This window comes from Gallinula chloropus, assembly GCF_964237585.1.
Source record: "Gallinula chloropus genome assembly, chromosome: 15".
NCBI classification, from domain to species: domain Eukaryota; kingdom Metazoa; phylum Chordata; class Aves; order Gruiformes; family Rallidae; genus Gallinula; species Gallinula chloropus.
In genome coordinates, this window is record NC_140100.1 from 18,605,997 (window position 1) to 18,677,556 (window position 71,560).

The 71,560-nt window shown below is 48.9% G+C and overlaps 2 protein-coding genes across 2 annotated transcripts; both read right to left on the reverse strand.

The window, feature by feature from the left end:
- Nucleotides 1-10,909: 10,909 nt before the first annotated feature.
- LOC311197493 (olfactory receptor 14A16-like) lies at nt 10,910-11,842 on the reverse strand (the record flags this gene model as incomplete). The annotated part of the gene is made up of 1 exon (XM_084271256.1): nt 10,910-11,842. One exon carries the CDS (start codon nt 11,840-11,842, stop codon nt 10,910-10,912), a length of 933 nt encoding a protein of 310 aa, XP_084127382.1.
- A 16,342-nt stretch (nt 11,843-28,184) lies between these two features.
- LOC311197494 (olfactory receptor 10K2-like) lies at nt 28,185-29,135 on the reverse strand (the record flags this gene model as incomplete). Its single annotated transcript, XM_084271257.1, has 1 exon — nt 28,185-29,135. The coding sequence occupies one exon, from the start codon at nt 29,133-29,135 to the stop codon at nt 28,185-28,187; it is 951 nt and encodes a 316-aa protein (XP_084127383.1).
- Nucleotides 29,136-71,560: the final 42,425 nt, after the last annotated feature.

The following is a 71,560-nucleotide window of genomic DNA, read 5'->3' on the forward strand; positions in this document are numbered from 1 at the left end:
CTTCAGCCCGGTGACAGGAGATGGGACAAGGGGAAATGGCACTTAGCTGTGCCAGGGCAGGTTTAGATTAGATATTGGAAAACAAAAATTTACTTAAAGAGTTGTCAGGGCCTGGAACAGGCTGCCCAGGGAGGGGGCTGAGTCACGTTCCCTGGATGTGTTCAAAGAAAGGGTTGATGAGATACTTAGGGATACGGTTTAGCTTAGGAAGGGAATGGTTGGACTTGATGATCTTCAAAGGTCTTTTCCAACCTTGTGATTCTGTGATTCTGTGAAAAGGAGGGCCAGGAAGAATCTCCCACCTTTATTGTAGGTCGCAAACAAAAGGTGTTTGTGTAAAAATCTTCCTAGCCAGAATCCTCCCCAGGTGTCCTCCTAGCAGCCCCAGTAACCTTGGGGCTCAGGGCTTTCCTAGCCAAGGGAACGGTTCTAAGAGTGCCTGATACCATTTTGTGGCTCTACTAGTGTCCTATTCTAAATGTACAGCAATAGTTCCCACAGAAATCTGTGAAGTATGACTGATGTTTCTGGCCTGAAACCTCCCCAGGTAGCCCACAAGCTGCCCTGGTAACATTGGCACAAAGAGCATTACTAGCCAAGGGTCCTATAATACGAGACATTATTTTATGGCTCTACCAATGTCCACATTCCAAAATGCTAAACGTCCAGCAATAGCTCCCAAATTAAATGTTTGAGAGCTGAAATATCTTGGGAGCCTGAAGCCTTCCAAGGTAGGGAGAGCAGCCCCAGTAACTTTGGGTCTCAGAGCTTTCATAGCTGAGGGAATGGCCCTAAGAGTGTCTGACGTCATTTTGTGGCTCTAGCAGTGTCCAACTTCAAAAATGCTGAATGTCCACCAATAGCACCAATAGTTCTCAGGGAACTGACAAGAAATACAAGAAACCTTGGAGCTCAGAGCATTCCTTGCCAAGGGAACACTCCTAACTTTCCCTGACGCCTCCTCAGGCTCCACCAGCATCCATCTTAGAAACTTCTAACTTTCCCTCAACTGTTCTCAAGCAAAAGTGTGAGAGCTTAAAGATGTTATTGCCCTGAAACCTCCTCAGAAAGTGGACAAGCAGTCCCAGTAACCTTCAGAATAAGGACATTGCTAGTCAAGGGAACGGTCCTAACAGTGCTCGATGTTGTTTTCATGCTCCACCAGCATCGACCTTTGACATCGCTAAATGTCCAGCAATAGCTCCTAAAGAAATGAGGCAAGAGAAGAAGGATGTTCCTTGCTTCAATTCTCCCTGGTTAGCCCTCTAGTAACCTCCATAATCCTGGGGCTGAGGTCTCACCTCACCAATGTAAATTTCTAACAGTGTGAGGGCCAAAGAAGATCCTGGCCTGAATTCTCCCTTGGTAACCCACTAGCAGCACGAGTAACCTGAAGGCTCAGAACATTCCTAGCCAAGGGAACGACCCTAATAGTGCCTGAAAAGAATCAGCTGGAAACAAGGATTTCTTCCCATTCGAGGGAGGGAACTTCAGAGATTAGATCATAGAGCGATCCCCATGAGGCCTGAGACACCAGGAGGGAGCCTAGAAGAACTGGTCTTCTGCTCAGATGTGCCAGGCTCCTGTGATGGATGGAGCTCATGGCAACCCAGCAGCGGTGCAGAGAGACAGCTCTGCCCAGGAGCAGCTCCTCTGCCAAGCACACAGGGCTGAGGACACTGCCCGTAGGCACCGAGGGGAGACCTATGAGTCTGAGAAGGTTGGCTGGAGGAGAAACCTCCAACAGCACTCTGCCTGGTATGTCTGTGGGTGCAGGGCAATGCAGGTTCTGTTCCTGGAGGGATCTCCTAAAGCTGGGACAGGGGCAGTATGTGGAGTCTGTCAGGAGACAGGTTCTCTGTAGGAGAAGAAAGTGGTTCCTGGAAGGGATGCCCTTCTGCCCCATCAGAGGGACAGGGCTGGACTTGTGTCTTCTCCTTGGCATGGCTGCAGAGGTGTGAAGCAGTGTGTGCACCGAGGGGTGCCCAGGGCTGTCCTTGTGAGCAGGGTCCTTGCGTGCCAGGGCCTGTGTGCTGGGTCAGGGACTCTGCTGCTGCCAGGGTCAGCACTCAGCCTGCCTGCTGGGCTTCCATCAGCACTGCAGAAAGAAGCTGTGGGTAGAAAGTCTGACCCTTGGAAGGACAGTGTAGGGTACTTCTGCTGTAAAAGTGTGCTGCATAGGCCAGGTTTGCTCCCAGCTCCAGTTAATCCCTGGGAACATTTGGGGGACTTTTCAAGAAAACCAAGGATGCAGTTTGCTGTCCAAGGCAAGAGACTTTGCTTTGAATTTTCAGCTCTTATGGGCTGGGTAGGAAGTGGGAGCTGAACTTTTCATGATAACTTTGAGAAGGCAGTGCAAACTCATTTGTCATTAGGACTTGTCAGAGCAACTCCTGAGCCCTGCACACACAGAGGTTCCCAGGGCCATGCCCTGGTGCCAGGAGGGGTCTGCAGAGCAGAGCTGAGTGCAGGGCAGGTTGGATGAGGTCTGTGAGCACAGAGCAGGAGGTGAGATGGGCAAAGAGAAGCAGCTGCAGGGACAGCTCCAGGCAGCAGATACATTTTCAGGGAGGGAGAAGAAGCTGCTCCAAGGAATGCCCTGGTACCTCCATGACATCCCCTGCAGTGCTGACACTTTCCCACAGTGATCCCCTGGTTTCTGCCATCCCAGCACAGACTCTGCACCAGAGTTTCAAGACTAATTTTCTCTTTAGCAGCCTATGTGTACCTGGCTGGGAGCAGGGAGCTGAGATCCTCCTTGGGTAGGATGAGACCACAGGAGGGCTTTGGAGCTCTGCCCTGGGAGACTGGATTCTTCAGCTCTCTGTGGGGTCCAGTTTCTTCTACAGGGAACACCAGGGTGTGATCAGAGAGAGTACAGCACAGGGCAGCTGAGACCAGGGCTGATGCAGAGAGACGCTCTCCCCACTCTGCACTCAGGGGAAGGTTTCACTGGCACTGCAGCAGCAATGTCAGGCAGTTCTGACAGAAGAAACACTCCTCAAGTACAGGTAGAAGTAAACTAAAGCTCCAAAGCTCTGCTCTGTCCTCAGGTGAAATTGGAGTGACAGTGCTGAAAAGCTCATTCCTCTCCACAGGGGATTTAGTCTGAGATCACACCATCCTTCTATTTACTGACTGCTGCCAGGCAGGACTGAGTTCTTGAGAGCCACAGCTGATCCTCCTCCCAGCAGTGGCACGCTCAAGGCAGCACAAAGCAGCCCTCCCAAAAGGGACCTGCCAAAAGTCTCCCTGAATACAGAGAGTAAATATGAGGATATTCCTTAAGAGTTGGAAGAGGTTTTCCTCAAAGAAGAGTTCCCTAAATTCTCACTGACTTTTTGTCCTTGGAAAGGTCTCCACACTTGACAGCAGCAGATGTCTAACAGCAGCTCCATCAGCCAGTTCCTCCTCCTGGCCTTTGCAGACACACGGGAGCTGCAGCTCCTGCGCTTCTGGCTCTTCTTGGGCATCTACCTGGCTGCCCTCCTGGGCAATGGCCTCATCATCATCACCATAGCCTGTGACCACCACCTCCACACCCCCATGTACTACTTCCTCCTCAACCTCTCTGTTCTTGACCTTGCCTGCATCTCCACCATTGTTCCTAAAGCCATGGCCAATTACTTTCAGGATGCCAGGGCCATTTCCTACATAGGATGTGTCGCTCAAGAATTTTTTTTTTTATTTTTGCTCTCATCAGAGTACTTTCTTCTGACTGTCATGGCCTACGACCGCTACGTTGCCATCTGCCACCCCCTGCACTATGGGACCCTCCTGGGCAGCAGAGCTTGTGTCCACATGGCAGCAGCTGCCTGGGCTAATGGTTTTCTCAGTTCAGTTCTACACACGGCCAATATATTTTCACTGCCCCTCTGCCATGGCAATGCTGTTGACCAGTTCTTCTGTGAAATCCCCCAGATCCTCAAGCTCTCCTGCTCAGATGCCTACCTCAGGGAAACTGGACTCATTGTGGTCAGTGTCTGTTTATGTTTTGGCTGTTTTGTGTTCATTGTGGTGTCCTATGTGCAGATCTTCAGGGCTGTGCTGAGGATCCCCTCGCAGCAGGGACGGCACAAAGCCTTTTCCACCTGCCTCCCTCACCTGGCCGTGGTCTCCCTCTTTGTCAGCACTGCCATATTTTCCAACCTGAAGCCCCCCTCCATCTCTTTCAGGTCTTTGGACATGGTAGTGACATTTCTTTATTCGGTGTTTCCACCAGCAGTGAACCCCCTCATCTACAGCATGAGGAACCAGGCACTTAAGGATGCCATGTGGAAACTGATGACAGGATGATTCTAATCAGCAATAAACTGCTTATCTTCTTCTGCATGTCACTGACACTGTAACTTCCATTAAGACCAATGCGTATTTAGTATGTTTTTGGTTTTTTTTTTTTGGGGGGGGGGGGGGGTATTTCCTTCTAGTTTGTCTAAGCTATAATAGCATGGTTGATGTTCATCGCATTTGTAATACACAATCTCCAGGTCTTTTGTGACCCAGAGTCTGTGAAATGATGTGCTCTCTTTGCATCATGTCTGCCTGGAAAGGGCCACAGTTTTTCCTTCTTTTTTGTTGTCCCCTTGCAATTATAAGAAATTGCAAGCAGATTTTCAGAAATTAATCATTTGACTCATTCTCTGAAATCACAGTGCTTTCCCACCATGAAAGAATGGGAATTTCTATGAAGTGTTCTCATGGCAGCAGAGGAAATACTCACCTTCTCCTATATCTGCATTACTGCCAGTCTCTTTTACCTCCCTCGTCATTCAGGTGTTTCGAGCTCTCCTAATGATATGGCCATGCCCTAAGGACACCTTTTGCACAGACTGGCTGGACGTATGCACTTCACTTGCTCACAGGTTTCCACTTCTGCTTGCTCTTTGGTACTCAGCTGCTGCTCAACTGTCTGGTTTCTTCTTTGAGCTTCAGAGAGTTTGAAAATGTCACGTTTTTTGAGAACTGAAATGAACTGTTCTGTCAGAAGTTCAGTGTGTTGATAAGTGACATTTCTACGTATCTGAATAAAACTCTTCTGGGAGAGAATCTCCTCTGACTGCTATGGCATCCCCTGGAATGCCCAAATTCTTCCACTTGCCCAAATTCTTCTCCTTGACAGGTTGTCTACCTGACATGTCTGAGCCTGCCTTGAAGTGCCGGGCTTTGTGCTGGAAACTTTTGTCATGGTAATGCCCCAGCCCAGAGCCAAGCACCCTGCAGCCACTCTCTCTCTCTAAGAGGATGTGTAAGTGGGGGCGGTGGAATGGGGGTGGGAGGAAGGGAGGGAAAAGGAAACAAAAATACCCCAAATCCAGTGGGTTGGGACTAAGGACAGTTTACAGGGACAGCAGAGAGAGAGAAACAACAGCAACAGGACTTTGGAGCAAAATATACAACACTGGTGATGCACAAACCAGTCTCTCACCAAACTGCCCAGCTCAGGCTGTTACAGCTCAGAACTGTCCCAAACCCATAAGATTCCTGGAGCTGAGTTCTCCTGCCTCCACCAGACCCCCTTTATGCTGATCATGGAGTAATTGGAATGGAATACACTGTTCGGCCACATTGGGTCACCTCTTGTGGCTGTGTGCCCTCACAGCTCCCTGGGCACCCCTCATGTTTTCGTTAGCAGGGGAGTATGAACAACTGAAAATTCCTTGTCTGCTTGGACACAACTAAACCACCTATGTGTTATCACCACTACTCTCATCCTAACTCCCAAACACGGCATTATACCTACTGCTAGAAATAAAATTCACTCTATCCTAGCAGAAACCAGGCCACCTTTGTAGACAACAAGTGCAACACAACATTGGGCTCACTCCTGCAGTCATATAATATGGATAATCCTGTTGGTCAGTTATGGCCAGCTGGGCCTGTTCTGTCCCCTTCCAGGCACTTGTGCACTCCCAGTTGACTCATTTCTGGACTAGAATTAGACAAAAGCACTTGATGCTGTGCAAGCCCTGTTCAGCAAGGAACAAATGGGTTTATTTAGACATTTTTGCTTATGAATCTAAATGACAGAACTATAGAGGACACCAACATGAGAATTAATTCCACCCCAGCAAAAATAATATCAGGAGAAGAATATCTCTTCTGGTTGGATATCTTCTTGATGTTTCTGTTCATCAAATACCATATTTTGTCAAGGTCTGTTTGAAGGAAAGCTCCATTTTGGTAAGAGTTCATGTGTGCAGATGGCTCTCCAACTTGTGGTGCCTCTAACAAAAGGACAGCTACAGGCATTAAAGGACGTGAGAAATAAGAAACAAAGCCAAGAGAACCTTTCTAAATGGCCTTGCAGTCAGCCACTGGAAGAAGCCTCATGTCCTCACAGCCTGCTTCTCTCATCTTAGGACAAAAAAACCTGTTGTAGTATCCTGAAGGTCAATATAGGAGGGTTCAACCCATCCAGAAGGCTTTTAGAGGATATTGATGATATTAATAATGAAAGGGAACTCAAGGATCATTTGGACGAACCTTTTCTGGCTAGTGCTCAATCTAAAGAAAAGCACCATATAGACCAGCTGGCCCCACACCCTATCCTGCTGAATCTTATAACCATCTGATATTGGGGAACCCATCACTTCCCACAGGAGATGATGCCAATGGCTGCTTGTTCGCAGCATCAAAGATTTTCCCTGTGTCCTGTAGGAGTCTCTCCAGGAGGAACTTGCACCCATTACTCCTCAGCTCTTTCATGTGACTCCTTGTAAAACCAGGAGTTTAAAAACCCTTCTTTGTAAACAGACTTCAAGAACTACAACCTGTTAATGAGGTCTATTTGTTCTGAAGCCTGTCCTCATATGGCAGGCTTCCCAGGCCTTGGGTCATCTTTGTGGCCCTTCTCTGGACCTTCTTCAGCCTGGCCATAACTGCACCCAGTATTCCAGACATGGCCTGACAAGTGCTGAGTAGAGTGGGACAGCGACTTCTTTATGTCTGCTGGTGATCCCCATGCTGAGGCACCTTGGAGCTGTTTGCTGCAGCAGCACTCTGTTTATTCCTAGTGAGCTGCTTGCTCACAAGAACCCCCAGGTCACTTTCCACAGAGCTGTGCTACAGAAAGCTGCACCCCAGTCAGTGCTGCATTCCTGGATTATACTTTCCCAGCTCCTAGACCCTACACTTGACCTTGCCCACTCTTCCAGCCTGCTCATGTCTTCCCATTCAGTGGCAATCCCTTCCCAAGTGTCTACTTTCCCCACTGAGTTTGGTGTAACACACAAACTTCATCAGGGTCAAACTTCATGAAGCTTCTTCCAGCTCCCCAGTGCATGACAGCAGGGCAGGATTGTGATTGCCTCACAACTCTCTTGTATATTTGGAGTTGTTCTTGGCTGTACTACTTGCAGGGAGAAGTTTAATGAGATTTAAGAAGGGCAAGTGTCTTGCATCTGGGGAAAAACATCTCCACATACCAGTATAGTTTGGGGACTGGCCTGTTGGAGAGTAACACAGGTGAGAGGGACCTGGGGGTCCGAGTGGACAGCAGGATGACCATGAGCCACCAATGTGTCCTCATGGCTAAGAGGGTTCAGGGCATCCTGGGGTGTATTAGAAGGGATGTGGTGTGTAGGTCAAGAGAGGTCCTTTTCCCGCTCTCCTCTGCCCTGATGAAACCACATCTGAAATATTTGGTCCAGTTCTGGGCCCCTCAGATTAAGAAGCACATCAAACTCCTTGAAAGAGTCCAGGGCAGGGTCACAAAGATGGTTAAGGGAGTGGAACACCTTCCTCATGCAGAGAGGCTGAGGGAGCTGGGCCATTTTATCTTGGCGGAGACTGAAGAGTGACCTTATACATGCTTATACATAAGAAAAGGGTGAGAGCTGGGAGGACTGAGCTGGGCTCTTATCAGTGATGGCCAGTGATAGGACAAGAGCAATGAGTGCCAGCTGGAGCAGAGGAATTTCCATGTGAATGTAAGAAGAAACATTTTCTTCTGTGAGGGTGATGGAACACTGGGATAGACTGCCCAGAGAATTTCCTTGCTTTATCAGGGGTTGGGGCTGGAGCAGGCTTATGGGGGTAATAGAGTATTTGGGTGTTAGAGAAGTTTTTTGGGGAGTTAAAAAGGAGCTGTGGAAGTAGGGGGTGCAGTTATGGTTTCTAGGAGGCATGTGGGGGGTTTAGGAGGTGCTTGTGGGGAGGTATGTTGGGATTTGGATGGGAAAAGGCAGGGACTGTAGGAGGTGGTGGGGGAAATTTGGGAGGGGGTTTACTGCTGTTAAACATACTGCAATATGTCCCAAGCAAAAGCTGCGAGGGATGGCAGATGTTCCTGGCCTGAAACCTCCCCAGGTAGCCCACTAGCAGCACCAGAAACCTTGAGGCTCAGGACATTGCCAGCCAAAAGAACGGTTCCAACAGTGCCCAATGTCATTTTCTGGCTCTACCAGCATCCACATTTGAAACTTCCAAAGGTACAGCAAGAGTATCAAAACAGAAGGTGTGAGGGCTGAAAGATGTTCCTGGCCTGGAACCTCCCCAGGTAATGCACTAAGAGCACCATCAAGCTTGGATCTCAGGGCATTCACAGCAACAAGAATGGTCCTAACAATGTCTGATGTCATGTTTGAGCTCTACCATAATCAACACCTCTTGCTGTCATATTGTTAAATGCACCACAACTTTGAAGAGCCATCTGCAAGGAGATGTGAACTGTTAAGAAAATGCAGCTTCACATCAAACAGACCTTGAGAAACTCTGGGATTTGATGAACAGGAACATGAAGAAGATTTCCAACCAGGAGAGATCTTCTGCTCCTGACCATATTTTGGCGTCTCCTGTATTTTGTGGTTAGGTTAGCCCAACCTGCCCCCACCACAAACACCCTCTTAGAGACAGAGTGGCTGTGTGGTTCTCAGCTCTTGGCTGGGCCAAAACAACGACAAAAAGTTCTACCACAGCACATGCACATCAAGGCATGCTCAGGTATGACTGTAGGAGAACCATCTGTGAGGAGAAGAATTTGGGCATTCCAGGGGATGCCATAGCAGTCAGAGATGCTGAACTGGAATCTGGCACATTGGGCAGTACTGGGAGGAGTGTGGCCATGCAGACAAGGGCCCTTCTCATCCATATGGACAAAGCACTGGTGAGGCCACTTCTGGAGCAGTCAGTCCCAGTGTGGGGTTCCTTGCTCTGGTGGTATGCACAGGAACTGTCCTTTGGGTAGAGAAGTTCTGCCAAGATATATTTAGGGGTCTTGTTTGAGGAGGCTGAGAGTCTTGAGGTTCTTTAGCCTTGGAAAGGGGAGGCTGAGGGAAGCCCTCTTTGTGCTATGTGGAAAGAACATAAGAAATCAAATCAACCAAAGGTGCCAGTTTGAAGGTCAGAGATAATGTAAAAATAAAACCCAATGTCACTCTGAGGGTAGTGCTGTGGTACAAAATGTCACTCAGAGGAAGTGTGGATGAGCTGGTACCTTTGTCATTCTGGGAACAACTGTCGAGGAGGGAGAGACAGCAGTACAGGCAGGGACATCATGGGGTGAGAACAAGGTAGGAAATGGCAATGTGTGCCTGAAGCCTGTAGGGAAACAGATCCAGGCGTGGGGCAGTGTGGGATGGGCTGTGGTGCAAATGGCCAAGGGTGCCAGCCAGGCTGAAAGGCCCTGATAGAATCAAGGTCTTTGCCTCCTTGGCTATGGCTGATGTCCCTGCCACAGAGGCCTCAGAGGAGACACATTGTCCTCAAACCAAGGAACATGGTTGCCACTTAGTACCAACTCCAAGAAATGTCCTTCCCTTGGCCTCACACTCCCCACATCCCAAGGAAGAGCCCTGAGACACAGGTGAGGGTCAGGATCTCCCTGCCCAGGGCTGGGGGTTAGCACTTGGCATTTCTGCTTCATCAGACCAAGCCAGGGTGTCCTCAGCATCAGAGCTGCCTGTGCTTTGCCTGTGTTTGTCCTCATGGCCTCCAGTTGTCTGCTCTAAGGAGCCCCTGGGGAGGCTTTGTCAGAAATGGCTCCCAGTGGGGCTTGTTAATGCTTCAAGGTACTTTGGGCATTACTCCTGACTTGGACTTCTTGAGAAGTTTCTTCACTCTCCTCTTTGAAACTGAAGTCTGAGAACCGAGACGAAAAGACACCATGGGGCTTGTTAAAATGCCCTTATAGGCATGTCTCTTCAATGAAATTTAATTAAAAGAACTCAGGACTTCAACAAGTACTTGCATTTTAGTTAGGTCCTTGGTGATGAAGATTTCAAAGGAATTTCCCATGGAGGACCTTTTTTCAGTCACAGGTATTTTCTGTCATGGCTCAGTTGATAGAAGCAGTGACAGCAGCATTCAGGGATGGATATCGGTCTCCTAAAGAGATATGGACAGGCAGGTAAAGCAGTCTCTTCAGATCCTACCCTGTCTGGAAAACCTTGCTCTTCCCCAAGCCCAGTAGTTCCCTCACTGGCCTCCTGGGACTCCCAACACTTTTCCTGGCATCATCTGTGCTCACAGGCACAGACAGATTTCTCTGACAACAAACAGCAGTTAAACATGACACAGTTTAATAACCATGAAATCTCTCTCCTCAGCTGCCTGCTACGGCCAAGCAGTGTGTGAAGGGGGTCAGCTTTCAGAGGAGATTCTCCCCCAGAACAGTTACAACCAGATACATAGAAAGGTCACTTATCAACACACTGAATATCTGACAGAACAGTTCATTAGACTTCTGAGAGATGGGATGTTTTCCAACTCTCTAAAGCTCAAAGCAGAAATTGGAGAGCTGAGTGGAATCTGAAGGACCAAAGAACAAGTGGAGATGGACTTCTGTAAGAAAGTACAAGTGCATACGTTGAGATAGTCTTCTGAATAGATGTCCTTAGGCATGGCCATATTAATACAGACTGGTCCTAGCAGGAGTTAAATGGACAGTGATATGCAGAAGAAGAGGAGAAGTTTACTGGTGCTTAGAACATCCCGTCCTCAGTTTCCACACAGCACTCTTGAGCTCCTGGTTCCTCATGCTGTAGATGAGGGGGTTCACTGCTGGAGGAACCACTGAGTAAAGAAATGCCACTACCAGGTCCAGAAATAAAGAGGAGATGGAGAGGGGCTTCAGGTAGGTGAACATGCACATGCTTACAAACAGGGAGACAACAAGCAGATGAGGGAGGCAGGTGGAAAAGGCTTTGTGCCGTCCCTGCTGCGAGGGGATCCTCAGCACAGCCCTGAAGATCTGCATATAGGACACCACAATGAACACAAAACAGCCAAAAGCAAAACAGATACCAAAAACAATTACTCCAGTTTCCCTGAGGTAGGCATCTGAGCAGGAGAGCTTGAGGATCTGGGGGATTTCACAGAAGAACTGGTCAACAGCATTGCCATGGCAGAGGGGGAGGGAAAATGTGTTTACCGTGTGCACCACAGCACAGAGAAACCCACTGGCCCAGGCAGCTGCTGCCATGTGGACACAAGCTCTGCTGCCCAGGAGGGTCCCATAGTGCAGGGGGTGGCAGATGGCAACGTAGCGGTCGTAGGCCATGACAGTGAGGAGAAAGTACTCTGTGGAGATCAAAAATACAAAGAAGAAGAATTGAGTGACACATCCTATGTAGGAAATGGCTCTGGTGTCCCACAAGGAATTGGCCATGGATTTGGGAACAGTGGTGGAGATGTAGCCAAGGTCGAGAACAGAGAGGTTGAGGAGGAAGAAGTACATGGGTGTGTGGAGGTGGTGGTCACAGGCTATGGTGATGATGATGAGGCCATTGCCCAGGAGGGCAGCCAGGTAGATGCCCAGGAAGAGGCAGAAGTGCAGGAGCTGCAGCTCCCGTGTGTCTGCAAAGGGCAGGAGGAGGAACTGGCTGATGGAGCTGCTGTTGGACATCTGCTGCCATCAAGTGTGTAGTCCTGTCAGAGAAGGAAAAGGCACAGTGTGAAGTTAGGGAACTCTTGTTTGAGGAAAACCGCTTCCAACTCTTACTGAATGCCCTTAGATTGTGTCTCTGTATTAAGGAGGAGTTTTGGCAAGTACCTTCTGGTAGGTCTTTTTTGTGCTGTATTGAGCAAGGCACCAGCAAGGAGCAGTGTTAGCTGTGGCCATTTCAGGACTCAGTCCTGTCTTGCATCAGGAGCCCTGAGTAATTACAAGGATGGTGTGACCTCTGTGGATAGGAATGAGCTTTTCAGCAGGGTCACTACAGTTTCACCCAAGGGCAGAGCAGAGCTCTGACGAGTGTTTCTTCTGTCAGAACTCCCTGACATTGCTGCTGCACTAACAGGTTTCCAGCTAACAGTGGGACAAATGCAGCCAGGAGAGGAGGGGAAACAGTGAGAAATGCTCCAGCCAAGGCTGGAAAAACAGGGACAGACAGACAGGCCCTCAGGGGTTTCTCTGAGGAGGATGTGCTGCCAAGGACAGCCTCAAACCATGGAACTCTGTGTGCAGAGTCTGTGCTGGGTGGCAGAAACCAGGAGGATGCTATGGGAAAGGGTCTGCACTGCAGGCATTTCAGGGATCTACCAAATCTCTACTGCCATGGCATTTCTTGGAGCAGCTCCTTTTCCCTCCCTGGCAATGTCTCTGCTGCCTGGAGCTGTCCCTGCAGCTGCTTCTCTTTGTCCATGTCACCTCCTGCTCTGTGCTCACAGACCTCATCCAATCTGCCCTGCGCTCAGCTCTACTCTGCAGACACCTCCTGGCATCAGGGCACTGCCCTGGGAACCTCTGTGTGTGCAGCGCTCAGGAGAAGCTTAATGAGAATCCAGTTTTCATTGCATCTTCTTGAAGGGAGAAATAAGTTCTCTACCACAGTCAGCACAACCCACAGGAGAGGAAAAGTCAAAGCAAAGACTCTGCCTGGCAGGAAAACGCTTCCTTGATGTTGTTTTTCAAAGTCCCTTTGGAATTTCTCAAGGATCAGCTGCAGGTAGATGCAAACCTGATCCATGCAGCACTTTTTACTGCAAATGGACCTTGTGCTGCCCTTTCCTGTGTCTCTCCTTCAACCCACAGGTGCTGTCTGTATCCCTGTTGAAAGCTCATGAGGCAGGCTGAGTGCTGACCCTGGCAGCAGCAGAGTCCCTGCCCCACTACACAGCCCCTGGGGTGCAGGGACCCTGCTCACAAGGACAGCCCTGGGCACCCCTGGGTGCACACGCTGCTTCACACCTCTGCAGCCATGCCCAGGAGAAGACAGCTGTCCTGCCCTGTCCCTCTGATGGGGCAGAAGGGCGTCCCTTCAAGGCAGCATTTTATTGTCCTAGAGAGAACCTGTCCTCCTGACAGACCCCACACACTGCCCCATGTCCCAGATTTAAGAGATCCCTCCAGGAACAGAACCTGCACTGCCCTGCACCCACAGACATACCAGGCAGAGTGCTGTGGAGATTTCTCCTCCAGTGAGCTCTCAGCATCCATCAGCTCTCTCAGCCCCACAGGTCTCCCTTTGGTGCTTACAGGCAGTGTCCCCAGCCCTGTGTTTGGCAGAGGAGCTGCTCCTGGCCAGAGCTGTCTGTCTGCAGCACTGTAATGTTTCATGATCTCCCACTGTCCCAGGAGTCCAGCCCAGCTCCCAGCAGATGAGCAGGTGAAGTAGTCACATACTCCATCTCTTCTGGGCTCCTTTGAGGTGTGCCTGGAGCTCCAGGGAACCTACTTGGAAAGACAGTGAAGTCCTCCCTGACTTTCCCTCCTTCGACTGGGGAGAAATCCTTCTGCCCAGCAGAATCCTTTCTCCTGATCAAACCAGAGCTGGGCAGGACAATCACCTTTTCTTGTCTCTGCATAAGACAGGACTCCCAGGCAGACACAGTGAGGGGACTCTTTCCCCCTGCAGAGGGTAAGGAATATGACAAGTGACTTGTTGCACCACATCCTTTCTTTGCAGCCCTGGGGCTGGAAGGGGACCCGGCTCTTGCCTTGTGGCTGCCACACACCACTGAAGCTGGAATTCCTGCTCCAATTCCAGTGGGCACAAAAGAGTCACCTGCTGTCTTGCACCTGCTGGTCCCAGCTCCTATTGGAATTAATGGGGGAGAGGCCAGGAGGGAGGTGTTCAGATGCCAAACCCTGGTGACCTCTGAGGGGCCAGAGGTGGCCCAAGAGACCTGCAGGGAGATCCAAGGTCACCAAATCACAGAATCACAGAATCACATAGTGTCAGGAGTTGGAAGGCACCTTGAAAGATCGTGTAGTCCAACTGCCTGCCAGAGCAGGATCACCTAGACTAAATCACACAGGAACACATTCAGGTGGCATCTGAATGTCTCCAGACGAGCCTCCAAGACCTCTCTGAGCAGTCTGTTCCAGTGCTCTGTCACCCTCACAGTGAAAAACTTTCTCCTTACATTCCTCTGCTCCAGCTTGCACCCGTTGTCCTTCGTCCTATCACTGGCCATCAGGGAGAAGAGCCTGGCTCCATCCTCTTGACTTTCATCCTTTACATATTTATAAATATGAATGGGGTCAGCCTTCAGTCTCTTTTTCCCCAAGCTAAAGAGTCCCAGCTCCCTCAGCCTTTCCTCATAAGGAAGGTGTTCCACTTTGTTAATCAGGTTGGTGTCCCTGGATTCTTTCAAGGAATTTTATGTCCTTCCTGTACTGTGACCTGTTTCTTCTGTTCCAGAACTGGACACAATATTCCAGGTTTGGTTTCACCAGGGAAGAGGAGAGGGGGAGAAGGACCAACTTTGACCTACGAACCACACCCCCTCTAATAAACCCCAGGATGCCATTGGCCTTCTTAGACAGCAGGGCACATATCTGGCTCATGGTCAGCCCTCTGTCCACCAGGACCCCCAGGTCCCTCTCCCCTACACTACTCTACAACTGGCCAGCCGCCAACCTGTACTGCTACCTAAGGTTTTTGTTTCCTAGATACAAGACCCTACACTTGCCCTTGTTAAATCTCATTAAACTTCTCCTTGCCCAACTCTCCAGCCTTTCTAAGTCTTGCTGAATGGCAGCACAGTCCTCTGGTGTGTCAGACACCCCTCCTCAGCAAAACTTGCTGACTGGACACTCTATTCCCTCATCCATACCATCAATAAATACAGTTAATAGTACAAGTCCCAGTAGCAATCCCTGATGGACCCCACTAGATATAGGCCTCCAGCTAGACTCTGTCCCATGGATCAAAACTCACTGGCTTTTTCCCTCCAACCAGCTCTCAATCCACCTCACCACTCAATCTTTCAGAGCCCGTTTCCTCAGTTTAGCCACGAGGATTCTGTGGGAGACGATGTCAAATGCTTTACTGAGGTCAAGGTAGACCACATCTACTGCCCTACCATCATCTATCCACCCGGTTATATCCTCATAAAAGGCTATTGGGTTAGTCAAGCATGACTTGCTCTTCGTAAAACCATGTTGCCTGCTCCTAACAACCCTCTTATCCTTGCTGTGCCTAGAGACAGCTGTCATGTCCCACCAGGTGGGCAAACCTGTCTGTCCAGTCCTAGCCAACGGGTATGTGCAGAGTTAACATTTGTGACCTGCCCAAGGGCTAGGTTATACCTCTCTTAGATAGTCTCTTTTAACAACTGGTGAGATCAGCTCCTGTAATGCTCTGCAAAGTACTTGGGAGTAACAACAATTACCCAGGAGGTCCAAGCAAAGCACAACTTTCCTTAACAGCAAGTAGAATTATAAAGCTGGCCAGCAAACCCACACTACACTGTATTTTTCAAGTATACTGGTGATACAAAGCTGGGAGGGGTGGCTGACATGCAGGAACACTGCACTGCCATCCAGAGAGACCTGGACAGGCTGGAGAGCTGGGCTGGGAGAAATCTAATGAAGTTCAACAAAAGCAAGTGTAGAGTCTTGCACCTGGGAAGGAACAACCGTTCATTTCAGTACAGGCTGGGGGATGACCTACTGGAGAAGAGCTCAGTGGAGAAGGACCTGGGGGTCCTGGTAGATGACAGGTTGGCCATGAGCCAGCAGTGTGCCTCGGTGGCTAAGAGAGCCAATGGGATCCTGGGGTGTATCAGGAGGAGTGTGGCCAGCAGGTCAAAGGAGGTGATCTTCCCCCTCTACTCTGCCCTGGTCAGGCCCCACCTGGAGTATTGTGTCCAGTTCTGGGCTCCCTGGTATAAAAAGGACAGGGATCTCCTGGAGAGAGTCCAGAAAAGGGCTACAAAGATGACTAAGGGCCTGGAGCATCTCCCCTATGAGGAAAGGCTGAATAAGCTGGGTCTGTTCAGTCATGAGAAGAGAAGACTAAGGGGGGGATCTGATTCATGTCTATAAGTATCTTAAGCATGAAATGCAGAGGGAATTAGCCCTTTTCAGTGTCTGTGGGGACAGGACAAGGGGCAATGGCTGCAAGTTGGAACATAGGAAGTTCCACACCAACATGGGGAAGAACTTTTACCCAGTGAGGGTGACAGAGCCCTGGGACAGGCTGCCCAGGGAGGTGGTGGAGTCTCCTTCTCTGGAGATATTCAAGACTCATCTGGATGCCTTTCTGTGCAATATGAGCTGGGGAGCTGCTTTGGCAGGGGGTTGGACCCGATGACCTCTCATGGTCCCTTCCAACCCCTGTGATTCTGTGATTCTGAGCAACGTATTACAATTAGTGGAACTCAGCAAAATTGCAAATGCTGTTACTGTCATGTGCTGGGAATAAGGTTAGAAACTGAGAGAGAGAGAGATTGAAAGAGAGAACAGAAAAGAAGAAATAAGATATCACCACCCAGGGATCTAGCATAGATCATACTAAAGTTGTGGTCCTTGTATGGAGGTTGTGCACCATATGTCTCAAATCTGCATCTTTGATGCTCCCTGACCCCACCCTTCTGGGGATGTGTAAGGTGCTAGAGATATGCCTTAACAATAGCCAACAGAACCACACCCCCTCTCCCTTTCTTCTCTCTAGCCCTACCCCCCTCTTTCCTTTCTCTCAATCACCATAAAACCTCATGCTGATGACCCCCATGCAATGAAGTGAATTCCACGCATCAGGAATGGATATATATCTTGTTTATCTCCAAGTGGCTAATCTCCAAACATGTATCCCACCTCCTCTGTGCATGTGCCCAGACCCTGGGTGAACTGAAGGACAAAGTGTGAGGCGGCTCGGACTCTCTAGAACTTTCAGGGACCCTCTGGAGATGGCAATGAGCATGTGTCCCACTGCCAGATGGAAGGTGTCACTATGCCTGGGACTTACTGACTATGCAATGAGATAACACTGTAAAAAGGAAAGACCAACAAAGACAAAAAGGAATATTCCCCCATGGGACATGAAGACGTCGGACTGACGGGAAGCCACAGATCCGTGTTGCTATCTATTTTGCTCGCTCTCTCTCCCCCTCCTCCCATCGTTCACTCTTTTCTCTTTCTTTCATTCTTCTCTTGCACACTTGTTGTGGGCCAAATAAAATGACTTGAACCTTGACTCCGTTTCGAGTCTTAATTCTGTTCCTGAGAATTGTGAAGACCTGGTCACGACAAAACACACAGCTGGACATCACTCAGGGGTTAAGCCCAGCCGCCCCCAACCACCCAGAGCAACTTGGGGTCAGTTGGAATGCAAGGGGGTGTAACCTTTGCTAAATTAGTCTGTCTGGTTGTGGATCATGACAGCTACCTGGGAGGTATCAGACCAGCAACATCTTTCAGCCCTCACACCATTTGTTTGGGAGCTATTGCTGGATGTTTATCATTTTTGAAGGTAGACACTGGTAGAGCCCAAAAATGACATCAGGTGCTATTAGGATCGTTCCCTTGGCCTGGAATGTGCTGAGCCTTAAGGTTACTGGTGCTGCTAGTGGGTTACCTAGGCAGGTTTCAGGCAAAGAACATCTTTAGGCCTTCACACCTTTTGTTTGGGAGCTATTGCTGGATGTTTTGCATTTTTGAACATGGACACTGGTAGAGCTCAAAAATGAAATCTAGCATTATTAGCTATGAATTCCCTTAGCCCCAAGGATACCAGGGTTGCTTGTGGGCTACATGGGGAGGTTTTAGACCAGGAACATCATTCAGCCGTTGTAGATTCATTTGGGAACTGTTGCTGTACATTTAGAATTTTCAAAGGAGGACACAAGTAGAGCCACAAAATGACAACAGGCACTCTTAGGACTGCTCCCTTGGCTAGGAAAGCCCTGACCCCCTGTCGCCATTCATGGCGTGGCGACCTGGTTCAGTAACGGCATGGCAGCCACCCTCTGGCCACTCGGGCCATCAGCACGCAGACACCAATGCGTGGACGGCAAATGGCGTTTAATGGTGACTACAACAGCCTTATATAGCTTACATTCATGACATCACTTCCGCCCGCTTACATCATAGGCTTAACGCTATTGGCTACCTGAAAGAGTCCTGAAAGGGTCCTACCTTTCCGTACAGCACGACATCTTCTGACCGCCAGACCCTAACTACCTACATCTCCCCCTCTCCCCTTATGCTTATTTAAACTACTGAAAGTGCAAAGTGGTTTACAACACTGATAGCTTATAACACTGATAGCTTATAATACTGATAGTATAAGGCACACTAGGTAAGTGATAGAGGTAATTTGGATAGTAGTTTGTACTAGGGACAACTACAAGATAGTAAAGATAGTAATTATAAGTTGCATTCTTAAAGCATCTGTTGGTTGTCTAGAAAGAAAATGTTAACCTTCTCTAGCCGACTCTTGACAAATGGTGTGAGCTTGTTGAGTATACAGGGTCCGAAAATTAATGCTATTATGACCACCGTGATAGGCCCTGTTAGAGTAGATATTAGGGTGGTCAGCCACGGTGAATAATTAAACCACGATTCCAACCATCCTTGTTGGGCCTCTCCCTTTTTCTCTTAGCCAACCTTTCTTTTAGTTGGGCCATCGAATCTCTAACTACCCCAGTGTGGTCAGCATAAAAGCAACACTCCTCTTTCAAGGCGGCACAAAGGCCTCCTTGTTGCATGAACAGGAGGTCTAAACCCCGTCTGTTCTGCAAAACAACCTCTGAGAGTGAGGACACAGACTGTTCTATAAAGGTTATAGATTGCTCAGTTTTTTACAGTTCTTCATCGATGGCGGTTTGTAGTCGAGACAGGTCTCACTGTTATGTCACTAGAGAGGCCACTCCCGTGGCTGTGCCGGCTGCTCCCAGGCCAAGCAGTGTTGCTATTGTCACGGCTGTCAGTATTTCTCTCTTTTGGAGTCTGTCGTCAACTTCTCCCCAATGATAGCTCATTTCTTCATCCGAATGATATAGGACCCTGGGAACAATCAAAATTTGTGGACAAAAGTCAGTTAGTTGAAACGCTCAAGGGACACACAGGGGGTTAGCCCTGTCTGATGACAGATCCACATCCCTGATGCTGATGGAATTGCCCATTTATAGGTTCTATCAATTGCAACGGTTTCTGCACAAACCGCACTGTTCCAGCTCGCTAAGGTGGCATTGCCAAAACATATGCCTTGGCCTCTAACCTGGTTCAAAGGGATTTCCTCTCCGTGGTCTATCCCACCTGCACTGATTATCGTCTGATGAATAGCTAAAAGGAGCATCGAGGGCAATACCCTCATAGGAAGGGGGATACACATCATAACATAGCCAACAAGAGCTCGTGAGATTTGGGTTGGATTGATTCAGTGACCGGAAGGTAGCATCCAACACACCAAAGAATGTTTTTTCGGTCAAATGGTGAGAGTGTGTGATTGGTTTGCCTAAGGAGACCATTCGTTTAGCGGGTAGGGGACTAGTTGGGACAGAAGTGGAAATTGGCAAGTTGTCTTTTCCTTGTTGATTATTGGTTTTGTTTACGACATTGGGGCTGATTGCTGTGATGCTCTTTAGTTCCTGTTTTTTAATAAAAACAGTCCCTAATTTCCTTGCCGGATTCCCAATACCTAAAGCCCCAGGTTTTGCCGATAGTCCATCCCAGGTCATTTTCATTGGTTACATTTAACATAAGGTATTCACACAACTCTCTACCCTTAGGTCTTATTGCCATTTGAATCCACATTTGATCTTTGCACCTGACACATTTGTGAGGCCCCAACTGTACCTTCAAGTACTTATCTGGCCCCACTCCCGGTGTCCAGTCAGAGGTTATGGTCTCACATCCCCAAGAAGAACAATAGTGGTGACTAGGGGCGTTGCAATGAGGTTTGCCAGGATTCGAGCTAGGGCATACATAGTACCTTACATCCTCCAAACACGGGTTTACTGGCACTAGATCACAGGGGGACACCTCAAAGCTAGGGGGCCCTGAGGTGATGATTTTTTGTAATATTTTCTGATCCTCCCATCTTCCTAGCACCCATTCCCATGGTTGGTGTTCATACAAACCAGTAGATGGCACGACAAGCCCCAAAAGTAAAATCACACAGAAACATCTCGGCCCTTCCCCACGGGGGTTGTTTTGCCATCGTTTGGACTCTGCTCGCGCAGAACCTCCAGGTGTGAACAGGGTGCCTGCCAACTTGTTGTCCTCCTTAACCACCGGGGTGTATGGGTTACGAGGGTGTTCGATGATCCGATCCTGTGGATAAAAACTCACAGTTTTCATTAGTTTTATTCTGGAGGTCTGGCTTAATGGACTTAAGTGGACAGCAGCATACCCTTGCCCCGTAAGGACTAACCTCCACCCTTGTTCCCATTCTCCCAGTTCATTCCTAATTACAACCATTGGGCCTTCATCTAGTGCTCGAGTGGCCCTATGTTTTTGGGTGGGGCTATTCACCTCTTCTCCCCTGGGGAACTGATTTAGTGCCAATAGAGCAGATGCCAATAGGCGTGCCTGGTCTCCTGAAGGAATGGTGTTGGTAAAACCTTCTGCCTTTGCTAACACCTCTAATTTAAATTTTAATGTTTGATTCACCCGTTCGACTATGGCTTGTCCTGTGCTGTTATACGGAATGCCACATGTTAAGGTGATACCCCATTTGTGAGCGAATGCCTGAACTGATCTAGAGACGAAGTTTGAGCCATTGTATGTTTTGATCTGATTAGGGATGCCAAGCCATGCCATGGCTGTTAGCCAATGCTGGATGGTCACTTTGGAGTCGACCTTAGAATGTTGTGTAGCTACAATTACTCCACTGTATGTGTCCACAGTTACCGCCAGCCACGCTCGAGGTTTCAGCAGCTGACAGAGAGTAAAATCCATCTGCCACACCTCGGAGGCTTTAAGGCCTCTGGGATTGACTCCACTGCACCACAGCGGTGATTTCTGGCAGTAAGGGCACGTGGCTACTACGTGTTTCATGTCCGTGACTGAGATCCCACATCTCTTCACTAGTGCTTTAGCTCCAATATGGAGAGACTCATGCAGCTGACAAGTGTCTCTCAGCCTCCACAACCCTTTCGCAGTGGTGGCTGCTTTGTCATTGCCTGTTTGGAAAAAACCTTTTATTGGGCTGTGGCTGTTGATGTGGATGACTGATAGGGTGCCCTTTCAGGAAGAAAGCGCTTCTTCCGGCATTAAGGCTACTGTAGATGTTGACACACCAGGTCCCGACATGGCTAAGCAAAGCTTGGCTGCAAACATTGAGTCAATCCCTATGTTAAGGTGTTCCATTGGAACCAGTGTGCACGCTAGCACAATGGCCATCACTTCTAACTGCTGCACTGAAAGCCCACAGTCAGTCATTTTAATGCAGTACCATTTTTCTTCCAATTGCCACACCGCAGCCACTGTTGAGGTTGCTGAGGATGCATCTGTGAAGACCGTTGGTCCCTATTGGGGCTGGTCCAAGACTTTTTGTGGAAGGTCGATGTCGATATTCGCCAGCATTTGAGTCCAAGTGGGCTTTGCAGCGTACCCGACTTCTCTGCCAAATCCAACCAGGGCTATAGCCAGACACTCTGACATTGCCACTGATTGTGTTGGGAGATGTTTGCAGAAGGGTAGGTATATCTTGGCGGGTTTGATGCCCAGGTGTCTCAGAGTGAGTTTTCTGCCTTTCATGATAAGGTTACCGAGACACTCAACTCCTGGAGAGAATGCATGCAACGGCTTCCCTAGGGCTATCCATTGTACCAGTTGAGCTTTTTCAGGGGGACCTTGAGCCAGTGCCCCTACTCCACCTCCCTCTGTAAAGTGTACACACAGATAAAGTGGTACATCCGTGTTCCATCTGGTGAGCGTACTTGATGATATCTGTTGCTCGATAAAATCGAGAGAGTTCATCGCCTCCGTTGTCAAAGTTTTCTGCTCCCAAGGGTGTTTCCCCTTCAAAAGATCATACAGGGGATTCATGATTTCCGGAGGGATCAGGAAAATATTGCGGAGCCATTGCAAAGATCCCACCAACTGTTGCATATCATGGAGCGTTTTGATGTTCTGATGGATTTTTATTAGAGGTGGGGTTATGTAAGAACTTGTTATCCCCACCCCCAGGAAACTTACACATGGCCCTCTCTTAATTTTCACGCTCGCGATTTCGAACACGTTCGATTTCAGAGTCTCAGAGACCATTGTTACCGGCTGCTCCACTTGACTCCCTGTTGGTGCGGCGATCAAGATGTCATCCATATACTGAATGATAGTCGCGGTTGGGTCGCTGCGTCGTACTGGTGCCAGTGCTCGATCCACCGTGATCTAGCAGATAGTGGGTGAATTGATCATTCCTTGAGGCAGCACCTTCCACTGGAAGCGTAGGTTAGGGCGTTGGCTGTTTGGGAATACAACAGAAAAAGCAAACCGCTCCTTGTCTTCCTCATGTAGAGGGATGGAGAAAAAACAGTCTTTAATGTCAAGAACGGTGCAAGGTTGCCCTTTTGGTATCATAGAGTTCATGGGCAACAACATTCGGACAGGACCCATAGGTTGAATTCTCTTATTTACTTCCCGCAAGTCATGTAGGAGGCGAAACCCCTCACTGGTTCGTTTGGGTATTACAAAAACTGGAGTGTTCCGTGGGCTAGTAGATGGTTCTATGTGACCTCGTTGTAGTTTGCGGTCAACCATCTCAAGAAGAGCATGCATTCGAGGCTTCGACAGGGGCCACTGCTCGACCCACACCGGGTCGGACGACTTCCATGTCCGTTTAATTGGTGGAAGTGGGTATGCGGCAGTGGCCCTCACAGTAAATTTGTTACCCTGGCTTTCAATAGGGCCAAAGGGTCCCTTCCTAGCAGGGGTGGGACTCCTGACATCACATATGTGAAGAGGGAGATTCTTTTCTCTGGTCCCCTTTCAGTATGGAGTGTGATTGCTATTAATTGAGCACTATTCTGGGCTCGGGACACTCCCCCAACTCCACCCACCATGGAGGCATCTTCCAGTTTCCAATGTGGGGGCCAGCTTGTTTCAGGGATAACTGTAACGTCTTCTCCAGTATCAATCAAAAATGGGACACTGGTGGTAGTGTCATTTAAAGCATTATAAAGGGAGCAGGCCCCCCACACCACTGGCGGGTCATCACACTTTACGGCCAGGGTCACCCTGGGGTGCCGTCCCCATGGGGTGGTTTTTGCTGTTCCTGAGGCAAAGTCAAGTTTGCTTGAACTGTTGGAGGCAAAACCAGGTTTGCTTGAACTGTCGGTTGGGCCATATAGTTGGTCATTTCTTGAGGGGGCAACGAGTTCGAGAGCACCCTGCCCCATCTGGGGTTGATATAATTGGGCCGCCTCATATCCCAGGTGGGAGAAGGCTGTGTGCAGCCCGGGCGCCCTCTCCCCCTCCTGTTGCCCTGGGTTTTACACCTGCAATCCTTGGCAAAATGCCCCCTTTTCCCGTAGGCCCAACACGGTCCCCTGGACCAGTTTTGACGTGGGGGGAATGCCGCTGATGAGTTCCTAAATCGGGGGCAATACGCTCCTTCATGGCCAGTCTGACCGCATTTGAGAAACACCACTGTGTTAACTATTGCAGTGCAAACAGCTGTCTGGAGTGGAACTAGCTGTTCTTCCTTTGCTACATGCTTAATCATGTCTGCAGTGCTTGACCCTGCTGGCAATGAGCGCAGAATTTCTCTGGTTGCCGAACTACACTGCTGACGTAAACATTCTGCCACGAACCAGGCCTTTTGCTTCCAGAGGCAGTGCCGACGAGTCGACTGCTGCTTGGAGACGATCCACAAATTGTGTGAAGCTTTCGCTTTCACTTTGCTTTATTGTGGCCCATGGCGATGGTCTGGCAATGGTTCTAGAGGATGTGTGAATAGCTTCTCTGGCTGCGCGAGTAGTTGCCATAACCTCAGGTGCTCTCAGGCCTTGAGCCTGTGCTTGGGGGGTAACCATTGCCGGATCTGTGCCCATTAGTCGCTGCAAGCTGGAGCCGTGCAGAACATGATCCGCCCCAGTTACTTGTGCCAGTAACCTTGCACAGTTCTCCTCGCATTCTTGTTTAAAAACGATCATCCCTGCCCCGTCAAAGATCATTCTACAAGTTTGCTTTATGTCAAATGGGAGCAGGTCATCTCCCCTTAAACCCCATCTATGAGGGTAAGGACCATGGCCGAATTGAGCCCCTTATCAGCGATCGCTTTAACAATCGCTTGTACATCCTTAGGGTTTATTGGCGAGTGTACCCTCTGTCCCCTATCCACCACCCGGACCGGGAATGCTAGCGCGGCCGATGGGGCCCAGTTGGCACATGCACTCTGTATTTTCCTCCAATCCATGAGACGAATTTTTCCCCCTCGCGGCTCCTTTTTATTTTTGATGGAGACACTTAGGCTTTTGATTTTATCTGTCCCCATTTCCTCCTCCTCTGAGCTGGAATCAGTTACGAGCCACTTGCCTTGGCTAGTATCTGATTTGGATCCAGAACTCAACTGACCAGCCACTTCCGGTTTCCCACTCCTTTTTGTTGGGCGCTGGCCCAGCCCACTACATTTGTGGGTGGATTGTTGTTTTCTCCCCCTTGACCCGCCCCGCCTTCTAATCGGTAGGTTCTGATTGGTTCTCCGCCTGTTGCTCCTGTTCTTTTCCCCTTCATGTTCACGTGAGCTAGCTGGCTGCTGTATTTCCTCCCTGTTCCCGCCAGAGGCATCTTCGCCCCCTCCTTCGCTCTCAGCACCATCTTGGGATGCATACGGTGGTGGCGGCCAAACTTCCTGAGGTTCTGAGGTCTCAGTGGCACCTCTGGCTTCCTCAGCTAGCCCACTCCAGAAAGATCTTGCTCACTCTCGTCTCTCCGTAAGTGGGTCGAGGTTCAGGAATTGAGGAGGCATATTACCCTCTAGTAAACCTCTGGGCTCAGTAGGCCCATTAAAGTCTGGGAGCTGCAAGGTTTGTGTGGATGCCCCAACTCCCAATTTTGCGGTGGCCAACAAACATTCCCTCACCGTTGTCCAGGTTTCTTGCTCTTGTAAGGCCTTTTGCAAAGCCTGTACAACTTTTCCCCATGACTTAAGGTTTTTCCCTGTACCTGAGGACATAGTCTCCTCGGCCAGAGCTTTAGTGCACTTATCCCACACTGCAGGGTGGAGAATATCCACCGGCTGCTCAATAACCCCAATATGTAAAAGCCTCGCAACTGCGAGAGTAAAATCTTTAGGCTTACAATCAATACCCCATTGCTTATGTAATTGTAATACGACCTTCACAAGGGCTTCCGTCCTCCTTGTTGGTCCGGGAGTGTCCTCCCTGCTGGGCTGGTCCTGCTGCTCCGGCTGCTGTTCCCTGAATTCAGGCGACTTTCCCGGGTTTCGGCTCCACTTGTTGCCTTCCGTGGCGTGGCAACCTGGTTCAGGAACAGCACGGCGACCACCCCCAGGCCGCTCGGGCCATCAGCACACAGACACCAATGTGGTGGACGGCAAATTGCATTTAATAGTGACTGGAACAGCATTGTATAGCTTAGATTTATGACATCACTTCCTCCACCTTACATCATAGGCTAAACGCTGTTGGCTACCTGGAGGGAGTCCTACCTTTCCATACAGCACAACATCTTTCAACCACCAGGCCTTAACTACCTACACCTGGGTCTGCCTTTGAAGCTGCTGATGTTCTGAAGAAGGCTTAGGAGGACCCTTCCAGCTTCAGTTTCTTCACTCTTCTCCATGCTTGTGGCATGCCAGACGGGACCCCACAGGGTGACACAGGCAGCCCCGGTCCTGTGCCTCACTGGCACTGCCACTTCCTGGTGGGAGTTTAATCCTGCAGATTAGCCACAAACCACAAAAGGTCTGTGAACAGTCCATGCAAAATCATACTTCTTTGGGGAACTTTATTAAAACATTTATAAGCGTCACACCAGGAATCAATGAAGGACATAAAGGAAGGTAAGGACTCACCTGGTTTAGTCTCAATTAACAGAAAGGAGAGGTTTTCTTCTTGCAATCCATCAGGTTGTCACTCTGCAGGTGGAATGATGATTCCCTCATCATCTCTTGCAAAGAGCATTGATGTTTGTCTTGGTTTCAACTAGGATGGAGTTAATTTCTTTTCTAATAGCCGATGGAATGCCCTGTTTGGGAGTTAGGATGGGAGTAGAGCTGATAACACCCTGATGTTTCTAGTTGCTCTCAAGCAATCAAGGACTTTTCAGTTGTTCGTATTTCCCTACTAATGAAAAGGGAGAGGACACAGCCAGGACAGGTGACCCGAACTGGCCAAAGAGGGTATTCCACGCCAGTTACGTCATGCTCAGCATAAAAGGGGGGCTGGTGGGAGGAGGAGGAGGCAGCTCCAAGATGCGTAGTTTTGGGGATGCTCCAGGGTTTTTTGGGCCAGCTCTGAGCTGCACGGCCTGAGCTGTTCGGTGAGAAACTGCACCAGTTTCAGATATTTTGCTATGAAGTCCTGTTATCATTGTTACATCTATCTTTCTGCTATTCTAATAAACTCTCATTATCCCAACCCATGAGGTTTTGGTTCCTTGGTTTTGTTTTGTTCCCTTTCTCTTCCCCCTCCTCCCTGCCTCCCTCAACTTTTGCACACCCCCATCCCCTCCTTTCAAAGAACAAGTGGCTGTGTGGTGCTCAGCTCTCAGCTGGGGCAAAACCACAACAATGTTGACAGTGAAGACACATGATTAGAAATGTGAATGTCACTGTGTGTGGGGGAAATAGTGATTCCCAGAAGTCTCTTTGTTCTGTAGAGAGGAAATTCTGGCAGGTTAAAGCCAGAGAAATTGCAAGGTGACATCCAAAATTTTGGAGGACATATGATTGTATGTCTGATATGGTAAAACCCCCTAGAAATAAAGTTTCAGATGCTTTTTAGCTTTCCTGGTTTGTTGCCTTCTACCATTTCATTCTGTCCAGAAAAGGGAGCCTGGTTTTCTTGATAGTCCTCAAGAATTCTGCTGGGGACACCATTGGAGGCTCAGGGCTGGACACTCTGTGTGTGCTGCCCACTGCCCTGGTTGGGAAGCGGCAGCTCAGCACAGGACTGTACAGACACGTTTTGGACAGTCTTGTGGGCAAAGGAAAGGAAAAACTTCACTGTGTATGACTGAAGTTCTGAAAGATGATGGAGCACGGTTTTAAAAATTCTGTAGAATAAAAATCCTGTAGAATACTACCACTGGGTCTTTTCCTCCAGAAAATATTTCTCTTCCTAGTTTTGTTAATACCACTTACCCATCTGGCTCCGTTGATTTAGAGGAAACACTATTAACATGGAGGAAAAGCAGGCACCTACAGAGATCTCAATCATTCAGTTCTTTAAGCGAACCGTTTCTGAAGAGCTGCTCCATAGGTCCATCTCAGTAGACATTCTCATCTGCCCTGAAGTTGGTGGACACACACTTTGCAAGAGGTCGTTAGGTTTGTGGTCAGCTTCACACAGGTCAGCAAACAAATATATCATGTGAGGTTTGGTTCATGGCTGTGGGGATAAATTTAGTCCATAGCAAAGGTGGGCTAGTGCCTTGTAAGCTTTGTTGATCAGTACCACAATATCATGCAGATGGGCAGGTGTCAGACCTCAGTGGTATCTTGATGCACAATATGTGCATGGTCCTGAGTTTCCAACCCCTTTAAAAACAGGTTTCACTGTGAAATTCTCTCAACAGCTAAGCTATTTAATTATTCAATAGCCTGGATGAAAAAGCTGTACCTAAGAAAATACTATGGTTGGAATGAAAATTTGGGCTTCAACATTTTAAAAAAAAATCTTTTACTCAAGTTCATGTTTCCAGTCTCACTATGACTCAGATTAGTTGGTTATTAATGACAGGTTCTTGCTTGCCATGATGAGCTGTCATGTCATTCCTAAAAGCTTCTCTGTGAACAAAAGAAGATGTAACAAAATGGGGAGATTTTTATTTAGAAGAGGAAGATATTTGCCGAAAATACGCTGTCAGGGAGTAGCTCATCTTAACCTCTTCACTGGAAAACTTTCTGAGACAGTATGCTTTTCCTGAATGCTTCCTGAAGAGCCACTTGGACATCCTTGTTCCGTAGGCTGTAAATCATAGGATTGAGCAGAGGAGTGAGGATGGTATAAGTGACTGATATCAATGCATCCTGATCTGATGAGTAGCTGGAGTTGGGTCTCAGGTAGATGAAGGAGGCACAACCATAATGAACAACCACTACTATCAGGTGAGTGCTGCAGGTGGAGAATGCTTTGTGCCTCCCTAGGGCTGAAGGGATCTGCAAGATGGCCAGAGCAATGAAGAGATATGAGATGAGGATCAACATCAGTGGGACTGTAAGAACAGAGATGCCCAGAATGAAAATGATTGCCTCAATGAGGCTTGTATGAGTAAAAGCCACTCGGAGGACAGGGGAGATGTCACAGAAGAAATGGTTGAGTTTCCTGGAGGCCTGGAAGGGCAAGCAAAATATCAAGGGGGTAACCACCTGGGCAACAAGCCATCCACACAGAGCAGAAGCAACCACCAGCTGAGCACACACTCTTAAGGTCACAGTGCTGTTGTAGTGCAGGGGGTGGCAGATAGCAACACAGCGGTCATAGCCCATGGCTGCCAGGAGGAAAGAGTGGGAGCACACCAAGAAAAGGAAGAAGTACATTTGTACAGCACAGCCCAGGAAGGAAATGCTTTTTTTCTCTGCTGTCAAGTCTACCAGCATCTTGGGGACAATGACAAAGGTGTAGCAAGTCTCAGAAAATGACAAGACACAAAGGAAAAAGTACATGGGTGTGTGAAGGCTGCGATCAACCCATATAATAACCATTATAGTGGTATTCATGCTCAAAGTGACCAGGTACAGCAGCAAAAACACTACAAGAAGCAGCTTCTGCAGTTCTGCAAGGCTGGAGAAACCCAGGAAGATGAAGTCTGTGGCCAAGGTTTGGTTTGGGTTCCCCATGGAAATAAAAGGTTTTCTCTGTATGTTGGGCAGTAAGAAAAACAGCACCCAGGCCACAGCAAGTACAAGGTGGCCTGCTGCTTTGACAAAGAGAATGTGCTTGAGCACCCCTCACACAAACACTTTCCTGCCCTCCGTGCCTGCAGTGCTGGTTGTCCTTCTGGGACAATGGTTGTGTTGTGCAGTGGCTTTGGGACGTGAAAAAGCTGGTGGGTGCTGTGGGCAAGCTCCTGGCCTTGAGGCAGCTCCTGACAGCACACGGGTGGCTCAAGGACATATGGCTCCGTCTCTCATGTGATCTGGGAAGCTGCGATGGCACAGTGACTGGAGCTCACCTAGAAAACACTGTCCTCTTTGGGAAATTCCCATTTCTCATCTTCACAGTGGAGAAGGTGGCATCACCTACCTATGTGCAAATGCACTGCAGGCACTCACTGTGAGGGCAGAAAAGTTGCAACCTGGAGAGAGAGGCATGGAGGAGGGTCTACCAAGACTTTCTTGTAAGCTGCGATCTTGGGAAAGCAGCTGAAAGACCTCCTGTGACCTGCAAGAGAGGAAAAACCATTGCAGAGCCTTTCACTTGTACAAGGGGTGTGTTAGCTCTCAGTGTGCAGAGCCGTATAGGCTGAAGCACTAGAGCTGCCAGCAATGCTGTGCTGAGTGGGTTGAGTAGAAAAACAGGTCAAATAGGATTTGAGCAACACAGTTAACACCAGCTGCAAACCCATGGCAATCATTGACCCTGGTGGGGGGGTTATTCCTGCAAGGGGAGAATGTGTGAACAGCTGCTGGTGCTGCATTAGTTTCCAAGAGGAGGTACATGGGGAAAAGTCTTGGCTCTCCTCAGGAACAAAGGAACCATTTTTACTAAGAGAGGGGTGGACAGAGATGGCATGTTTCCTTCCTTCACCCAGAGGGCAGTGATGCAAAACAGGTCTCCTGTTAATGAGACTCAGAGCTTTGTCCTTCTGCAAGGGTTAATGCATGCCAGGATGGCAGGGCTGAGTGTAAAGTCCTGCTACAGGACCTCTCCCTCTCCTCCCCTGCAGTCCCCAGTACAGGAAAATCAGAAAACAGAAAGGAAATCTGTAGAGCCCATGGAAAAATGAGCCAGAAACCATACCTGCACTGGCCAGAAGGATAGTCAGGTGTGTAGCAGGCTTGCAGCCCTTTGCAGCTACCAGCTCTTATGGAGAATTCATTAATTCACCCAAGGACTGCTGTGTCCACACCAATGACAGGCACTGTTAATTGGTTTCAATGGACATAATTAGGAGCTCATCTATTTCTCTTAGGCACACCACAAATACCACTGGCAGTTCTCAGTACTAGATGTGGGCTGAATTCAAGACTCAAGGGTTTTTCCTAAGCCATGACTAGGATCAATCAGGCACTTTTAGTTATTTCTTCCTCGCAAAGAATGAGATCTTCCTTGCAAAGAATGAGAAAAAAAAATTTCTTCCTGTCCTGATGACATTTCCTGCTGCAAAGTTCCCATCTGCCTTTGACTCATTGGGCTTGCAAAACCCTCTACTGCTAGCCTTTGCCCATGCGGGAAGGGACAGTCAGGCTTAGGCTTTTTGGAGGGATTGCTGTTGTGGCTATACCCCAGATATTATCAAAGCACCATAGGATCATAGAATATCCTAAGTTGCAAGGAACTCATGAGGATGAAGTCTAACACCCAACCCACACAGAGCAACGTCTAGGTTAAACCATATATCCAAGGACATTGTTCTCCTGGTTCTACACAAGACAGAGTTAACTTCCTCAAGCAGCCAGCACAGGTGAGCACAGTTCACCCAGGCTGTTTTCCATGTCATGTGGCATCAGTGCCCCCTCCCCACCACCCCACTCCCTGGCTCTGCCCATCTGTCTGTCCATGACCCCTCCATCACGATACTGTATGGTATCAATTTATGACAAGATATCATCTGTGTTCATGAGCCTCAGATGATATTTGTATGAGACATTTCTGTCATGTCCATATATTAGGCAACATATCTCAGCATTGTTTAATAACTGCACTCAACTTATGGGGAAGACAGGGAGGGATGCTTTCTCCTCCCCCTTTTCCTTCAGGCTTGTTACAATAGCCTTTGAGAAATTTTACTCCCCCTGGGATGTTCAGACCAGTATGTGCATCTTGCTCATTCTCCAGAATGTCTTTCATGTTTCAAAAAAGGTTTCAAGAATATTACCAAGAAATCTTCTCTGGGGCTGAAGGGTCAGGTATTGCATAGCATATGGGAGAGTATCAGCAAATATCTAGACAAGAAAATGATATCCATAGGCACTATAGCTACTCTAACCCCTGCAATAGACACTGTAGCTACTCTAACCCCTGCAACACACACTGTAGTTGAGCCAGAAAGAACCCTCAGAACATGCACTATAGCTACTCAGAGACTGCAGCTCCTCCATCCCCCACAAGCAGCACTATTGTTATGCAGACCTCAGAGGCAAACCGTGTAGCTGAGCCAGAAAGCCAACCAGTACCAGCATCAGTTGCCCTTACACAGAAGAAGAATTCCATGAAGAAATCAGTCTGATTGGTGAAAGACGATGATGAACCAGATCATTGTGAGAACCTGAAGAAGAGGCAGCACTGGAGGTCATCACCCAATCCCTGTCCTTGAGTGAGCTGAGAGAGATGAGAAAATATTTCAGCCACCTTCTGGGTGAGCACATCATTTCCTGGCTACTCTGATGCTGGGACATGTCACATGGGTAAAAGCCCTGCATGAGTTGTGGCGTGTACCCTCTATACTCTCTCTCTCAAGCAGAGGGGTGCTTTCTCCTTGTAGCTGGGATACTGCTCTGTACAGGCGAGGAGTAGGACAGGTTGTCTTCTGAGTTGCTGGACCAGTTTCTCCACTGGTGAGGAGAGGGAAGAAGCAAGATGGTTTTCATGTTGTTGGAGCCCGACTGGCAGTTCATTCAGTGCTGGTGCTGCTTTGTTTTCCAGTCTATTATAGCCATTGACTTGGCGCACAAAGATGGTACGCTGTGTAGAACCTTACGCCACATGGCTTGGGTCCATTGGACTTCACCAGGATGGGTGGGTAACTGCGCCTTGTCAGGATTGTTACAAAGCACATCCTGCACAGCTAATTGTCTCAGGTACTGGATAGCTTTCTCCAGGGTGGTCCATTGGATTGGCTGACATAGAAGATCTTCACCGAAGGGATGCCTTTCCCTCACCGAAGGGATGCCTTTCCATCATGTTTGACAGAAGTCTCCTCCAAAGGCTGAAGGGCTTTTGACTTTTTCCCAGTCACCTTGTCAATGCCTCTTTCCTTATTCAGGGATCCCAGCTGCTTGGCCTCCCTGCCTGCTAATTCCGTGCTACTGCCCTTGATATCCCAGCATCAGAGCAGCCAAGAGGTAATGTGCTCACATGAAAGGTGGAAGAAATCTCGCATATCTCACTGATCACTTGGGGACAGGGTTTGGGCAATTATATCTGGTTCACCAAGGGAAGGTCGTGCCTCATCAATCTGGTGACTTTCTCTGATGGAGTGACAGCATCAGTAGATAAAGGGAAGGCGACTGATGTCATCTACCTGGACTTGTGCAAGGCTTTGACACAGTCCCCCACCACATCCTTATCTCTAAATTGGAGAGATGTGGATTTGATGGGTGGAGCATCCAGTGGATAAGAAACTGGTTGACAAACCGTAGCCAAAGGGTGGTGGTCAATGGGTCTGTCCAGGTGGAGGCTGGTGACCAGCGGGGTCCCCCAGGGGTCTGTCTTGGGACCGGTGCTCTTTAACACCTTTATCAATGACATGGGTGATGGAATTGAGTGCAGCCTCAGCAAGTCTGCGGATGACACCAAGCTGAGTGGTGTGGGTGACACCCTAGAAGGAAAGGAAGCCATCCAGAGGGATCTTGAGAGGCTGGAAAGGTGGGCCTGGGTGAACCTGATGAGGTTCAGCACTGCCAAGTGTCAGGTGTAGCACTTGGGCCAGAAGAATCCCAGACACAGATACAGACTGGGAGAAGAGTTCCTGGAGAGCAGCCCTGCTGGGAAGGACCTGGGTGTCATGGTGGATGAGAAACTTAACATGAGCCAGCAGTGGCTCTTGCAGCTGGGAATGCCAATGGTATCCTGTGCTCCATCAGAAGAGGGGTGGCCAGCAGGAACAGGGAGGTGATTGTCCCCCTCTACTCTGCCCTCGTGAGGCCCCAGCTGGAGTCCTGTGTCCAGAGCTGGGGCCTGCAGTACAAGAAAAATATAGAACTGTTGGAGAGGATTCAGAGGAGCCGTGAAGATGATTAGAGGGCTGGAGCAGCTCCCTTATGGAGAGAGGATGAGGGAGCTGGGCTTGTTCAACCTGGAGAAGAGAAGGCTGTGGGAGGACCTCATTGCAGCCTTCCAGTCCCTGAAGGGAGCAGAGGAACAGGAGGGGAATCAACTTTTTAAAAGGGTAGACAATTGCAGGACAAGGGGAAATGGATTAAAACTAAAGGAAGGAAGGTTTAGATTAGATATTAGGGGGAAGTATTTTACAGAGAGAGGGGTGAGGTGCTGGAACAGGCTGCCCAGAGAAGGCGTTGATGCCCTGTCCCTGCAAGTGTTCAAGGCCAGGCTGGATGGGGCCCTGGGCAACCCTGTGTAGACCCAGGCCTGGAGGTTGGTGGCCCTACCTGTGGCAGGGGGGTTGGAGCTCTATAGTTCTTGGGGTCCCTTCCAACCCAGACCATTCTATGATTCTATGAATGCCCTCTTCCCTGCTAAGAATGAAAGGAACTCGTGAGGAGCTGACTGAAACCCCTACCCTCTGTGGGTGTGATGGAGTAGCTTTGGTGGGCATCTAGCATCCAGCCAGGGTGAAACCACCACAACACAGAACAGAGACCAGGGGCTCAGAGCAGGGTCTCACCTGCAAGGAATGCTTTTGCAAAGCAAGAGCAATCGTGGCTCCTGTGGCTGTGGTGGTGCATGGCAGGTGGAGATGAATTCTGCTCCTTCCATCTGGGGATGAGATGCCTGCATGGCCTCAGCTGAACAAATGCCTGGCACAGGATGATGTACCTCTTAACTCCACGTCAGAGCTGAGTCTCCCATAGAGTCTTTGTAATAAAATGACATCTCTGCAGTGCCCTGCCTGGAGACTGGGCTCTCACCCAAAGCTGGTGACAAGAACAGCCACGAGCAAATGTTCCCCAAAGGGGCCCTTGCTCCATGGAGTCAGGATCAAAGAGCTCTTTGCCCAGTCAGAGCCCTTCAGAGATTGAGGACTGCATTTAGGACTTACCAAAGCGACAGTGGTTGGATGTAGGACTCACCTTAGTGATAGTGGAGATAACGAGCAGGCACTGAAAGTTATGATCAAAGCAAAAGTGCTAAAGCCAGGCATCTGCAGGGAAACAAGGACTGTGCCCAGCACAGGGGAAGCCAACCCCTCCCTGTCCCATTCTGTGTCCTTTTTATTATGGGACAGGAATTGGCAATGTCCAGAGGGGAGCATTTACACCTCTTGCAGTCTGTCATGCTCTGGTAGGACAATTTCTGCTGCAGGAATCCATCCCTCTCCAACGTTTTAAGAGTGACCATTAGCAATTACTGCTGTTGATGGCAAAGGACATCCCACAGGGATGAACTTGCTGTCTTTCAGGCTCTGTCATCCCTGGAGCCCCAGTGACACCTTGGGGGAGCCCACAGGAGGGGACAGAGAAAGTGGCATCTTGGGCTGGTCCTTTGCTGCTTAGGGACAGACGGAGCTCATGGCAAGCAGGCAGGGCTGGTGAGGGCTGGTGAGACAGCTCTCCCCTTGAGCAGTGTGCAGAAGAATCTGCTGCAGATCAGGGATTCCCTGCTGCAGCCTCAGAGGGAGCAGGCATCAAAGCTCCCTTCTTTACAGGGAGGGCTGCTGGGATATGCAGTTGGGTGCACGCCCAGGGGTGCCCAGAACTGTCTTTCAGAGCAGGGTCCTTGTACTCCATGGGGCTGGGACTCATCTGCCTGCAAGGGTTCACACTCAGCCTGCCTGGGTGTCCTAAGTTCAGCTAGGATAGAGTTAATTTTCTTTCTAGCAGCTGGTGTAGTGCTGTGTTTGCAATTAAGATGAAATCACTGATGGGTTTAGTTTTTACCAAGCAGTCAAGGACTTTTTCAGCTTCTCATCCTGCCCTGGTAATGAGAAGGCAGTGGCTAGCCAGGAAACTGGGAGAGGTCACAGCCAGGACAGGTGGTTCAAGCTGGCTAAAGGAGATATTCCATACCAATTACATCATGCTAAGCATAAAAGGGGGGACGGGAGGGCTGGTAACATAGGAGCGCATGGCTCCAGGACGCGCTTTGAGGATGGTCTGGTTTTTGGGTTGACTCTGAGCTGTACAGTCTGAGTTGTGAAGTTTGTTGAGAAACTGCATTGTGTATCACAAGCTTGATATATTTTGCTGTGTGGTGCTCAGCTTCTGTCTGGGGCTATACCGCAACACTGGGGAGCTCCCCGTGGCACAGTGGGGAGAGGCTGTGGGTACACAGAGTGAGCCCCAGCAGGACAGTGTCCTGCTGTTGAAAGGGGAACCTCTGCTTACAGTTCCAGATCATCCCCAGCACATTTGGAGAGGGTTCTTTTGAAGATGGGCACAAAAGAAATGTTACTTGAAAGGGAAGGCATCTGTGCTTAGAAGTTTCTTCTCTTGGTTGTCTGGGCAGGCAGTGGGAGATCGTAGAATCACAGAATAAGAGTATGGTTTAGATTGAAGGGACCTGAAAAATCACCTAGTTTGAAACCCCCTGCCATGGGGTTGGGGGGTGTTGGCCAATGAAGGGACAACTTCACTAAATAAGGTTGACCAAAGTCCTATCCATTTTCCATGAAAAAAATCTCTAAACTTCTTGTCATTTCTCTTTTAAACAGGACCTGACTCCCAGAGGTAGCAGATGTCCAACAGCAGCTCCATCAGCCAGTTCCTCCTCCTGCCCTTTGCAGACACACGGGAGCTGCAGCTCCTGCACTTCTGGCTCTTCATGGGCATCTACCTGGCTGCCCTGCTGGGCAATGGCCTCATCATCATCACCATAGCCTGTGATCACCACCTCCACACCCCCATGTACTTCTTCCTCCTCAATCTCTCCCTCCTCGACCTGGGCTCCATCTTCACCACCCACCCCAAATCCATGGCCAATTGTCTCTGGAATACGAGGACCATTTCCTATGAAGGATGTGCTACCAAGGTCTTTTTCTTTCTTTTTCTGATGTCAGTAGAGTATTTTATTCTCACCATCAAGGCCTACGATTGCTATGTTGCCATCTGCCACCCCCTGCACTACGGGACCCTCCTGGGCAGCAGAGCTTGTGTCCACATGGCAGCAGCTGCCTGGGGTAGTGGCTTCCTCTATGCCACGCTGCACACAGCCAATACATGTTCACTACCGCTCTGCCGAGGCAATGTTCTAGACAAGTTCTTCTGTGAAACCCCTGAGATCTTTTAGCTCTCCTGCTCAGACTTCTTCCTCAGGGAATTTGAGATCCTTTTACTTAGTGCTCTGGTAGTTTTTGGGTGGTTTACTTTCATTGTGCTGTCCTACGCACACATCTTCACCATTGTGCTGAGGATCTCTTCTGAGCAAAGACAGCACAAAGCCTTTTCCACGTGCCTCCCTCACCTGGTTGTAGTGTTCCTGTATGTCAGCACTGGCATGTTTGCCTACCTGAAGCCCCCCTTCGTATCCTCAAATCTTGTAGTAGTTTTGAGGAAACAGGAGCTCAAGCATGCCATTAGGAAAGTGATTTAATGGACATTTTCAGTTGTGTTATCAGAAAAGTCAGTTAAGAAATGCTCTAAGAGTCAGTTTTTGAGTTTTAGGAAGCAGATCACCTTTATTGCAGCACTGGATGCACAGAGCATCACTCCAACCTAGCGTGCAAACCAATGTTATATATTTCATAGTTTGTATCTTCATCAAGTCATTTACATACACATTAGATCTCTTGAAATGGTCATACATATTTTTGAGCTCGATTAGCCTCAATGTCCACACCTGATAATCTTCCAGCAATAGCTCCAAATAAAAAGGAGTGAGGGCAGCAAGATGTTCCTGGCCTAAAACCTCCCCAGGAAGACCAAAAGCAGCCTCAGAGACCTTGGGATCAGGGAGTTCCTAGCAAAGAGAATGGTCCTAACATTGCCTGATGTCATTGTGTGGCTCTACCAGCATCCATGCTAAATAGACAGCAGTAGCCCCCAACATAATGTGCGAGGGCCTAATGATCTCCTTTGCCTGAAAATTCCCAGGTAGCTCACTAGAAGCCCCGGTAACTTTTGGGCTCAGGGCTTTCATAGACAATGGAATGGTCCATAAATTGCCTGACATCTTCTTGCGGCTTTGCCAGCAACCACCTTCAAAAGTGCTAAACATGCAGCTATAACTCCCAGACAAAAGCTTTGAGAAGTGAAAGATTTTAATGTTCTGAAACCTGCCCAGGTATCTCACTAGAAGTCCCAATAACCTTGGGGCTCAAGGCTTTCCTTAGAAAGGGCATGATCCTAGCAATGCCTGATGTCACTTTTGGGCTCTACCAGTATACACTTTCTAACTGCTAAACAAACAGCAATAGATCCTTAACAAAAGCTTTGAAGGGTGAAAGATGTTCCTGGCCTGAAAACTCCCGAGATAGTCCACAAGCAGTTCCAGTACCCTTAGGGCTCAGGGCTTTCATAGACAACAGGATCTTCCTAACAGTGCTTGACATCATTTTTCGGGCTCTACCAGCGTCCGGGTTTGAAACTGCAAAACGTCCAGCAATAAATTCCCCAAGAGAAAATCAAAGGTTGAGAGATTGTCCTGCCTTGAAACCTCACTAGGTAGCCCACTATCAGCTCCAGTTATACTTGGACTCAGGTCAGTCCTTACAAAGTCCTTATAACAGTGCCTGATGTCATTTTCAGGCTCTACCAGTGTCCAAATTCTAAACTGCTAAATGTCCAGCAATATCTCCCAAAGAAAAAGTGAGAGGGTTGAAAAAAGTTCCTTGGAATGAAACATGCCCAGGTAGCCAACTAGCAGCCCCAGTAACCTTGGGGGTTAGAGATTTACTTTCTAGGAGAACAGTCCTAAGAGTTCTCGATGTCATTTCCAGGCTCTGCTACCATCCAGCTTTGAAACTGCTAAACCTCCAAAAATAAATCCTTCCTAAATAAAATTTGAGGGATGAAAGATGTTCGTAGGCTGAAACCTCCACTGTGAGAGGCAAGTAGCCCCAGTAACCCTTGAGATCAGGGCATTCTTTGCCACGGGAACAATCCTAACAGTGCCTGATACAATTTTCAAGCTCTACCAGTGTCACCCTTAAAATATTCTAAATGTATAGCAATAGTTCCCTAGCCAAAGGTGTGGGGAATTAAAGAGGTTCCTGGCCTGAAACCCGCCCAGGTAGCCCATGAGCAATAACCTTGAGGCTCAGGGCACTCCCAGACAGGGAATACTAAGAGGGCCTGATGTCAATTTACAGATCTACCTGCATCCACATTCAAAACTTCTACATGTAAAACAATAGCACCAAAGCAAAAGGTGTGGGGACTGAATCCTCCCCAGGCAGTGCACTAGGAGCACTGGTAAGCTTGGAGCTCAGGGCATTCCTAGCCACGAGAATGGTCCTAAAAATGCCTGATTTCATTTTCGGCCTCTACCTTCATCGACCTTCAAACATGCTAAACATCCAGCCATAGAGTCCCAGGTTCTTTAACATCGATTGCTGTCATTTTGTTAAGAGGGAACACAATCTGGAAAGATATCTGCACGCACACATGTGCACTGTTAACAAAATGGAGCTGCACTTCAAACTCACCTTCACAAACGCTGGGATTTGCAGACCAGAAACATCAAGGTTTCCAACCAGAAGAGATCTTCTCCTCCTGACCATATTTTGTCTGGGCTGGAATTAATTCTCATGTTTGCAGCCCCCAGAGTTCTGTGGTTTGGATTTGTAAGCAAAAAGTCTAACTAAATGTGTTTGTTCCTTGCTGAGCAGTGCTTGACAGCATCAAGGGCTTTGGACTAATTCTGCTCCAGAAATGAGTCCGCTGGGAGTGCACAAGTGCCGGGAAGGGGACAGAACAGGCCCAGCTGACCATAACTGACGAACGGGATTATCCATACTGTATGATTACAAAAGTGAGCCCACTGTTGAGTTGCACTTGTTGTCTGCAAGGGTGGCCTGGTTTCAGCCAGGGTAGAGTTGATTTTCTTTCTGGCAGTGGGTGGAATGCCATTTTTGGGAGTTCAAATGAGAGCAGTGCTGATAACACAGGGATGGTTGAGTTGTGTCCAAGCAGTCAGGGACTTATCAGTTTTTTATGCTGCCCTGTTTATGAGAACACAAGTTGCACCAAGGGAGCTGGGAGAGGACACAGCCAGGACACAGCCAGGTGACCCAAACTGGCCAAAGAGCGTATTCCATTCAACTGTGTCATGCTCAGATGATGGCTGGAGGGGAGAGGATCGTACAGATCCAGGACGTGCAGTTTTGGGAAGTGTCCAGGTTCAGGACAGCTCTGAGCTGTTCCCCCTGAGCTGTGCAGTTCGGTGAGAAACTGCATTGTGCAGCACCAGTTGTGTATATTTTGCTACAAAGTCCTGTTATTGTTGTTAGTCTCAGTAAACTGTCCTTATCCCAACCCACAATGTTTTGGGGTTTTTTGTTTCCTTTTTTCTCCCTTCAACCCACCTGTAATCCGCCCCCACACCCTGTTAAAGAGAGAGAGTAGCTGTGTGGTACCCGGCCCTCAGCTGGGGTGAAACCATGACCAAAGGTTCCAACACAACACCCCCACATCAAGGCAACTCAGACATGATGGGTGGAGAACCCGGCACAAGAAGAATTTGGTTATTCCAGGGGAAGCCATAGCAGTCAGAGGTGCTGAACAGGGATCTGGCCATGAGCACATTGGGCTGCACTGGGAAGAGCGTGGCCACACAGACAAGGACCCTTCTTGTCCATCTGGATGCAGCACTGGTGAGACCACTTCTGGAGCAGTCAGTCCCAGTGTGGGACTCCCTGGTCTGGAGAAATGGGGAGGAACACTCGTGTGGGCAGTAAAAGTCTGCCAAGTTACAATTAGGCGTCTTGTGTGGAGAGGTTGAGTGACTATTGCTTCTTTAGGTCGGGGAAGAGGAGGCTAAGGGAAGCCCTGTCTGTGGTATGTGGAAAGAACATAGGATATCAAATCCACTGAAACTGCAGCTTTGAAGGTCAGAGTGGATGTGAGGATAAAGAAATGTCATTCTGAGGGTAGTGCTGTGGTGCAAGAAGTCACTTGTGGATGAGCTGGTGGCATTGTGCTTAGGGAAACAGCTGGTGAAGAGGGAGAAACAGCAGTACAGGAAGGGACATCATAGGGTGAGAATGAGGATGGGAAGGACAATGCTTTCCTGCAGCCTGTAGGGAAACAGGTATAGCATAAGGGCAGTGTGGGATGGGCCGTGGTGCAGATGGCCAAGAGTGCCAGTCAGGCTAAAAAGGGCCTGACAGAAATGAGGTCTCTGCCCCCTTGTCTATGGCTGATGGCCCTGCCACAGAGGCCTCAGAGGAGACACATTGTCCTCATGGCCACGGAGCATCACTGAATCCTTGAACCCACCACATGAGAGGACACCATGTGTCATACCCCTGTCCTTCCCTTGGTGTCACACTCCCCACATCAAATGGAAGAGCCCTGAGACACAGGTGAGGGTCAGGATCTCCCTGCCCAAAAGCTGGAAGTCAGTGCTTGGTATTTCTGCTTCATCAGACAAAGCCAGGGTGTTCTCAGCATCAGAGCTGCCTGTGCTTTGCCTGTGTTTGTCCTCATGGCCTCCAGTTGTCTGCTCTAACGAGCCCCTGGGGAGGCTTTGTCAGAAATGGCTCCCACTGGGCTTCCAGAATGCTTCAGTGTACTTTGGGCATTACTCCTGACTTAACTTCTGGAGAGGTTTCATCATTCTCCTCTTGGTATCTGAGTCTGTAGAGTCAGAAGAAAAGACACCATGGGGCTCATTAACACCCAGAAAGCCCTTACAGGCAAATCTCTTCAACTCGTTTTCGTTAAAGAACTCAAGACTTCTACAACTACTTGGATTTTAGTCAGGTCCTTAGTGATACAGGTTTCAAAGGAATTTCCCTGAAGGACCTTTTTCCAGTCACAGGTATTTTCTGGCATGGCTCAGTTGATAGAAGAATGACAGCAGCATTCTGGAATGGATATCGGTTTCCTAAAGAGATCTGGAAAGGCAGGAAAAGCAGTCTCTGGAGATCCAACCCTGCATGGAGAACCTTGCTCTTCCCGAAGCTCAGCAGTTCCCTCACTGGCCTCCTGGGACTCCCAACACTTTTCCTGGCATCATCTCTGCTCACAGGCACAGACAGGTTTCTCTGACAACAAACAGCAGTTACACATGACACAGTTTAATAACCATGAAATCTCTCTCCTCAGCTGCCTGCTATGGCCAAGCAGCGTGTGAAGGGGGTGAACTTTACTCGTGCTACTAGTGCACAACCTGGGGAGGTTTCAGGCCAGTAAGATCCTTCATCTCTCACAACTTCTGCTTGGGTGCTGTTGCTGGATATTTCCTATTTTTGAAACTTGACGCTGATAGAGCCCGAAAATGACCTCAGTCACCGTGAGGACCGTTCCCTTGGCAAGGACAGTCCTGAGCTCCAAGGTTACTGGATCTGCTTGTGGGTATCTGGGGAGATTTCAGGCCAGGAACATCTTTCAGATGTCACACTTTTTTTGGGGGGAGCTATTGCTACATGTTTGTCATTTTACACTCCACTCTGATATCAGAAACTCATGTCAGTCAGTGTTAGGATTGTTGCCCTGGATTGCCTTCAGCCCCAAGGTTACTGGTTCTTCTAGTGCATCATGGGGAGGATGAATGCCACAACCCTTTTTCAGCCCACACACCTTTTGCTTGGGATCTGTTGCTCTACATTTAACAGTTTTGAAGGTGGTGGCTGGCAGACTCTGAAAATTACATCAGGCAGTTTTCAGGCTGTTCCCTTGACTAGGAAAGCCCTGATGCCCGAGGGTAGTGGTCCTCCATGGGGAGGTTTCTGGACAGGAATATATGGCTCTTGCACTTTTTATTTTTGGAGCTACTGGTGCTGTTTAGAAGTTGTGAAGGTGGAGGTCTTTAGAGCTGTGCAATGATGTCAGGCACTATTAGGGTCATTCCCTTGGCTAGGAATGGGCTGAGCCTTAAAGTTACTTGGGCTGCTAGTGGGAGTCCTAGGGAGCTTTCAGGCCAGGATCATCTTTGGCCCTCCCCACTTTTGTTTGGAAGTTATTGCTGGATGTTTAGAACTTTCAAATGTGGATGGGAGAGCTGGAAAATTATGTCAGGTACTGTTAGAACATTACCTTGATAAAGGGAGCCCTGAGCCCCAAGATTACTGGGTCTTCTAGAGGGCTAGCCAGGGAGATTTTAAGCCAGGAACATCTTTCAGCCCTCACTCCTTTCCTTTATGACCCATTGCTGGACATTTCAATGGTCTAACTGTAGACACTGCTGGAGCCTGAAAATGACATCAGGCAATATAAGGACCAATCCTTTGGCTAGAAATGCCCTGATCCTAAAGGTTACTTGGCCTGCTTGTCTAATCCCTGAGGTTTCAAGGCAATAACATCTTTAAGCTCTTGCTCTTTTGTTTGATATCTGCTGTTGGATGTTTAGAAATTTCAAAGATGGAAACTGGTAGAGCCTGAAAATGATGTCAGGCAATGTTAGGACTGTCCCCTTGTCAAGGAACACCCTGAGCCCCAATGTCCCTTGTGCTTCTCATCTGATCCTTGAGGAGGTTTCATGACAGGAACATCTTTCAGCCCTCACACCTTTTGTTGCAGTGCATTTATTGGATGTTTAGCATATTAGGGGAAGGCTCTGGATGTGTCTACCTGGACTTCAGGAAAGCCTTTGACACCGTTTCTCACAGGGTGCTGATTGACAGACTTGCTGCCACTGGCCTGGACAGGTGGACCCTCAGCTGGGGTCAAAACTGGCTGGATGGCCGGGCCCAAAGGGTGGTGGTGAATGGAACCAAATCCAGCTGGAGGCCGGTCACAAGTGGTGTACCCCAGGGCTCAGTCCTGGGTCCAGTTCTGTTCAACATCTTTATCACTGACCTGGATGAAGGGATTGAATGCTCCCTCAGTAAGTTTGCAGATGACACTAAGCTGGGAGGAAGTGTTGATCTGCCTGAGGGTAGGGAGGCTCTTCAGAGGGATCTGAACAGGCTGGACCGATGGGCTGAGACCAACGGGATGAAGTTTAACATGGCCAAGTGTAGAGTGCTGCACATGGGACAGAACAACCCCCTGCAGCACTACAGGCTGGGGGAGACTGGCTGGAGAGCTGTCAGGCAGAGAAGGACCTGGGGGTTTTGGTTGACTGCAGGCTGAATATGAGTCATCAGTGTGCCCAAATGGCTAGGAAAGCCAACAGCATCCTGACTTCTATCAAATACGGTGTGTCCACTAGTTCTGGGGAGGTGATTGTGCCCCTGGACTGGGCATTGGTGATGCTGCACCTCGAGTGCTATGTCCAGTTCTGGGCTCCTCAGCATAAAAAGGACTTTGAGGTCCTCGAGCGTGTCCAGAGAAGGGCAACCAGGCTGGTGAAGGGGCTGGAGGGCAAATCCTCTGAGGAGCAGCTGAGGGAGCTGGGGTTGTTCAGCCTGGAGAAGAGGAAGCTGAACGGAGACCTTATCACTACCTAACATGACCTGACAGGAGGGTGCAGAGAGGTGGGGGATGGTCTGTTCACCCAGGTGACAGGACAAGGGATATGGCATGAAGCTGTGCCAGGGCAGGGTCAGATTAGATGTTAAGAAAAAACTTTTTACTGAAAGAGTTGTCAGGGCCTGGAACAGGCTGCCCAGGGAGGGGGTTGAATCAACAGCCCTGGATGTGTTTAAAAAAAGGGTAGATGAAGTACTTAAGGATCTGGTTTAGCTTAGGAAGGGAATGGTTGGAGTCGATGATCTTAAAGGTCTTTTCCAACCTTGTGATTCTCTGATTCTTTTTAATGTTTTCATAAATGACCAGATAACTGGACTAGAAGGTGCCTTAGGTACATTTGCATATGACACCAAATTAGGAGGAGCTGTTGACTCTGTTGAGGGTGGAGAAGCCTTGCAGAGACCTGGACAGATCAGAGAGCTGGGCAATCACCAACACCATGGAGTTTAACAAGGGCAAGCTCCATATCCTGCACCTGGGAAGGGGCAGCCCTGGCTGCGCATACAGACTGGGGGGTCAGACAGTGGAGGGATTTGGGGGTCTTGGTCAACAGCACATTAAACATGAGCCAGCAGTGTGCCCAGGCATCCAGGAGGGCCAAGCATATCCTGGGGTGCATCAAGCATGGCATTGCCAGCCGGTCCAGGGAGGGGATTATCCCGCTCTACACTGTGCTGCTGCATCTTCAAGTTAAGTGCTGGGTGCAGTTTGGGGCACCACAGTACAAGTGGGACATAAAAATATTGGAAAGTGTCCAGAGGAGGACAATGAGGATAGTGAAGAGTCTGGAGGGGAAGATTTATGGGGAGAGGCTGAAGTCCCTTGGTTCCTTCAGCCTGAAGAAAAGGAGGCTGAGGGGAGACCTCATTGTGGTCTATGGAATGTTGAGGAGGAGAAGTGAAGGGGCAGGTGCTGATCTCTCTTTGGTGACCAGTGATAGAACCTGAGGGAACAGCATGAAGCTGTGGTAGGAGAGGTTTAGGCTAGATGTTAGGGAGAGGGTCTTTACTGAGAGGGTGGTCTGGCACTGGAACAGACTCCCCAGCACTGAGCTTGACCACATTCAAGAAGCATCTGGATGATGCGCTCAGTCCCGTGATCTGACTTGGCTGGCCCTGTGTGGAGCCAGGAGTTGGACTTGATGATCCTTATGGGTCCCTTCCAACTCAGGAGATTCTATGATTCTATGACCATGTCTGAAATCACCACTTGGAAGTGGATCTGCACACCAGCATTTGTGGTTGTTCTCCAGATTTCCCTTCCCCTTGGACCATTCAGACACCTCTCAACCATCCAGCTGCTGCTCTGAGTTCCAGGGAGTTAAACCCTTCCCTTTCTGGCAGTTGTCTGACTCATTCTGTCTTTAGCCAGCTCTTGAGTTGCAGTGATTTCACAGTCTCCCTCATGAGAACATCTCTCACATGGTTAAGCTTTGTGGAAGGTGAACCTCATTGGTGGCAGATTGCACTTGGCATAGAGCAAGGAGTGTTTCATTTAATGGTGAATCTTGTCAGGTTTCTTGTGTTGGTGGGAAAATAACTCCCTGTGTGCTGCCTGTGTGCAGCCAGTTCTCTAAGGAAAGCAGGGGAGATGGTACAGAGGGGCTGTAACACCCCACTGTGGAGTGCAGCAGAGAGACCTGATGTAAGGACAAGGGATGCAAGTCCCAGTTGGCTGGTGAGAGTCATGGTGGGCTTGTGGAGATGTGCAACAAGGTTGTCCCCACTGCCTCAACGGACCCTTTTTCAGACCAGTCCAGACCTCCTTAGGAGGCACCCTGTATCAATCTCAGTCAGAGGTTATCACCTCTGCTCTGAAGTGAAAATAATATCTTACACCCTTAAAAAAAAACCAAACAATTTTACTCTGAGCTCCCTTTGAAACAGCTTCAATGATCTGTACATCTCTTGAAGACTTCAAGATAATTGCATGAAGAGACATAGCTCATTAGGGCTTGCTTTTTACTTTTAATGAGCCCTGGGGTGCATTTGGTGCTGAGTCCTTGAAGCTCAGGTACTGAGAGGAAATTAAACAAAAAAAACTCAATGTCAAAAGTAGAAGCCAAAGCACCCTGAAGTATTAATGAGTCCCACTGAGAGCCATTGCTGGCTGAGCCTCCCCAGGGACTTGTTAGAACAGGTAATTGGAGGCCATGTTGGCTGGTAGGCAAAGGCAATGTGCAAGCAGCTGAAATGCTGAGCAAGCCCTGGGTTGGTTTGATGAAGCAGAAAGGCCAAGCCCTGACCCCCAGCTCCAGGGAAGACACGTCCCGTCCCTCAGGCATTGCTCAGGCTCTTCCTGTGGCAGCATGGGGTGTGTAATGCTGAGGGAAGAACAACAGGATGAGAGTTTCTCCTCATTGTTGGTCCAAAGCCCAGCTAGAAATTCATCTGTTCTCCATTTAAATAAAAGAAAGACCAGGGAGACCCTCCATCCCATATCAGATTCAGGAGGAAACATTGTGGAAAGATGAGGACAAGGCTGAGGTGCTTAATGAAATCTTTGCCACTGTCTTTAGTAATAGGAGCAGTTGTACAGAGAGAATCCAATTCCCTGAGCTGGGAGACAGGGACAGGGAGCAGAATGAGCCCACCTCAGTCCAGGAGGAGATGGTCCTGCTGCACCACAGAGATGTGCAGAGATCTGTGGGTCTGAATGGGGTGCAGCCAAGGGTGCTGAAAGAGCTGGCAAGGGGGGTTCACCAAGCCACTTTCCATCAGTCCTGGCTGACTGGACCAGTCAACGTAACCCCCTATATAAGAAGGGAGAGAAGGATGATCAGGGAAATTACAGGACTGATAGTTTGACTTCAGTCCCAGAGATGCTGATGGAGCAGATCATCCTGAGTAGTATTATCCAGTTCATGAAGAACCCTCAGGTGAGCTGGCCCAGTCAGCTGGGGTTCATAATGACAGAACCTGTTTGACCAAATCAATCTTCCTCTATGACAGGGTGACCTGTTTATTGGACAAGGGAAGGGCTACCTTGACTTTAGCAAGGCCTTGGACACAGTTTCCCACCACCTTCTCCTAGAGAATCTCACTGCTTGTGGTTTGGAAACTGTGGTGGTTCAGCCCCAAACAATGGCTGAGAAGCACATGCTGCTCACTCACTCCCAGAGGAGAAACAGACAGACCCTCTGTGGGTTGGGATAAGGACAGTTTACTGACAAAAGGACCATAAAAGGGGAACAATAACAGCCCCAATTGCAGTCACACCCAGTGATAGCACAGACAGTAACTTACAACCCAACAATAACAGAGTGCTGCAACATGCCACGACCACTCTTCCCCAACCAGCCCCTTTGACAGGGAAATTATGTCAGTGTCCTGATTTTGGCTGGGATGGAGATAATTTCTTTTCTAATAGTGGATGCAATGCTGTGCTTGGGATTTAGGATGAAAGAAGTGCTGGTAACACCCAGATGTTTCTAGTTGTTGCCAAGCTGTCAAGGACTTTTCCGTTGTTCCTATTTTCCTAATAAGGAGAAGGAAGTGGACGCAGCCAGGATGAAGGCCAAAGGGGGTATTCCATGCCAATTTCATCATGCTCAGCATAAAAGGGGGTGCTGGTGGGAGGAGGAGGAGGCAGCCCTAGGATGTGCAGTTTTTGGGGACGGTCCCGTTTTCGGGACAGCTCTGGGCTGCACAGCCTGAGTTGTGTGGTTCACTGAGAAACTGCATTGTGTAACACCAGTTTCAGATATTTCACTACAAAGTCCTGTTATCATTGTTGTATCTCGCTTTCTGCTATTCTAGTAAACTGTCCTTATCCCAACCTGTGGGGTTTTGTTTCCTTGGTTTTGGTTTTTTTTTCCCTTTCCCTTCCCTCTCTCTCCTCCCCCAACTCCCCTCCCCCCCCAACTCCCTTTTAAAGAACAAATGACTGTGTGGTGCTCAGCTCTTAGCTGGGGCAAAACCACATCTACTAAAATCCAAAATAAAATCTATTCTTAAATACATGAAAATTCTTATATTAAAGTTATATTAATTGTCTCTTAAGCTACATCTCCACCAATCTATTCAGCATGATTACATTTCACTGAATCATCAGGGTCAGCAATACAACGAAGGAGATGATGAGTTGGTTGCTGCTTAGAAACATCCAGTCATCTGTTTCCACACAGCCTCCTTGAGCTCCTGGATTCTCATGCTGTAGATGAGGGGGTTCACTGATGGTGGAAACATCAAGTAAACAAATACCTTCACCAGGTTAAGTAGTCTGTGGAGACAGGACAAGAGGCAATGGTTCCAAGTTGGAGCACAGGATGTTTCGTACCAAAATGCAGAAGAACTTTTTCACAGTGAGGGTGAGGGAGCCCTGGGACAGGCTGCCCAGGGGGCTGTGGAGTCTCTTTCTCTGGAGATATTCAAGACCTGTCTGGACACCAACCTGTGCAATCTGTCCTAGGGACCCTGCTTTGGCGGGGGGTTGGACTTGATGATCTCTGGAGGAACCCTTCCAACCCCTTCCGACCCCTAGACTTCTGTGAATCAGTGAGTCTGTAAACAGGGAGGAGATTGAGGGGTTCTTCAGGCAGGCAAACATCGCAGTGCTAACAAACAAGGAGTCCACTCCCAGGTAAAGAAGGCATGTGGAAAAGGCTTTGTGCCATCCCTACTCCAAGGGGATCCTCAGCACAGCCCTGAAGATCTGCACATAGGACACCACAGTGAACACAAAACACCCAAAAGCTGAAGAAGCTCAGACCACAATTTCCCTGAGCATGGCCCTTGAGCAAGAAAGCTTGAGGATCTGGGAGTATTCACAGAACTCGTCAGCAGCATTGCCATGGCAGAGAGGGAGTGAAAATATATTTGCTGTGACAATATATTTAATAAGGAATTAAAAATTATCTGCTGATTTTTGCTGCCAGCGAAAGGAGCGAGAATCTATAAGGAACTTTGCAGACAAGAAGATCACTGACGTGGGGGAGAAGGTCCTCCAAGCCCCATAGCAGAGATTCCCTTGCAGCCCAGGGAGAAGACCATGGTGAATGAGCTTGTTCCCCCCAGCCCATGCTGGATGATGTGGAACAGCGATTCTACATGCAGCTTGTAGACATCACCATGCTCAGGCAGGTGTAGACACCTGAAGGAGGCCGTGACCTCATAGGAAGTCTGTGCTGGAGCGGGTTTGCTGGCAGGGCTGTGGAGGACCCAGGCTGGGGCAGTCTGTTGCTGAAGGACGGCACCCCACTAAAGTGACCCACTCTGGAGCAGTTGGTGATGATCTGAAGCTATGTGGGAAGGACTCACGTTGGAGGGGTTCATGGAGGACTGTCTCCTGTGGGTGGGACCCAATGCTTGAGCAAGGGGAAACTGTGAGGAGTCCTCCCCTGAGGAGGAAGGAGCAGCCGAGACAATGTGTGATGAACTGACCCCAATACCCATTCCCCATCCTCCTGTGCTGCTCAGTTAGAGAGCTCACTGGAGGAGAAATCTCCACAGCACTCTGCCTGGTATGTCTGTGGGTGCAGGGCAATGCCGGTTCTGTTCCTGGAGGGATCTCCTAAAGCTGGGACATGGGGCAGTGTGTGGGGTCTGTCAGGGGGACAGGTTCTCTCTAGGACCAGAAATTGCTGCCTGGAAGGGACGCCCTTCTGCCCCATCAGAGGGACAGGTCAGGACATCTGTCTTCTCCTGGGCATGGCTGCAGAGGTGTGAAGCAGCGTGTGCACCCAGGGGTGCCCAGGGCTGTCCTTGCGATCAGGGTCCCTACACCCTGAGGCTGTGTGCTGGGTCAGGGACTCTGCTGCTGCCAGGGTCAGCACTCAGTCTGCCTGGTGGGCTTTCCACAGGCATAGAGACAGTAGCTGTGGATTGGAGGAGAGATGCAGGGAAGGTCATCATAAGGTCCTTCTGCTGTAAGAAAAGGCTGCCTGGGTCTGGTTTGCTCCCAGCTGCAGCTGATCCTTGAGAAATTCCAAAGGGAATTTGAAGAACAACATCAAGGAAGCATTTTTCTGCCAGGAAGAGTCTTTGCTTTGACTTTTCCTCTCCTGTGGGCTGTGCTGACTGTGGTATATTAGAACTTATTTCTCCCCTCAAGAATGTCCGCATTAGAGCATCTACTGATGCCTGCCACACAGAGGTTCCCCAGGGCAGTGCCCTGATGCCAGGAGGGGTCTGCAGTGCAAAGCTGAGCGTAGGGAAGGACTGATGAGGTCTGTGAGCAGAGTGTGAGTTGGCATGGGCAAAGAGAAGCAGCTCGAGGGAAAGCTCCAGACAGCGGATACGTTGGCAGGGAGGGGGAAAGAAGGATCTGCTCCCAGAAATGCCATGGAACTGGGGATTTGGTACCTCGCTGATATCCCCCACAGTGCAGACACTGATATTTAACAGGAACACCAGGGTGTGACCAAAGAGCACCCAGCTCAGGGCAGCTGAGAACAGGGCTGATGGACAGAGCAGCTCTCCCCACTCTGCACTCAGGGGAAGGTTTCACTGGCACTGCAGCAGCAATGTCAGGGAGTTCGGACAGCAGAAACGCTCCTCAGGTACAGTGAGGAGAAAAGAGAAGCCCCAAAGGAGGTCCTGAGAGCTCACAGCAAATCCTGCCCCCAGCAGTGGCACGCTCAAGTCAACACAAAACAGACCTCACAAAACTCACCTGGTTGAAGTACTTCCTGAATACAGGGTATTCATTAAGAATTGATATAGGTTTTCCTCAAAGAAGCGTTCCCTAAACTCTCACTGTATTTCTTTCTTTGGACTGGTCTCCACAATTGATGGCAGCAGATGTCCAACAGCAGCTCCATCAGCCAGTTCCTCCTCCTGGCCTTTGCAGACACACGGGAGCTGCAGCTCCTGCACTTCTGGCTCTTCATGGGCATCTACCTGGCTGCTCTCCTGGGCAATGGCCTCATCATCATCACCATAGCCTGTGACCACCACCTCCACACCCCCATGTACTTCTTCCTCCTCAACCTCTCTGTTACTGACCTTGGCTGCATCTCCACCACTGTTCCCAAATCCATGGCCAATTCCTTGTGGGATACCAAGACTACTTCCTACACAGGATGTGTGGCTCAACTCTTTTCATTTTTGTTCTCAACAGAGCTCTTTCTTCTCACTGTCATGGCCTATGACCGCTACGTTGCTATCTGCCACCCCCTGCACTACGGGACCCTCCTGGGCAGCAGAGCCTGTGTCCACATGGCAGCAGCTGCCTGGGCCAGTGGGTTTCTCAATTCTGTGCTGCACACAGCCAATACATTTTCCCTCCCGCTCTGCCATGGCAATGCTGTTGACCAGTTCTTCTGTGAACTCCCCCAGATCCTCAAGCTCTCCTGCTCAGATGCCTACCTCAGGGAAACTGTAGTCATTGTGGTCAGTGCCTGTTTGTATTTTGGGTGTTTTGTGTTCATTGTGGTGTCCTATGTGCAGATCTTCAGGGCTGTGCTGAGATTCCCTTTGGAGAAGGGACGGCACAAAGCCTTTTCCACCTGCCTCTCTCACATGGCTGTGGTCTCTGTCATAACTGCTGCCTTTTCCTACCTTAAACCCCTCTCCATCTCATCTGTGTTTCTTGATCTGCTAGTGGCATTTCTTTACTCTGTTATTCCTCCAGCAGTGAACCCCCTCATCTACAGCATGAGGAACCAGGAGCTCAAGGATGCCATGTGGAAACTGATGATTGAATGTTTCTAAGCAGCAATAAACTGCTCATTTTCCTTACTATACCACTGGCCATGTAACTTATGTTAGGACCAATCTGGTTTTAGGTGGTATTTTAGTTATTTTAATTTTTCCTTCTAGTTTGTTTAATCTGTAGTATCATGTTCCACGTTCATCCCATTCCTGGGCTTGTGTGACATTGTGTAATGACAAGCTAAGCTTTTTTTTGCATCAGGGAGACGCCTATTATTATTTAACTTTTAGGGGTTTTTTTCTTGCATTAATAAACTATTCATAAGAAAATTTTCCTCAGCTGAATCACTTGTGTACTTGTTATGAAATGGCAATGCTCTCCAACTGTGACAAAATAGGAATTTTTGGGATTGGTACAGATGGCAGCAGAAGAAACAGTCCTCTTTCCCCGTACCTGCTTTACGCTAATCTTCCTGTTTCACCTCACTTGTCATTTAAGTGTTTACACCTCTCCTGATGATACAGTCATGCTTAAGGACATATTTTCAGCAGTCTAGATGGACATATGCACTTCACTTTGCTCACAGGTTTCTACTTCTGCTTGCTCTTCTGTCATGCAGATGCCGTTCAGCTCTCCCGTTTCTGCTTTGAGCTTCAGAGAGTTGGAAAACATCCATCTTTCAGAAGTCTAATGAACTGTTCTGTCAGAAGGTCAGTGTGTTGGAAGTGACCTTTCTATGTATCTGATTAAAAATGTTACTCTGAAAGCTGACCCCCTTCACATGCTGCTTGGCCGTAGCAGGCAGCTGAGGAGAGAGATTTCGTGGTTACTAAACTGTGTCATGTTTAACTGCTGTTTGTTGTCAGAGAAATCTCTCTGTGCCTGTGAGCACAGACGATGGGAGGAAAAGTGTTGGGAGTCCCAGGAGGCCAGTGAGGGAACTGCTGGGCTTGGGGAAGAGCAAGGTTCTCCATGCTGGGTTGGATCTCAAGAAACTGCTTTCGCATCCTGTCCAGATCTCCTTAGGAGACCTCTGCCCCAGCACCCATTGCAGCATGCTGCTCAACTTTCTTCCGTGATATGAGATGTGACAGAAACATTTTTTCCTATGAAAAAATCCTCCATTGTGAAACTCCTTTGAAATTTTCATCACTCAAATAAAACCTCTCCAATTAGTTATACAAGTTCTATTTATTTTAAAGACAATTACATGGAGAGCCATGCTTGTAAGGGCTTTATGGGTGATTAATGAGCCCTATGGTGTGTTTTCTTCTGAGTCCACAGACCTCAGATACCAAGAGGAGAGTGAGGAAACCTCTCCAGAAGTGGAGTCAGGACTAATGCCCAAAGTGTCTTGAAGAAGTAACAGGCCCCACTGGGAGCCATTGCTGACAAAGCCTCCCCATGGACTCATAGAGCAGACAACTGGAGTCCATGAGGACAAACACAGGCAAAGCACAGGCAGCTCTGATGCTGAGGACACCCTGGCTCTGTCTGATGAAGCAGAAATGCCAAGCGCTGACCCCCAGCCCCTGGGCAAGGGAAGGACAGGGGTATGACATGTGGTGACCTCCTATCGGGTGGGTATAAGGAGGCAATGATGTTCCATGTCTGTGAGGACAGTGTGTCTCCTTTGAGGCCTCTGTGGAAGGGATAACAGTTCTAGTCAAGGAGTCAAAGACCTGGCTGCCACCCTTGCCAATCTGCACCACAGCCCCTGCCACACTGTCCCACACGTGTGCTGTTTGCCTGCAGGCTGCAGGCACCCAACACCCTTCCCCACCTTGATATCACTTCATGATGTCTCTGCCTGTACTGCTGTCTCTCCCTCCTCACCAGCTGTTCCCACAAACACAAAGCCACCAGCTCATCCACACTTCCTCCGAGTGACTTTAAGCACCACAACACTGCCCTCAGAGTGACATTTCTTTATCCTCACGTCCACTCTGACTTTCAAAGCTGCAGTTTCACCTTGACTTCTTTTCTTATGTTCTTTCCACATAGCACAAAGAGGGCTTCCCTCAGGCTACCCTTCCCCAGGCCAGAGAAGCCCAGGTCTCTCAGCCTCTCCACACAAGACCCCTAACTGTATCTTGGCAGACTTTATTGGACCACATTACAGTTCCTCCCCATTCCTCCAGACTGGAGAGCGCACACTGGGACTGACTGCTCCAGAGGTGGCCTCACTGGGGCTGAGTCCAGATGGACCAGAAGGGTGGCCACTCTCCTCCCAGTGCAACCCAATGTGCGCATGGCCAGATTCCTGTTCAGGACTCTGTGTGGGACCAGCCTGGAGCAGTCTGGGCCTGAAGGTCAGCAGCCCATGGAAGGGAGCCGTGCTGAGGCAATTGGTGAGGAGATGACTCCCTGAAAGAGAGGACTCACATTGGAGAAGTTCATGGAGGACTGTCTGCCATGGGTGGGACCCCACAATGCCGCAGGGAAAGGGGGTGTGGAATCCCCTCCCAAGCTAGGAAGGAAAACAACCCAGGAGGAACAGGCTAAAAACCCCCCTCCCCATTCCCTGCCCTTCCCTATGCTGCGATGGGGAGAAGGGAGCGAATTTATGATTAAAGTCAAGTCTGCTAAGAGAGGAGGGATGGGGGGAAGTAGAGGTGGTTTAAGATCTGGTGAAGGAAAGCAACTTGTGAGGAACTGACAAAAACCCCGCTCCCCCATTCCCTGCCCCTCTCCCTGCCATGGTGGTGGGGAAGAAGGGAGAAAAATCTGGAATAAAATGAAGTCTGTTAAGAAGGGAGGGGTGGGGGGAAGGTGCTTTAAGACCTGGCCTCACTTCTCATTACCTGACTCTGGTGTCGCTGGGTGTGTGATGTAGTTTTAATAAATGAGTTTTCTTTCCTTTATTCCATGTTGGGTCTGTTTTACCCATGACACTGATTGCAGAGTGATCTCTCCCTAGCCTTATCTTGAATCCTAAACCTCCCAATACATATTTTGTCCCTTTTCCATCTGAAAAGGGGAGTGATAGAGCAGCTTTGGTGGGCATTTGGCCTCTAGCCTGGGTCAAACCACCTCAGCCTGAAACATCCTCAGGTAGCCCAGTAGCAGCCCCAGTAGCCTTGGGGCTCACAGCTTTCAAAGACAATGGGTTGGTCCTAACTGTGCCTGATGTAATTTTCCACCTCTACCAGCATCCCGCTTTGAAGCTAAACCTACAGCAATAACCCCCCCCCCCCAAAAAAAAAAAAAATAAATATTGAGGAATGAAAGATGTTCCTGCCCTGAAACCTCAGTAGGTAGCCCACTAGCAGCTCCAGTAACCTTGAGACTCAGGTCTTTCCTTACCAAGGTAATGGTCCCAACAGTGCCTGATGTAATTTTAGGTCTCTACCAGCATCTGTCTTCAGAAATGCTAAATGTCCAGCAATAGATCACAAATAAAAGACTCAAAAGATGACTGATGTTCCTGGCCTGAAACCTGCCTAGGTAGCCCTCTGGAAGCCCCTTGGGGATCAGGGCTTTCCTTTCCAAAAGAACAGTTATAACAGGGCCTGACGTCATTTTCTTGCTTTAACAGCATCCACCTTCAAAAATGCTAAATGTCCAGCTATAGCTGCCAATCAAAAGGTACAAGGGAATAAAGATATTCTTGGCCAGAAACCTCTCCAGGTAGCCCAAAAGACACCCCAGTAACGTTCGTGCTCAGGGCTTTTATAGACAACAGTCATAACAGTGCAAGACATCAGTTTTCAGCTCTACCAGCTTCTAGTTTTGAAACTTCTAAACATCCAGCAATAGCTCCCAAACAAAAGTTGCAAGGACCCAGTAATTTTCCTGGCCTGAAACCTCCCAATGTAGCACACAAGCAGGCCCAGTAACCTTGGGGCTCAGGGCTGTCATAGATTATGCAATCATCCTAACAGGGCCTGACGTCACTTTCCGGCTCTACCAGTGATCACATTTGGAGGTGCAAAACATACAGCAATCCGTCCAAAACAAAAGGTGTGACGGATGAAAGATGTTCATGGTGTTAAACCTCTCCAGGTAGCACAGTAGCAGCCTCATTAACTTGGGGATCAGGGCTTTCATAGCCATGGGAGTGGATATATTTCTGCCTGACGTCATTTTCCGGGTATAACGGTGTCCACCTTGGAAACTGATAGACGTCCAGCAATAGAACCCAAACAAATGTGTTTTGGCAGAAAAATGTTCCTGGTCTGAAACCTCTCCAGGTAGCACACTGGCAGCCCCAGTAAGTTTGGATCTCAGGGCTTTCGTTTCCAAGGGTCGGTCCTAAAAGTACCTGACATCATTGTCAGACTCTACCAGTGTCCAACTTCAACCATGTTAAACATCGAGTAATAGGACACAAACAAAAGTTGTAAAAGATGACAGATGTTCCTGCCTGAAACCTCATGAGGGAGAGGACCAGAAGACCCAGTAACCTTGGGGCTCAGGAATGTCCTTGCCAAGGGAACAGTCCTAAAAGTGTCTGATCTCATGTTTCCAGCACTACCAACATCCACCTTTGAACATGCTGAATGTCCAGCAATACATTCCAAACAAGAGCTGCGAGGGATGAAAGATGTTCCTGGCCTAAAACCCCCACAGGGAGAGGCGAGCAGCCCCAGTAAGCTTGAGGCTCAGGGCATTCCTTGCCACAGGAATGGTCCTAGCAATGTCTGATGTCCTTTTTGGGCTTTACCTTCATCGATCTTCAAACATGCTGAACATCCAGCAGTACTGACCCACGTTCTTTAACACCTATTGCTGTTATTTTGTTAGAGGCACCACAATTTGGGGAGCCATCTGTAAGCACACGTGAAGCAGATCTATGAAGGTTGAATGATCCTGTCCTGAAACCTCCCCAGGCAGCCCACAAGCAGCCCTGGTAACCTTGGGGTTAAGGGCATTCCTAGCAAATACCACACATCATATTCTGGCTCTACCAGCATCCCCATTCAGAAATGCTAAATGTCCAGCAACCGTTCCCAAACATAAGGTTTGAGAGCTGATATATATTTGGCAGCCTGAAACCTCCCCAGGTAACCCAAAAGCAGCCCCAGCAGCTCTGAGGATCAGAGCTTTTGTAGCTAAGGGAACAATCCTAAAAATGCCTGGCTTCATTTTCAAGCTCTACAAGCACCCACCTTTGAAACTGATAAACATCCAGGAATAGCTCCCAAACAAGTTGGTATCAGGGTTGAAAAACTTTTGTAACCTAAAGCCTCCCCAGGTAGTAGACCAGCAGTACAACAAATCTTGAGTTTCAGGCCATTCCTAGCCAAGGCAACAGTCCTAACAGTGCCTGATGTCATTTTCTGAGCTACCAGTAATAACCTTCAGAACTGCTAAACCTCCAGCAATAGGTCTCAAACAAAAGGACTGAGGGCTTGAATATATTCCAGGCCTGAACTCTCCCCAGGTGTCCCACTAGCAGCCCCTATATAGCTTCAGGCTCAAGGTATTTCTTCAAAGGAAACAGTCCTAACTGAAACAGAGAGAATTTTCCAGATCAGATATGCTAACAGTCCACCAATAGCATCACAGTAAAAGGTTTGAGGGCTGAAAGATGTTCCTGGCATGAAACCTCTTCAGGTATTGGATGAAAAGCTCCAGAACCTTAGGGCTCAGGGCGTTCCTTGCAAAGGTCTTGTGTGACCCATACACTTTGTAATGAGGAGCTGGGCTCTCTTTCCATCATATCTGCCTGGAAATGTGCATGAATTTTTCTTTCTTTCATTATCTCCTGACATTTGTAAAAATTTTACACGCACATTTTCATCAGCTGAACCACTCGACTCCTTGTCAGCAATGACAACACTTTCCCACCGAGACAGAACGGGAGTTTCCTGGAAGTGTGCCATGGAATCATGGAATTGCTTATGTTGGAAGAGACCCTTTCAATCATTGTTTCCAAGCACTGCCTAACCCTGCCTAGTCCGCCTCTCAGCCATGTCCTCAAGCACAACATCTACACACCTTTTAAATAATACCAGGGATGGTGACTCCACCACTTTGCCGAGAGGACAACGTGTCTCCTCTGAGGCCTCTGTGGCAGGGACATCAGCCTTAGCCAAGGGGGCAAAGACCTCATTTCTACCAGGCCCTTTCAGCCTGGCTGGCACCCTTGGCCATCTGCACCATAACCCATCCCACACTGTCCCACACGTGTGCCTGTTTCCCTGTAGGCTGCAGGTAACCAAAGCCCTTCCCCACCTTGTTGTCACTCCAGGATGTCCCTGCCTGTTCTGCTTTCTCTCCCTCCTCACCAGCTGTTCCCACAAACACAAAGCCACCAGCTCATCCACATTTCCTTCCAGAGACTTTTAGCACCACAGCACTACCCTCAGAGTGACATTTCTTTATCCTCACATCTACTCTGGCCTAGTTCTCAGGGTAGAAATTTCTTCCTATGTCTTGTGGGAATCTCTCCAGCAGAAACTTGCACCCGTTATTCCTCAGCTATTCCATGTGATTCCTTCTAAAAACAAGAGTCTCTCCCTTCTTTGTAGACAGCTTTTAAGTACTGGGACCTGTTGGTGTGGTCTCCCCTAAGCCTTTTTGTTCTGAAGGCTGAACAAAACCATCAGATGGTTTCCTCAGATGGCAGGCTTCCCAGGTCTTGGGTCATATTTGTGGCCCTTCTCTGGACATTTTCCAGACTGGACAAAACTTATTTTTTTAGAACAGTGACCAAAACTGCACCCATAATTCCAGGTGTGGCCTGACAAGTGCTGAGTAGAGTGGGACAGAGACTTCTTCATGTCTGCTGGTGATCCCCATGCTGAGACACCTCAGAGCTGTTTGCTGCAGCAGCACTCTGTTTATTCCTGGTGAGCTGCTTGTTCCACAGAGCTGCTCTCCAGTCAGGTGGATCCCATCAGGGTCAACTTCATTAAAGGTCAAATTTCAGGAATCTTCTTCCAGTGCCCCAGTGCACGAGGGCAGGGCAGGATTGTCATTGCCTCATGACTCTTTTGTATATTTGGAGTTGTTCTTGGCACTACTACTTGTGGGGAGACATTTAATGAGATTTCACAAGGAGAAGTGTAGGGTCTTGTTGTGAGGAAGAACAATCCCAGATACCACTATGGATTGGCAACTGACTTATGCAGAGCAGTGTGGGTGAGAGGGACCTGGGGGTCCTGGTGGACAATGGGATGACCATGAACCAGCAATGTGCCCTCCTGGTTAAGAAGGCCAGTGGCATCCTGGAGTGTGTTAGAAGGTGTGTGATTGGTAGCTCAAGAGATGTCCTCCTCCTGCTCTCCTCTGCCCTGGTGAAACCGCACCTGGAATGTTGTGTCCAGTTCTGGGCCCCTCAGTTCAAGAAGGACAGAGAACTCTTTGAAAGAGTCCAGGGCAGGGCTCACAAAATGATTCCTTATGAGGAAAGGCTGAGGGAGCTGGGCCTCTTTGAGCTTGGAGAAGAGGAGACGAGGGGTGACCTTACTAACATTTATAAATATGTAAATGATGAGAGTTGGGAGGATGGAGCCAGGCTCTTCTCAGTGATGGCCAGTGATAGGACAAGGGGCAATGGGTGCAAGCTGGAGCAGAGGAAGTTTTATGTGAATGTAAGGAGAAACTATTTCCCTCTGAATTTGATAGAGCCCTGGAACAGACTTCCCAGAGTGGTTGTGGAGTCTCCTTCTCTGGAGACATTCAAAACCTGCCTGGATGGATTCCTGTGTGATTTAGTCTAGGTGATCCTGCTCTGGCAGGGGAGGTTGGACTAGATGATCTTTCATGGTCCCATCCAACTCCTAACAGTCTGTGATTCTGTGATTCCTCCCCAAAGGAATGATCCTAAAAGCTCCTCATGTTATTTTTAGGCTCTACCAGTGTCCACCTTAGAAACTGCTAAATGCCCAGGTACAGCTCCAAAACAACAGGTTTGAGTGCTGAATGATGTTCCTGGCCTGAAACCTCCCCAGAAGGCCACTAGCAGCCCCAGTAACCTTTGAGCTCAGGGCTTTCCTTGGCAAGGGAATGGTCCTAACGATGCCTATGTCATTTTCGTGTGCTAACAGTGTCCATATTTCAAACTGATAAAGCTCCAGCAGTAGGTCCCAAGTAAGAGGATTGAGGGCAGAAATATGTTCCTGTCCTGAAACCATCCCAGGTAGCCCAGTAGCAGCCCCAGTAATCTTGGGACTCATGTTTGTCCTTACCAAGGGATTGTTCCTAACAGTGCCTGACATCATCACTTGGGAAAGAATAACTGCTGTGGAGAGAGGAGCTCTGCGGAGAAGGACCTGGGGGTCCTGGTTGATGACAGGTTGGCCATGAGCCAGCAGTGTGCCCTGGGGGCTGAGAGAGACAATGGGATCCTGGGGGGCATCAAGAGGAGTGCGGCCAGCAGGTCACAGGAGGGGATCCTCTCCCTCTACTCTGCCCTGGTCAGGCCCCACCTGGAGTATTGTGCACAGTTCTGGGCTCCCCAGGATAAAATAGTCAGGGATCTCCTGGAGAGAGGCCAGCGGAGGCTACGAAGGCAATTAAAGGCCTGGAGCATCTCCCCTGTGAGGAAAGGCTGAGTGGGCTGGGACTATCCAGCCCTGAGAAAAGAAGGTTAAGAGAGGATCTTATTAATTTTTATAAGTAACTGAAGTGTGTGACATAGGGGAAAATTGTCAGCCTCTTTTCAATGCTCTGCGGGGGCAGAACTAGGGGCAATGATTTCAAGTTGGAGCACAGGAAGTTCCGCACCAACATGCAGAAAGACTTTTTCCCAGTGAGGGTGACAGAGCCCTGGGACAGGCTCCCCAGGGGGGTTGTGAAGTGTCCCTCTCTGGAGATATTCAAGACCTGTCTGGATGACGACCTGTGCGACCTGTCCTAGGGAACTTACTTTGGCAGGGGTTTGGACCCGATGATCTCTTGAGGTCCCTCCAACCCCTACTATTCTGTGATTCTGTGACCGAATTGTGAGGCAAAGGGATTGACTGATACATTGAAAGATGAGATAAGGGGATTGACTGATAGATAGATGTGAGGTAAAGAGATTAACTGATATATAGATTGTGAGGTAAGGGGATTGATAGAGAGATTGTGACGCAAGGGGATTGGGAGGGAAAGAGATTGACTGATAGATTGTGAGGTAAGAACATGGACTGATAGATGTGAGGTAATGAGATTGACTGGTAGATTATGAGGTAAGGGGATTGTGAGGTAAGAGGATTGTGAGGTAAGGGGATTATGTAGTCACAGGATTGATTGGCAGATAGATTGTGATGTAAGGACTGTGTGACTGAGATAGTTTGCGTGGTAAGGAGAGTAACAGATTGTGAGGTAAGGGGATTGTGAGGTAAGGAGATTGATTCATAGATAGACTGTCAGGTAAAGAGATTGAGAAATAGATTGTGAAGTCAGGAGATTGACTGATAGATAGTTTGTGTGGTAAGGAATTTGACAGCTAGATTGTGAGTTAAGTGGATTGTGAGGTAAGGAGTTTGTGACTGTCATTGTTTTGCATAGCTGGGTGCTGGGAGAGAACTGGGGCTGCAGAAAATGTCTGGTATAAGGAACAGCTAGAGCTCTCTGCAGGTTCTGAAGAGTAAATACTGGCCAATTCAAGGCCATAGGTGCTGCTGACCAGGGCCGAGCGAATCTGTAATGGTCACAGAGCCTCTGGGAATCACATATAGGAGAAAAAAACCACAAGCAGCTGCAAAGCCCATCCTGAAGAGAGGCCAGAGGGAGGTGCCAGGGAACTGCAGGCCTGTCAGCCTGACCTCGGTGCTGGGGAAGGTGATAGAACAAATCATTGTGAGTCCCATCATGCAGCACATGCAGGACACTCAGGTGATCAGGCCCAGTCAGCATGGGTTTAGGAAAGGCAGATGGTTCTTGACCAACCCAATCTCCTTCTATGACAAGGTGACCTGCTGCTTAGTGGATGAGGGGAAGGCTGTAGATGTGGTCTACCTAGATTTCAGTGAAGCCTTCAAAACTGTCTCCTGCAGCATTTCTCCTGCTGGAGAAACTACCCGCTCATGGATTAGATGGGTACAGTCTGTGCTGGGTTAGAAACTGGCTGGGCAGCCAGGCCCAAAGGGCTGTGGTGAACAGAGTTAAATCCAGCTGGTGGCAGGTCACAAGTGGTGTTCCCCAGGGCTCAGTGCTGGGACTCTGTAACATCTTTATTAATGATCTGGACGAGGGGATCGAGTCCACCCTCAGTAAGTTTGCAGATGACACCAAATTGTGTGGGAGTATTAATTTTCTGGATGATATGTAGGCTCTGAAGAGTGATCTGGACAGGCAGGATCGATGGGCAGAGGATAATTGTATGAGGTTCTTGTGTTATTGTGGCCAAGTGCCAGGTCCTGCATTTTGATCAGAATAACCCCAGCAATGCTACAGGCCTGGGTCAGAGTGGTTGGAGAGCTCCCTGGAGGAAAAAGATCTGGGGGTGTCCGTGGATACCTTGGCTGAACATGAGCCAGCACTGTGCCCAGGTGGCCAAGGCGGCCAACAACATCCTGGCCTGGATCAGGAATAGTGTGACCAGCTGGAGTAGGGAAGTGATTATTCCATTATCCTCAGCTGTGGTGAGGCTGAACCTCAAGTACTGTGTCCGGTTTGGGACCCTCACTACGAGAAGGACACTGAGATGCTGTAGCGTGTCCAGAGAAGGGCAAGAAAGTGGATGAAGGATTTGAAGCACAAGTCCTGTGAGGAGCAGCTGAGGCAACTGGGGCATTTTAGCCTTGAGAAAAGGAGGCTGAGGGGGAGACCTTGCCTCTCTCTACAACTACCTGCAAGGAGGAATGTAGAGAGGTGAGAGCCAGTGCCTTCTCTCAGGTAACATGTGATAAGATGAGAGGGAATGGTTTCAAATTGCACCAGGGAGATTTAGGTTGGATATCAGGAAGAATTTCATTACTGAAACATTAGTCAAGTATTGGAACAGGCTTCCCAGGAAAGTGGTGGAGTCACCATCCCTGGAGGGATTTAAAAGGTTCCTATAGATGTTGTGCTTGAGGACATGGCCTAGAGGTGGACTAGGCAGGGTTAGGCTTTGGTTGGACTCAATGATCATAAAGGCCACTTCCAATCTAAGTGATTCTATGATTCTACTGCAGGAAATTCCCCTTCTGTCATGGTGGGAAAACATTGCCATTTCAGAAACATAGTTGAGTGGTTCAGGTGATGCAAGTGTGCTTGTAAAATTTTATAAATGTCAGGGGGGAAAAAAAGGAAGAAAAAGTTGTGCACCTTTCCAGGCAGATAGGATGGAAAGAGAGCCCAGCACATCATTACTCAGTGTCTGGGTCACACAAGACCAGGAGATACTGCATTAGCAATGGGATGAAGCTGGTCCGTGTTATTAAAGCTTAGACAAACTAGAAGGGGAAAAAAAACCCCACCAAACCCAACAGTTAAAAACCCTACTAAATACAGACTGGTCCTAACGTGAGTTACACGGCCAGTGATACGCAGAGTGAGCAGTTTATTGCTGCTTAGAGACATCCAGTCATCACTTTCCAAACAGCATCATTGGGCTCCTGGTTCCTCAGGCTGTAGATGAGGAATTTCACTTCTGGAGGAACCACTGACTAAAAATTGTCACTACCAGGTGCAAACGATGGAGGGGAACTTCAGGAAGGTGAACACAGCAGTGATGAGGAACAGGGAGACCACGGCCAGGTGAGGGAGGCAGGTGGAAAAGGATTTGTGCCGTCCCTGCTGCGAGGGGATCCTCAGCACAGCCCTGAAGATCTGCACATAGGACACCACGATGAACACAAAACACCCAAAAGCTAGATATGCCCTAATTACAATTTAACTGAGGTAGGACCATGAGTGAGAGAGCTTGAGGATCTGGGAGATTTCTCAGAAGAACTAGTCACAGGCATTGCCCTTGCAGAGGGGCAGTGACAATGTATTGGCCATGGGGAGCAGAGCATTATGAAAAGCAACACTGTGACAGTATTTTTAAAAAGGGAAATAAAAACCAGCAGCTGCTTTTTGCTACCAGAGAAAGGAGTGAGAAAGTGTAAGGGACTTTGCAGAGAACGAGGTCAGTGATGTAGGGGGAGAAGGTCCTCCAAGCCTCATTGCAGAGATTCCCCTACAGCCCATGGAGAAGACCATGGTGAATGAGGCTGTACCCCGCAGCCCATGCTGGATGGTGTGGAACAATGATTCTACCTGCAGCCTGTAGAAGTCCCCAGTGTTGAGCATGTGAGGACACTGAAGGAGGCTGTGACCTCATAGGAAGCCTGTGCTGGAGCAGGTTTGCTGGCAGGGCTGTGGAGGACCCAGGCTGGAGCAGTCTGTTGCTGAAGGAGGGCAGCCCATTAAAGTGACCCACCCTGGAGCAGCTGGTGATGATCTGAAGCCATGTGGGAAGGACTCACGTTGGAGGGGTTCATGGAGGACTGTCTCCTGCGGGTGGGACCCAATGCTGGAGCAAGGGGAGACTGTGAGGAGTCCTCCCCTGACCAGGAAGGAGCAGCTGGGATGATGTGTGATGAACAGACCCCAACCCCCATTCCCTGTCCCCCAGTGCCCCTCAGTCAGAGACAGTAGAGAGTTAAAGTGTGAAGTGGACCCTGGGATATGAAGGGAAGGTCATAGGTGGGTGTTTAACATTTCATTTCTTTAGGTTTTGTTCTCATTTCTCAGCTCTCTTTGGATTGAGTAATGAATTAGATTGATTTTATTGTTGTTGTCAATCTGTATTGCCAATGAGAGTAACAGCTGCATGACCTCCCCCTGAGCTTTCTCCCTGCATGATTTCTCCCTGTCCTGATCATTCTGCTCCCAGGCAGATTGATCTCAGAGATGAGGTCATAGAATGATCCCCATGAGGCCTGAGACACCAGGAGGGAGCCTACAAGAACTGGTCCTCTGCTGAGCTGGGCTGGGCTCCTGGGATGGAAAAAGCTCGTGGCAGCCCAGCAGTGCTGCAGAGAGAAAGCTCTACCCAGGAGCAGCTCCTCTGCCAAGCACACAGGGCTGGGGACACTGCCTGTAGGCACCGAGGGGAGACCTGTGAGGCTGAGAGAGCTGATGGATGCTGAGAGCTCACTGGAGAAGAAAGGTAAAGAGACTTTGCTTTGAGTTTTCTGCTCTTGGTGACTGGGTGGGAAGCGGGAGCTGAGCTTTTCTTGATAACTTTGCAGAAGGCAGTGCAAACTCATTGGTCATTAGGACTTGTCAGAGCATCTCATGAGCCCTGCACAGAGGTTCCCAGGGCAGTGCCCTGATGCCAGGAGGGGTCTGCAAAGCGGAGCAGAGTACAGGGCACGTTGGATGAGGTCTGTGAGCACAGAGCAGGAGGTGACATGTGCAAAGAGAAGCAGCTGCAGGGACAGCACCAGGCAGCAGAGACATTGTGAGGGAGGGAGAAGGAGCTGCTCCCAGCAGTGCCTTGACAGTGGGGATTTGGTACCTCCCTGACATCCCCCACAGTGCAGGCCCTTTCTCTCACCGACCCCATGGTTTCTGTCACCCAGCACAGACTCTGCACACAGAGTTCCAGGGTTTCAGGCTGAGTCTTCTCCTTGGCAGCCCAACGCACAGAGAGGAAAACCCCCTGAGAGCCTGTCTGTGTGTCTGTCCCTGTACTTCCAGCCATGGCTGGAGCATTTCTCCCTGTTTCCTCTCCTGTCCTTGCTGCCTTTGTCCCCTGGTTACCTGGGGCTCTGGGCACATCCATTGGTGAGGCTGACCTTGAGAAGTCCCTCTCTTCAGGACCCCAATCTGTAGGACTTCCCTCTTTGCAGCAGTGGTAGACTCAAGCCAGCACAAAGCAGACCTCCCAAAAGGGACCTGCCAAAATTCTCCCTGAATACAGAGAGTCAACCTGAGGGCATTCCATAAGTAGTGGAAGGGATTTTCGTTAAAGAAAGATTCCCTAAATTCTCTTTCCCTTTTCCTCCTCTGACAGGTCTCTACAGTTGATGGCAGCAGATGTCCAACAGCAGCTCCATCAGCCAGTTCCTCCTCCTGCCCTTTGCAGACACACGGGAGCTGCAGCTCCTGCACTTCTGGCTCTTCATGGGCATCTACCTGGCTGCTCTGCTGGGCAACAGCCTCATCATCACCACCATAGCCTGTGACCACCACCTCCACACCCCCATGTACTTCTTCCTCCTCAACCTCTCTGTTCTCGACCTTGGCTACATCTCCACCACTGTTCCCAAATCCATGGCCAATTTCTTGTGGGACACCAGGGCCATTTCCTACACAGGATGTGTGGGTCAACTCTTTTTCTTTATATTTTTGATCTCAACAGAGCTCTGCCTTCTCACTGTCATGGCCTATGACCGCTACATTGCCATCTGCCACCCCCTGCACTACGGGACCCTCCTGGGCAGCAGAGCTTGTGTCCACATGGCAGCAGCTGCCTGGGCCAGTGGGTTTCTCAATTCTGTTCTGCATACATCCAGTACATTTTCAGTGCCCCTCTGCCATGGCAATGCTGTTGACCAGTTCTTCTGTGAAATCCCCCCGATCCTCAAGATCTCCTGCTCTGATGCCTACCTCAGGGAAACTGGCTTCGTTGTGGTCAGTGCTGTTCTAGCTTTTGGCTGTTTTTTGTTCATTGTGGTGTCCTATGTGCAGATCTTCAGGGCTGTGCTGAGGATCCCCTCGCAGCAGGGACGGCACAAAGCCTTTTCCACCTGCCTCCCTCACCTGGCCGTGGTCTCCCTGTTTATTATCACTGGTGTGTTTGCCCACCTGAAGCCCCCCTCCATCTCCTCCCTGTCTTTGGACCTGGTATTGGCATTTCTTTACACAGTGTTTCCACCAGCAGTGAACCCCCTCATCTACAGCATGAGGAACCAGGAGCTCAAGAATGCCATGTGGAAACTGATGACTGGACGTTTCTATGCAGCAATAAACTGCTTGTCTTCTGAATACCACTGACAATGTAACTCCTGTTATGATCAGCTCATATTTAATAGGGGTTTTAGTTGGTAGTTATTGGTCTCCCTCTTGTTTTTCTAAGCTATAGTAACATGGTCAATGTTCATCCCCTTCCTAACGTAGTATCACCTGCTCTTCCATTTAAGGATGAGCTGTGCTCTCTTTGCATCATGTCTGCTTCCACAGAGCCATAATTTTCCTCTTTTTTTCACCCTTTTATTAATAAAAATTTTACAAGAACATTTTCATCAGCTGAGCAACTGGAGTACTTGTCTGTAATGGCAATGCTTTCCCACCGTGACAGGACCAGATAAGGACAGTTTACTGACAAAATTCACCATGAATGTAGAACAATAATGGCCAGTTACACCCAGTGCTAACACAGGGTACCTTGTTTACCTGACAATCATAGAGTACTGCCTGAAAGGAAAGTCACACAGACTGACTGACTCTTCTGGAGGCACCAAGCCTATACCCTTCCCCAACCAGCTTCTTTTATGTAGAAGTGGTGCCAGGTGGTGTGGAAAACAGCCCAGGTGAACTCAGATCACCTGTGCTGGCTGCTTGGGGAGGTTAACTCTCACCTGGCCAGAACCAGGACATTATCCACCCCTTTTTCCACACCATCTACATCATGGCCGGATCTTACATTTTCAGAGGACTGGGGACATTCATAACATCATTGATCTATTATGTTGAACATCTGCCATGGACAGATTTATTTATACACCAAAAATTTCCTGGCTATCCTTTCCTAGAACTAAACCCCCTTGGGGTACACACTGGACTTCCCCATCCTTTCGCATCCCCCACCAAGTGCACCCAGGTCCCTGAGCAAAAGCAATCCCATCAATGGGTTTGCCTTTGTCTGGAGAAGGAACAACCCAGAGTGTCTTCCCCAACAGGTTTTTCATGTGTAATACAGGGACTTTATGCCTCTCCACGGTCTGTTGAGGACTGCAGTGGTTTGGCCCTGGCTAGAGGCCAAATGCCCATCAAAATCCCCCTATCACTCCCCTTTTCATCCAGAAAGGGGAGAACATAGATATTGGGAGGCTTAGGATTTGAGATAAGGACAGAGAGCAATCACCCTGCAATTAGTGTCACAGGCAAAACAGACTCAACACAGAATATAGGAAAGAAAACTAATTTATTACACTAGAGCTACACACCCAGTGATGCCAGAGTCAGGTAATGAGAAGAGTTGCCAGGTCTTAAAGCACCTTCCCTCACCCTTCCCTTCTTAGCAGACTTCACTTTAGTCATGATTTCTCTCCCATCGTCCCCCCCACAGTGGCACAGGGCGGGGCAAGGACTGAGGGAAGGGGGTTTCAGTCAGTTCCTCTGGAGTTGTTTTCCTTCTTAGCTGGGGGGGTGGAAATCCACACCTCCTTCCCCTGCTGCACTCTCTCTCTCTCAAATCTTAAAACTTCAAGGGAGATGACAAAAGTTTCCACCACAACACCCGCACATCAAGGCAGCTCAGACACGACTAGATGGGGAACCGGTCACAAGGAGTAGAATTTGGGCATTCCAAGGGATGCTGTAGCAGTCAGAGGTGCTCAACAGGCCATGAGCACATTGGGCTGCAATGGAAGGGAGGGGGCCACACAGACAAGTGCCCTTCTTGTCCATCTGGACTCAGCCCCAGTGAGGCCACCTCTGGAGCAGTCAGTCCCAGTGTGCGCTCTCCAGTCTGGAGGAATGGGGAGGAACTGTAATGTGGTCCAATAAAGTCTGCCAAGATACAGTTAGGGGTCTTGTGTGGAGAGGCTGAGAGACCTGGGCTTCTTTAGCCTGGGGAAGGGGAGGCTGAGGGAAGCCCTTTCTGTGCTACAGGGAAAGAACATAAGAAAGGAAGTCAAGGTGAAACTGCAGCTTTGAAGGTCAGAGTGGGCATGAGGATAAAGTAATGTCATTCTGAGGACAGTGATGTGGTGCTTAAATTCACTCTGAGGAAGTGTGGATGAGCTGGTGGCTTTGTGTTTGTGGGAACAGCTGGTGAGGAGGGAGAGACAGCAGTACAGGCAGAGACATCATGGGTTGAGACCAAAGTGGGGAAGTGCATTGGGTGCCTTCAGTGAAACAGGCAAAGGTATGGGGCAGTGCGGGATGGGCTTTGGGGCAGATGGCTAAGGGTGCTATCCAGGCTGAAAGGGCCTGATAGAAATGAGGTCTTTTCCCCCTTGGCTGTGGCTGATGTCCCTGCCACAGAGAAGACACATTGTCTTCACAGACATAGAGCATTGGTGCATCCTTGAACACACCGACGGGTAGGCCACCATCTGTATTACCCCTGTCCTTCCCTTGGTGACATACTCCTCACATCCCAAGGAGGAGCCCTGAGACACAGGTGAGGGTCAGGATCACCGTGCCCAGGGGCTGGTGTCGGTAGATAGGGCCTGGCGGTCGGAAGATTTCGGGCTGTACGGAAAGGTAGGACCCCCCCCTCTCTTTAGGTAACCAATAGTAGGTAGCCGGTGAGGTAAGCGGACGGAAGTGACATCTGATCCCTGGGGTATAAAGCCCCGTGCCCCTCTCTAATAAACGCCATTTGCCGTCCACCACATTGGTGTCTGTGAGCTGAATGGACCGTGCTGCCAGAGTGTGGCGCCGTTGCCGTTCCTGAACCAGGTCGCCATGCCTTACCAAAAGGCAACAAATGGTGCCGGAAACCCGGGAGACTCGCCTGCATCAGATGAACGGCGGCCGGGCGGCAGGACCAGCCCGGCAGAGGGGACGCCCTCGGACCCGCAAGGAGGATGGAAGCCCTTGTGAAGGTCGTATTGGTATTGAGTGTGCAGTGGGATATTGAGTGTGAGGTTAAAGATTTTACTCTCGCCGTTGCGAGACTTTTGAAAATCGGGGTCATTGACCAGCTGGTTGATATTCTCCATCCTAAGGTGTGGGATAAATGTACTAAAGTTTCAGCCGAGGAAACTATGTCCTCCGGCAGTGGGAAAACTCTGAAATCGCGGGGGAGAGTCATGCAGGCACTCCGAAAACCGATACAAGAGCAGGACACTTGGAGGGAGGCGAAAGAATGTTTGTCGGTCATCCCAAAAATTGGGAATCGGGGCGGCCACAAAAACTTTGCAGCCCCCAGACAGTGACAATCCTGCCGAGCCCAAAGATCAAAAGGGTGATATGCCTCGTAAAAGTTCGTGTAAAGTATCATTGTTTTGTTTTCCTCCAGCCCCTGAACTACAAGGGACAGCAATATGACGTGATTTGGATTTTTGCAATTGGACAAATTCAAATTGTTAATTAATGTCTATCTAATGTTAACAGTTCTTACTGACTATTGCAAATGCAATTTGAAAATTGTTAATTGTTTGAATGTTTTGATTGTAGCTATTGTGCACACACTTTTCCTTCCTCCTTACTTTATCTCTATCCTCTATCTATCACGGAGTACCATCAATAAGATGGCAATGTTGAGCCACGGGGTGGTGTGACATACCGTGTCCCTCAACAAATGCCTGTACCAGAGGACTTATGTCTCAACATTGCTGAAATATTGCATTAAGATGCTTGTAAAGGGTTAAGGAAGACTTGCTAACAGGATAGCTTGAAGTGCCCTAGCTGTAACCTCCCATAAACAAAGCCTCGCTTGAAGGCCTCTGCCTCACTGATAAAGAAGAAACATCAAAAGGGACGTAAGTTTGGGTCTAACACCATATCTTAAGTAAATTACACACTCAAGGACTATGTGCTCTGTGGAAATAAAATGACTTCTTTGATGAGTTCCAGTACCCCCCTCCTCCTTATCTGTTCATGAATTCCTTGCTTTTCTCTAATTGGCCACGAATGCAGGCAAAGCATTCCACTTTAACTAGCTCAAGCTCCCCTTTGTCCTTGAAGGTATACAAAACCTGCTAAATCCAAACTTGTAGTTTGGATCAGAGTCAAGGGGTAACTGAGTCTGCGCAAGACAGAAGGTTACTTGCGGTGATGAAGAGGAGCCATCCGACTTCATCCCCACGACCCTCAACGACCACCACCAAACAGCAGTGCACAGGCACAATGGGGAGGAATTGATGGAAATCACTTCTTGGGGCACATTTTAATATGAAGCGGGACGAGTTAGGAATATGTACAGGGGTATGAGGTAACCTAATGAATAAGTATCATTGTTAGTGTGCGCATGTTGCAGGCTAAATAAAATAACTTAATCCTTGACTCAGTTTTGAGTCTTAATTCTGTTCCTGAGAATTGTGAAGACCTCCTCATGATAAAGCACCTAATTGGACATCACTCAGGGGTTAAGCCCAGCCGCCCCCAGCCACCCAGAGCAATCTGAGGTTGGTTGGAATGCGAGGGGGTTTAACCTCTGCCAAAGCCGTTTATCTGGGTGTGGATCGTGACATTTTAATAGTGTAGTTGGCAGGATTCTCGGAGAACAGAAAGGTGTGAGGTCCTGAAAGTGAATAGGAGAAATTTGATACTTAAGTTGGACCCTCTCAGGATGTATTGCCCCTTTGAGTTGTATAGAATGGCTGCCCATATGGCAGTCGGTAGAAGTAAACAAACAGTTGCTGCTAAGCAAGAGAACTCCTGCCTGTCACACAGGAGACCGGGGTTCCATTCCCCAACAGGGAATTCTTTTCTGGTGACATTGATTTATTGGTATCAACTTCAGATATTGCTAAAAGGAACTGAGTTTTGAAAATTGATTTAAATTTGACGAACTATTTGTGTGAGTGAAATGAGTTAACTCTGGTGTGAGTGGTATGTGACTGAGCTGCAGCATAATTGCGAGAGAGAGAAAAACCTTTTCGTAACCATTGTTATGCTTTGCATATGCAAGAAATCTTTGTGCCCGGTACCGTGTGTTGTTTGAATGATTTAAGTGTTTGACTGAGATGCAGTCTGACTGTGAAGCGAGTGTGAGTTCTGATCGGTGGTTCTGTGTCTCTGCAAAGAGAGCAGCTGGAGACAGACAAAGCAAGTGGCAAATTTAAGCTGTTTGTGTGGACAGGAGTCACACTATGTGTTGAGAGTGTCCCTGTCAGTAGGAGATGGAATTTTGTTATCAGAAAGAGAAGAAAAAGGGAAATAATTATGGAAGGTATAGAAAACAATCATAATCGTCTGTGGACCACGGGATGGCAAAAACGCATTCCCCGAGAACTCATGATGGGGTGCCTACAGATAAATTGGAAAAGTTAGTACTAAGACAACCCAAAAATCCACAAATCAAGGTCGAAAATCCTGTTCCTAGTGCTCTTTTATTGTATTTAACC